Genomic DNA, 56,369 nt, shown 5'->3' with positions numbered 1-56,369 from the left:
TTTTAAAAGACATTGAAATAAAGTTCAAGTTTAAATCATTTAAACTCGTACAAGAGGGTTCAAAGATGACATGAATAAAGGGACTCATTTAACGACCATGAATGTCAAACAGTCAGGAACATAAAAAACAATCAGGTGATCAGTCTGAGATGAAACGATTATCTGTATTCAACAGAGGACAAAAAAACCCCAAAATGACAGAAATCTTGTGACTCTGAGTAAAGCTTCAGTTTTTAACTTCTCTCCTGATGTAGACACACACATGGGAATGTTGCTGACAAACTACGTGACCCTGAGGAACAAATTCCTTTTCGTCTGATTATCCGCAAGTGATTTACAAGGTCCTCCAGACACCGTGGTGATTTAAGTACAGGTCCGAGATGTGACCCCAATTCCCGCGTTCACGTAGAAATGGATTTGAACCGGTATCTTCCCACTAAAGAGGCTCCCATTCATTTTTCACGGGGAAACAAATTAGTTGCTGGTATGTTGTTTTTCCTCACCGCCCCCACCAACGGACTGTGAGACGGAGACACAGCCGGGGTCACGGTGATTTGTAAAGAAGGCCTTCTCGGAAAGGTTAAGATCCTGGACCACGCGGACTGGCTAATTGAAGGGGGAAATGAGTGGAAGTCAGTGACCTGGTCATTTCCGAATATCCACTGCCAAAACTTCTCTGGATCTGACTTGGTGTGCGTTTTTTTTTTGTAAAGCCTCACACTGGATCAGACAAAAATGGCAAATTGTGGAAGTAATCACATTTTGGTGATTAGGTTCAATAATTACTGTATCGGTACGGCTGAACATGATGATGAGAAATAAGGCATGATGGTAGTAATTAGATTTTCAAAATTACCCCGAAAATTCCCAAAGGTTTTGTTGGCTGATCTGTTTTGGATCAAATTAGTAAAAGTACCAGAGGTGACAAGAAACTCAAGTACTTCATGAAGTAGAAGAAGAAGAAGTCACATGGGTGATACTGTTCCTCTGGGAAGTGAAGCCATAGCTGCGGCCAAAGAGAACAAAATGGAGATCTTCGAGATTGTAACTTAAAAGCAGTTCACAGTTAATATTCTGCCAATCAACTAATCAATTGTTTCAGCTCATCCAATGACATTTGAAATCAAATTAGCCGGATGATTGCAGGATTTCTCCAACTTAAAACACGAGAAAAATTAAATGATATGGTTTTCACATGATGACGTTGCTGATGATAGCAATACAATGCGGTGACAATTATGATGGCAATGGCGAAGGTGGTGATGATGGGAAGTCTTGGCTGGAGGCCAACTTAAGTCCTCAAACAGGACTGACACTGTACTACATGCACGGTTCAATTTAATTTCCTACAAATTAATTATAAATGTGGGTAATTAACAGCAGAGTAGAAGCTATTAGTCATGTCTGCCACTGGTGGCATGTAAATGAGACACACGCATGTGGCAGATGTGCTGCATACGTGGAGGTCCGTCATGTGAAAAGCACGAGAGAGGCACATTTCTGACTAGTGATCACATTGATTGCAGATAATAGGTACAAGCCTCTCAGTTCACTGAGGCTTGCAACACGAGAAAACATTTCATTATTTTGTAATCACATTTGAACCTTTATTCATTGGATTTTATCGATTTATGATTATTTGATTATTGCTTTGATTGTGAAAAGTGCCATAAAAATAAGGATGATTATTTTCATAATATGGACACCAGTTTAGTTTTGAAACACTATGTGTGCCTCTGATGATGACGACTTCTTCAAAAATGTCAATTTTTACAAACCAGTCAAAAAAATACTTTATCATGACTCAACAGCCGCATCTGTATTTAGCATAAATGTTGCATTACGAGCGTTTTTATAAACACAATAACCAAAGAGTGTTGACCGAAAGGTGAAAAAAACCTGACAAGAGACCACAGCTACGGCGGTGGCTTTGAAACATTTCATAAATGGCTTCAGAAAAAATTAAACCAGAGTCATTAGGATGCAGATTACATGAACTATGAATTACTGTATTAGTTTTTCAAAGCAATCCAACCGATACCTGTCCACATATTGTCCTGAAAAAGTGCCAAAAAGACCCAGCATGCCCAGAGTTGTGGTAACTTTAGATACTATGCCTTTGTAGACGCTCTTCCATTTGTTTGAAATAATATTCATTTTTCAAACTGTGCACATTAAAATGTCACACATGCAGTCATTGAACAAATCAGGTTAGTGACCCAATCAGTTGGAGAATTTCCAGCACACTCTGTGCAGATTTTCTTGGACAGAAAATAAAAAGCGTATTTCTATCAAATCTGAAAGCAATGAACTGTTGTGATGAATTATTAAAGTATAATCTTTTAAGATAAATTGAATAGTAAGTAGATTAGGAAGTTCAAAAGACGTCAGAGTTTTTCAAACGCAGTGGGTACATGAAGTGCCAGCCTCCCCTGAAACGACTGCTCTGTGTAAAAAGCTTCTGCACAGCGCTTGTATTGCATACAGACACAGAAAAGTGACTGATTTCAGGGAATCATTCAGTCTGGAACAACTAAACGCCCATTATCAGGTTGTGAAACAGATCATGTGGGTCTCTACATGCAAGACGAGCATCAACTCTTAACATCTAAATACCAAACAGACCTCAACTGTAATAATATTTGTATTTGAGGCGTTTCATTTGTCCTCTCCGTGTTTCCCAATCACACCAATCCATGCTGCTTGATCAACAACACACAAACTCATCATGTCTTTACCTGTATGTGCAGAAATCGGAGCAGCTTGCTTTCCAGCCTCAGGTCCACTTTTGTAACTTGGCAATCGTTGTCTGAGCCAAAAAAATAAAATAAAAATGACAGAAAAACAGTCAGTATACTGTTGATTTTTACTTGCAGGTTAAGGGTACACATCAATCACCCACTTAATATTCACTAATAATATGATTTATTCAATGTTTAACATGAATGAGTTATGAGTGTCCTTATGTTGTCAACTTTCTAATATTCTACTTCACATGAAACTGAACGTGGCATGGCATCATTCATGCAGCACACATGAGTTAAAGGCATATAAATCCATTTATTTATACAAATAAATGCACTTAAAATTATATGGAGTTAAAGCGTGAGCATGCCTCTGTCCACTTTTGGTAAGTTTTCATACCCGTGGAGAATGAAGTCACGCTGTGTGCATGACGACATAATTCATTTCCAACGCTGCCGAGTGGAAAACATAATCAGATTCACCAGCTGAGATATGTACTGTGCAGCTGTATCCCTCGTACACAACTCAACACGGTTTGTATTTTTACATAGCTGATAAAAAAAAAAAAAAAAAAAAAAACAAAACCTCACAAATCAAAACAGGAAGCCTGAGAACACAACATGACCCCTATCAGCTTATCCCACATGAACTACGATACCCTGGGTACATCACCACCGTAAACTGATGAGACCGTTGCTATTGCTAGCTGGTATTGCTGTGATTTTCTTTGGAAAGCCACTAGGTCCTTTAGCAGCAGATGTGCATCACACTGAATTCTCCACTTCTGGACTAAAGACCTTTGGTACACGTCCCGGGTTCCTGTCACCGATCCAGGTCAGCAAAATAAAAGCAAAAGGCGCCAAAATAAATCAAAAAAATGATCACAATGTATGACCGAGACGACCAAATCAAAGTCTGACTGAATGTAAAGCTGTGAATGAAAACAGCACTTATTACACATAAGGTTAATTAGTATTGACTTTCCAAAATTGACAGCGGTGAATATAAGATTTTGTTTTGCAGCAAGTGTGTGTTTTCAGAAGAAATCATGTTAGATTAGATTAGATTTGTTAATCCTACGGTGGGGAAATTTAGTGGTATGCTGTGGGATACAGTGTCATCATCAGCAAAGAAACCAAAGAAACACAATTTGCAGCCACCCCGCTGACGTGGCAAAAAACGAAACAAGAAAATCAGAAATGAAAAGGCTTCTTGACACGAGGAAACCGGATTGGACCGATTGCTTGCTGAGCGACTTGTGCAACTGAAGTGCAGAAATGTACTCAACTTTACTTAAACTGTGTGTCTGTACCGTCTGCTGATAAGAGTCTGAATTAAGCTCGGTGTGACTGCAGCGCAGCGTATTGGTCACTTACAGTCTAATTCATGCACATTCCTACAGAAATATCTGGGAACATACGGTATGAAGCTTGTGGAATGTGCCTTCCTGCTTGTTTTTGCATGTGTTTGACTCGGTGTCGGTGTGTGTGTGTGTGTGTGTGTGTGTGTGTGTGTGTGTGTGTGTGTGTGTGTGTGTGTGTGTGTGTGTGTGTGTGTGTGTGTGTGTGTGTGTGCGAATGTTTAGAGTGAAGCCGCGGAGCCATGTGATGCTGGCGCGTCTCTCTGGCATCGTCAGGTTCGCATTTCACACTGCGTTGCGTGAAACCGAACGCTCATCATGTCGCAGTTCTCTGGGAACTGAGATGCATTCAAATGTTGTGAAAGGTTGTGCAACTTTTCACGGCATGTTAATTGCAACAAATCCATCAGCACTACTTCAATGGGCAATTAACCCTTTTTCCTTGTTATGAATAGGAAAAGCTCTTCTCAATTTGGAACGTAATTAGGAAATAGTTACTTCTTTATTCAATTTGTTTTAGCATATTATAAAATCTTTTTTACAGTATTTTATCATCATACATTTGAAAGCAGCTGCAAACAATATTTTGTATTTTACAGTTCTGTATGAAACGTGTCAGCATCTTTCTGTTTTGGTTTTTCGCCATTTCAACTTTCATACATGTTGAAGATGCAGCTTAGTTGAAACATCGTGCTTACAAAGGCTCTTCTTTTTTTTGTTTTATTCTTAATGGCACATAATATTCTCACATCCATAATAAATATGAATTGGAGGCATTTGTAGAGTAGACAACCTGACATGTGCAGTTACAAGCAGAACAGCACGATCTATTGTTTCTGATGTCCACATTGTTCTGACTCATGTCTTTTAGTCTTACAGGAGTTTCACATTCTTGTTGATAAAAACTGCAAAATATAATTTGGATGATCAGAAAAAGAACAAAAAGCCTGAACGTGACAGGACGCCGTCCGGTTGTTTTTTTCCACATGGATGACAAAAAAGAATGCAGCTGTTCAGCTTGTGGTGAATATATTTTTTTTGTCCTCTCTCCAGCAAGAAATTGATTTTGGTTTGGAAATGGTTTTTGAACTTGAGCCAAAACTAAATGCTGTGTCACTTTGGCGGCTCATCGCCAAAAAGAGAAAAAGAAAATATATAAAGAGATTATCTCATCTGTCTGGACTTGGATGCAGATACAGAAAACAGTATTTGTACAATTACAAAATGCAAAGTTGTTATAAGCAGAAAAGGGAGAAAGATAAGAAACTTTATCGCTGAATTAGTTTAACAGACCACTGATTAGATCAACAGTGTGCTAAATTATCATTATCATTCCTTCACATTAGAATAATTGCTCATTTTGTTTTATCATCAGGTTGTATTGCTGCATACGAGGAAAGTAACTGCATACCAACTGAGCTGAGTTTGAAAATGGACCTAAAAATATCTGTCCTGATACCTGATAATGTTATTTGTGCCCCGCTGGCGGAGACACACCCATGAGGAGCAAAGTATGATTTGGAAAAATTGCTGCAGTCCTGTTTTTCCTTCCTGTCTAGTTGTTCCTTTGTGCCCGCACATGTAAAGCTGAGTTCATAAGCATCTTACAGGAATATCTACCTGATACCTGCGCTGCCTATCACACAATAACGCTGCCTTGCATTTCTGCTATAAATCGATCTGAGTGCTTGTTCCAATACGGGTAATGCACCGCGAGCTTCGCTCTCAGGTCCTAACGCCACTTAGCGCTCACGATCAAAAACACAACAGCATCGAGGGGAAGGGGGTGAGTGCAGCGATCATTTCCCCATATTTGAGCGATATCGGCCAGCAGATAGGTAAATAGATTTTCCAATAAAAACCTGATGCTGACGGAGGGGATGTGTGCAACATTTTAAAGGAAGTCAACCTGTGTATATTTATCCAGGACGGTCACATTAGTAATCACCTCCGAAGGGTAAATTTTTTTATCGGATTGCGCCGTGTCTTAATTGCCCAGTTTTGAAAAGCTCTTAACCTGTGTCCTATACCGATGTAATGGCTGAATGACAGAAGAGATTCTTGTTTTCACTTGAACTAACATGTTCAGGGAACAACCTCGTGCTCCTAATTGGTCCCAATCTGTTAAGGGAATAATTAGCAGTGCAACACGACCATAAATAATACTAGTGTTGATGTACCTTGGATTTCTCCCCATTATATGTTCTAAATGAATCTAAGAATTGTTTTTATTATTCAGAAACCTGCAGATGTTTTTTTTTCAAACAAAATGATGTAAGATGTGAAGGTGATTTTTTTTTTCAAGCAGCTGGTTTTGGTTAAATCCCAAACTGGATAACCTCTCAGATGAACACACATGTCCACTTGAAAGTGTTTGAAAGCTGAAAATATCTCAGCGATCGACGCAAATCGTGTCGCCAGTCCCTCAGAAGCCACAATCCAAAGTTTATTTTAGACCTGATACTTTCCACCATAATTCAAAGATTACACAGAGAAAAATTATTACAGAAAAGGCAGAAATACCATGTTAACATAGGTTAGTGGCGGCTCAACAGAATATATGGGAAATGTAGGAAGCTTTGGGTTGCAAGTAACAGTTATTTTATCTATTAATTTATGTATTAATTAAGTTGAAAATGGCCACTAATAAGTTTCCTTTCACTGGATCCAAAATAATATATTGTATTTACATTAATATAATATTTTAGAATAATGTTTTAGAAGCTGGAATAAGAAAATGTTTTGTTTAGTGGACTTCTAATTAATTAATCCATTATTATCCATAATTTTTCTGTGAATCAACGGATTAGTTAATCAATTAATCGGCCAAGCCCTGAATGAATTGAATCTATGCACTGTACAAAAGTAAACAATAAAACCATACAATATTTAACCATAAGATAGCAAGTGTATTTTGTATTTTATTTTACAACTTCAGCAGGTGCTTTGCCTGTGCGTTGATTCGTTCTGTGGTCCTGCATTTGCCTCTTCAACTTTATAACTTTTGACCCAGTGTTACTTCAGTTCTTTGCTGTTTGAATGCAAAGTAAAAGTTTCTTTCTAGTTTTTTTTGCAGACACGGTAAATGTATGTAAGATGACTCAAGTGTGACTACAGTGAATATTACCGGAACAAAATATGACTCTATGCGCTAAATTGGATTTATCTTTGATAAATTATTCTCTTAAATAACAGATTGCTCTGTCTGCTTCATCTGACCTCCAAACCAAAGTTTATCAGCCCGACATGCTGGCAGGCCACTGCGACGGGCTGCGGCTGCACTCTAACGTGTTGTTATTAGTTTCCACAGTTTACTGTCCTCAGTGAGTTTAAAAAAAAAAAAAAAAAAAAGTGTGCACAGCATCAAATTAAGTTATGGCTCCATGTCAATAAACTTTATTACCCCCTTCGGTCACTGCTGCATCCAGTAGCTGACATCATGATCGTCCTTGTCAGATTAGGCCAATCAATGAGACTGACCAGGGGAGAAAGAAGGAGGAAGAGGAGGGGGAGGAGGAGTAGAACGAGAACTCAGGCGTTTGTTGAGGGCGGGGGGGGGGGGGGGCAGCTCCTCCCATAATTAAGTTAGTGTGCAGCGCTGGAGGTCCATGTTTACGGGGCAGGCGAGGGAGTTTCCTTCACTCGGTGGACAGCTCTTAGTGCGGAGACGGCAGCGGAGACGCTCTCTGACTCTCTCCTGTCTCTGGTTGTTTCTGCAACTCATCCCTCGCTGTGCTGCGACTGGCTGACCGACACACGCAGGCTGATCCAGGACCAGGCAGGAGGAAGAAGAAGCAGCAGCAGCAGCAGCAGCAGCAACACCTGCCTAACCCCCCTCTTCCTCCTCCTCCTCCTCCTCCTCTTCCACCACCGTCTGTCCCTCCTTCCCCTCTTCCTGCCCGGCCCGGGACCTCGTCTCTGCTGTCGCCGCCTCCACCACCGCTGCCATCATGTGCGACTGCTTCCACCTGGCCTTCCCCAACTGGCACGCTGCCTCAGGGACGGGTGGGCATCACTTTTCTTTACTCTCCCTGCTCTGTTATTTTTTTCTCCTCTCTATGACTGCGCTGTTTTTCCTCTGAGCGATACACCAACTCGGCAGCAGGGTTCAGTAGTGCAGTGGGAGAGAGTACGGCTGTGTGTTGTGTATGAGACCTGGTATGCGGAGGGGAGGCGGTGAGCGAGCGTGAGGCGGGTGGTGCTGATGCTGAGTTGTGGTGCTGACCTGCAGTGAGCGCTGGGGTGTGTCTGCAGAGGGGTGTTTAAAGACGTCATCATGGAGGACGTCAGGGCAGCTCCGCTCCGCTCCTCTTTCCTTCCAGCTGTGTGTTTGAAGCGCAGGCTGAAAAGCAAACAGACCTGGTTACTGCGGCAATTCAGCAAAGCAGAAATCAGAATTGCAAATATAGCATTATAACTTCGGGGTAAAGATGAAAAATGCAAATGAAGTGTGGGAACATAATTATTCCCAAAATTAGCAATACCTATGCTGGCAAAAAACAAAAAAAAACAAAACACAGATCTAAATGTTAAAGCTTCTGCCCTTAAGTGACAGAAAGAAGAGGTACTACCTGTAACCTTTCGATAGTTTTTCAACCGAAAAACGATCTAAATTTGTGACAGTTTAAGATGCTGAAAAGCTCGTGAACTTATGCAACCCAACTGGTCACACTGGTCACTCCCTTTCATCTCATGGATTCTTTCACAATTTAAAATGCATCAGACATAAATAAGATTATCAGGGGTAAATTAATTCTCTCTTTATGGATATATCAAAATGGATGTTGATGATCTGCTTACATTACCTTAACATATCTACTTGCTATGTAAATAATCTGTGTCTGATGACGTATGCGGGTACATAGTTCATGGTTATATAGTTTGTGTGCTATTGATTAGATTGAAGACATAATTGCAAATTGCTGCAAATCGTGCTATCTTGCTGTGAAAGAAAAGAGATGTTGATACGCTTCATGATGAAAGCACGAACTGCAAAACATGTGAACATTTTTTTTTTTTCAGACAATACTGGTTTTAAATCATTTTGTGGGAAGTAGTTAGTTTAAATCTCACTCATCTTACACATTTATATATATGATTCATTCTGTTGTTTGCTTTGAGTGGATGTTTCCTGGTGCACGAGCAACAAATTGATTATCACTATAAATAAAGATAATGTACCTTGGCATGACAAATGATAGATTCAGGGTCAAGAGAAAGTAGTGAAAATGATTACCGGAATTCAGCTTGTGTCTAATTTAACAGCTTAATTGTGCTGAATATCTTTCAGGAATCTCGACAATAACACTGTTTGTCATTAGTGGACATTAAAGACATATTGATGTATATTGTGCTGGCTGATGAGGAGTTGAGAGCTCAGGTTGATTGTCAGTGTTTCTATGTTGCCACTTTACATTTCCCACAAATCTCCTCATTTACCTCTGCTGCTACTTTTAATTAAATCTGCCTCAAGAAGTGGAGAGTTTGTGGTGCTCTGAGAGGCTTCAGGCGATGCTCAAGGTCAGAAACAGAGAGTGAGAGAGCAGGAGAATGTGAAAGTGTGTGAGAGAGAGAGAGAGAGACACAGAGAGAGAGAGAGAGAGAGAAAGAGAGAGACAGAGAGAGACAGAGAAAGATAGAGCAAGAGAAAGAGTGAGAGAGACAGAGAACGAGAGAGATAGAGGGAGAGACAGTGAGACATAGAGAGACAGAGAGAGAGCAAGCGAGGGAGAGAGACCGAGAGAGATAGATAGAGAGAGAGAGAAAGAGAGAGAGAGAGAGAGAGAGAGAGAGATGGTGGGCAGTGATCCAGACGGGAAGGCTGATCTGACTGTGGAGCCTTAAAGCCAAGGATCCTGATCCATTACGGCTCATCAGCCTCAGTCGAAACAAATCCTGCTCTGAAATCAATTTGACCTCACTTGAATAGTTTGTATGTGCGGCTGCTGTCACTCCTTCATTGAAAGGAGGCGCATTCATGTACGTTGTTTGGAGCATCAGCCGGGGGACATTCCTTCGTTTCTTATTAACTGGCAATAGTTTGACCAATATTTGACAATCGTTTTGGCCAATTTTGGTTCCAGAAATGTGATAATAACAACAAAAATGTAACTGGGGTGGTTCCTGTTTTGTGTATTAATTCTACATTGTCATATTTAATCATTTTGCATATAGATTTTTTATTTGAATAATAACAATTACTTGAAATATATCCTCAAACATAACGTGAACTATGTTTTAAAAAAACAACAACAACAACAACACAGTTTACCCAGAATCTATTTATATGGCTGCTTTCGAGATAAAAGCTATTTTCAGTAAACAACTTTCGTTAATCGGTTTCATAACTTATCTTTAGTAAAAGACGGCACTCGACCTGATAAACTCTTCAATCACGTAACGACTTAAATGATTCTGTTCAAATCTGAGCCACTGGGTCCAAACAAATACTAAGAAGTGTTTGGAAACAGTTCATAGGTGAGGGTTGCCAACTTTATATATAACGTGTGCCTTGTCTGAGTTTAAAAAAAAAATAATTGTATGTTTGTGGGAACACGAGCAGATGAAGATGCAAATTCCAGAGCTGTGATGAAACATCTGCAGCAAGCTTGCAGCAGATGAGTAGATTGAAAGCATGCGCTTTTCTCAGTCCCATGTTAATATAACCCATGCAGAAAATCTAATTCTGCTTCCCCCCCACCCCCGCTCCCCGTCCCTCCTCCCACCTTTCATTCAAATCCTATTATAATTTGGATCCAAGCAAACAGCCTTCCAGTGAAAGGGCCTCGTGTCTATCTGTTGCGCAAAAAATTAGCAGAATCCGAATCCGAGAGCACAAATAATGAACTGTACTACTTTATATTAGTTTAGTGAAGAGGGGGAGCTTCAGGGAGCCTTCCAGGTGCTTTTAAACAGAAAACCCAAACTTGAGCAGAAGGTAATTATGTAAGAGAGGAGCTGAGGACAAGTAACTAACACAATACAGTTAGATTTTCAGTCAAGTGTACAAATTAGTTTTCTAAGTGTTTTAACTGTTCTAAGTTGTGTTTTTAAAATCTTATTATTGGAAGTAGAGGCAACAGAAGTGGGCATATGAGATGTTGAGTGTCACTGCAAGGTGTTAGTACAAATGAGGTTTCGTGGCCACATCAGTGTTGTTTGAAAACAGAAACACGCCACACGGTATAAGCCTCTAAAGAAACATCTTTCCTGTCACATTTCCTGTGGGATGAGCCGCACCCAAATCCAGAGCTGCAGTTGCACCGAAATATGAATCATTGCAGGATCTGCACCACAAACAAATTCTGCATCTACTTCTTGTGCTTATATATCTGCCGAATACTGAAATCAAAGTCACGTTAGGACATACCGCTGCAGGTTTATGAATATTTACAGTATCAAGTCAAACGAGTAAACGGTCCTCCGCCGTGATTTCTATTTTGACATTTTTAGTCACAAGTGAGAGTTGTTATCGAGGCCTCCACAGCACCCACAGGACTAATATTTGAGGAAGAAGTTTTCTACATGTGCGGCGCCGGTAGTTGGGGCAGGAATACTGGACATCCGGCTGCATGAATAACATGAGGAATACATCAAACAGTCATTTCAACCCCCCCGTACGGCTCACTGCACACAATGACGCCACGATCCATTACATGGCACGTGACACTTGTCAGCCTTCAGGGATCCCAGGCGCTCTGGCTAATTTAATCAATCTATCTAATTCCTGTTCAGCTTGACTTCCCGAAGACTTTCACTCCACATCTCAAACAGAATATTGATATATATACCAGCTTTATCAGAACTAATTATTTCAGTCATTTCCAATTAGACGGAGACGTGCAGCCGTAAACAAGCATAGAATATGGGAAAAAGATTTTAGGGGTTAGATAGGTTGAACTACTTCCTGTTTTCACGTTTCTATTATCTAATCTGTTAGTCAAAATATAATTAGCGAGTATCTATAAATAATTTCAATGCTATCCATCCATTTGAGTAATTACATTTCATTGTTGGCCAAAGTAGGAGATAAACTGACCGACACAAAAATGACATAGCTACTCAGATTTGTCTACAGAGGCTTTAGTGATTAAAGGTGAACTATTCTACGCTTTCCTTAGGTAAAATATGTCCAAATGACACTGTTGCGTTTCCTTTCACAGTATTTGTGTGGCACACAGATGTGCTTATCGTCAAAATATGGGACTTTAAAGGGATTTTGAATGTGTTACGTGCTTATGGCTCTTTAATTGGAAGGTCCTCATTAATCTAATAAATCACAATTCACTGATTACTATAAACTGTATTCCACGTGGCAATCAAAAGTAGGCTACTAATTAATTTTTGAAAAGTAAATTAACATAATTAAATTACAGGTATTCACATACCGTTTTGTTTTAAAGCCAAAGCATGTGAATTAAGGGGTTCTGAGAATAAAATAGCTTTAATGGATGTTGTTAAAAAAAAGTAGTTGCGAAAAGTACTAACTCAAATTTATAATATGGATTAACCAAAATGAAGGGGATGTGGCATTAATTAATAAGAGGTATAATGTAAAGTTATTTTAAGATGTATGTTGTAAAGAGTTAATTATCTAAACCAAAGTCACCATGGGGACCTTTGAAAAACATTTAATTCACTTTGGGAATGAAAGGAAAGGTATGACTGCAGCTCATAAGTGTCCCGCCTCCTTTGTTCACCTGAGGCTGAATAAATCACTTTAGCAACTTTGGCAGACACATTCACACCAGGAGTGCTTGAGGGCAGTTTGGACAACTTCTTCCTAACACATCGGTTTACTTCTAGGAGTAAAACAAACAGCAGCAGCAGCAGCAGGTAGGTGGGTTGTTATGATTCCACAGAATTAATATTAATATTAAAATTAATATTCTGACATGTTTTTGGGAGTCAAACTTGGTCTGAAAGAGAGGGATGCTGATGACTGCATGATAAGGGTTCTTACACTTCACAAAGTTGAGGTAATGCAGGTAGCTGTGACGACTTTTCTGTTCATTATGTTTCACAACACGTCTAGACTGTGGTGCGTTTTTTTCTCACTGAGTTCACAGGTTAAATCTTTTCAGATAAATGTTCTGTGATCTTGAAATGTAAATCTATGATGACAACGCATTTTGTCTTTTATATTTGTAATGTTGCAATGTTATTTGATAGTTCTTAAACTGTCTTGAAGGCTGTAACACACCCTGCTACTGTGGGGAGGTTTTTAAACCATCAGGTCTTTTGCCTTAACTCTAATGCACTCACGCAGGCTGTAAGAGCTCTTCACATGACATACATTACTGTAAGGCAGTGGGTGGGTGTAGGTGTGACGGTTAGTTGAGAAACTATATGGTGCATACTGCGGCACTATTAAATAATCCAATTCCTAATTTACCGATGTTTCAAGGTTTTACAGGAAACCGCAGTTTTATTTTTTGCCGCATGAAGCCTGAATGGCCAGAAGAAAGTTTGTTTATAAATGAATTCACAGACAATTTAGCGCTACATGAGGTAGCTACTATATCCCAAAATGCCTATTAAATCCCAAACACATGTTTTTGTCTAATACATCTGGCTATTTACTGGCTCCCCGTTATGGACAAGACGAGAACACACAATAGTGTTTTATTTTTTTGTTGTAAAAATTGCGCAGTGATTAATCTAAATACTTTGGCAGCTGTTCGCGAGAAAGAACTCAACAAACCTCTTCATCCCCAATTTAGGGCTGTGATGTAACGGTGATACAAACATACAATGGGGGTGTTATTTCCCTTCAATTTCTTAATTTGAGTTTCACTAAGATTGCTATCTTAGTTGTACGACTTATCTCAAAGACCAGAAACATTTTATCTGCAAAGAAAATAATTTTATTCTCCATGTAGCGTGCGACATTTATTCAGCACTAATTTCTACTGACATCTTTTGATCAACGGCTTCCTGAGAAGATTAATTTATTAGCCAATGAGGCTCTTCAAGCACACAAAATGTTGAAACGTTTATCATTCAGGATTTTGCAATCCTATTTCTCCTCTTTATAGAATTTATTTTACACTAATTTATCAATTTATAAGTTTGCTTTTTTAATTCAAAACGTGTGAACACAAAAGGAACTACATCCCTTAGTAAGAATCCTGATGAAATGGACGTCTCAGATTGGACTGAAAAAAAAAAAAGGGTAGTTTAAAACAGAATCAAATCAGAGCAGGTAATAATAATAATAATAATAATAATAATCTGATTCATCACATTCATTTGGAGTCAGATTTTCCCTTTTTGGCAACCGTGTTAGTCTAATATAAAGTCTAATCTCCTGATCAATACAGTGGATCACTTAACAGACGAAGGAGACAAGCGGGTCTCTGGGGGAATTATTGCCAGGAAGAACTCTAAATAGTCTCATCGCTTGGCTCCAGTGTCTCTCTGAGCCTCAAAACAACCGCCAGGAGTCTGACAGGGTGGAAGTCTCAGCTTACTGCTGAGAGAATACAAACGCAGATAAACACCATCATCTTTCTGTTTTTGCGCAGGCAGTTTCTGCGGCCTTCATTTCGTTCATACGACAAGAAAAGTCTGAGCTAACTTTACATAGAGTAGTTTCTACACTACAATTTGCTTCAATTATATAGACTAATTACATCATCTTGTCGAATGCATCTTATTTGCTGTGATTGTGGATGTATAAGTGTGATTAATTGGCAGACGCTTTAACAACATTAAATTGTACATGTGCAGCTTTAATCAGCTGTCAAATGAAATTTTCCGCTTAGTTACGTGTCAACAGCCAAACATTTTAGGAGCAGAGCGTGGAGGAGAGAAGCTCTACATTTTACTTCAAAACACAGACATCCTATCGGATGTTACTTTGGTTTTTATGTTATCCTTTGGTTTTTTTTGTGAACAGGGGCTGGACGAAGGCTGCGAGGACCGGAGGCCGCCACACAGGACGATTCAGTGAGTGACTTTACTGCAACAAAAAGTTTTGTTTTAAGTCTTTCAGTTAGACTTCTTCATCAGTCACTAAAAGGTCTAAATTTAACCGACAGAAAAACAGTGTACCAGCATTAGTTATTTCAATCTTAAGTATTCATATTCAGCTTTAATTTCACCTGTCTGCATGTGTTGTTATTGTTAGCGGTAGTTTTTCCACTACTGTTTGAATCTGATTAGATGGTTTATATTAATATTTGTAGAAATGTTATATTCCGTTTGTCTGTTTGTGTTTTATTACCCTTTTTCATGACCTTTGCTGACACACAAGCTTCATTTCCTTTGTGATCAATGAATGTACATTTGAGTTATTATAGATTTTAAATTAAAATTTGAAAGGTTTCACTTCAAAGATTTCTGCAGCAGCTTCTCAAAGTTTTGTAACAATTTTAGGATTTTATGCCCTATAGATATTTATCTTTTATCACTGTTATCATTAAAATGCCAAGATTAAAGATGTTACAGAAAAATGCTGACGTTTAACATAATACAATCATATCCTTGTATAATATGTTGTTTTAGTTTTAACCCCATAGCACTGAAACGTTCATGCTGTAGTGAAATTCAGTGAATCACCGGAGTTATTGGAATTAATCCTCTCAGAAAAATGGCTGTTAAAAGTTTATGGGAATATTAAGGGAATTATTTTTTAGATATTTTTCTGTCGACCAAAGTGTTGGACTGACAGACTCGCCAACATTACCATCCCTGGAAACACACCACTAATGTGACAATTATGAAACACCCGGTGAGAGCTGCTTTTGGCTTAGCAAGGTGTTATCACACTATTTGTGATCCAGTTTTCTTCATACCTTTGTTGTTCATACTGCAGGCGCAGCGACATGAGTTTTCAATTTCTTTTTGTGTGGTTGAAGAGGAGGAGATGCCGTTCAGGCATGAAAAATTATCTGACTGAAAGTGACAGAAATTTTGATTTGATATCCTTGAACTGACTGACCTTGTGTCCTCGCAGACATGTGACGAGCCACCTCAGTTCACGGAGGGAGAGAGACCACGTCCACAAGGATCGTCCCCCGTCGAGGAGTATCCTGAAAGTGAAAAATACACCGACAGTGACAAAGAGGTACCAACATACCGCTAATACGTTACACTAACACAACAAACCAGGCCACAGGGATAAAAAAATAAAAAAATAAAAGAGAGAGATTAGGGAAATAAATCAGAAAACCTGATTACGTGAACTTTCAATATAAACATGAACGAGAAATCAGGATTCTTCAGCAGAAATTACTGGCTTTCTCTTAATCCCTCACCTCAACCTTTTAAACGGGACATTTTATAAATCAGGTTACCGTGGAGAACAAATTATAACCTGGTTACTTCATTGCATGTACACACTGTCATTCAAGTCATTCAATGGTCTGTGTGTGATGCAGCAGCGTATTGTGTTCAGGCTGTAGATAAATGAAGTTAGAAAAAATAAGCTTGTGGGCCCGAGAAAAGTGAGCCGGTGTATTCGGTTCATTTATACCCACACAGAGCTGCGCATGTTCTAACATGAAAGTATGCAGAGTCACTTTAATGACTGAAACAAAATAGCGAAACTGAGGAAGACTATAACTGAACTGTGATCACAGACGTTTATGAATATAAACGATTTGGCGCTATATAAATAAAACTGAATTGAAACGAGAAAATGTACTCTTAAATTCTCAAAGCTGAGTTTTATTAGATGTTTAATTAGTGACTTTATTATGGGCCTCTCCCACTGGAGACAATTACCATCATCTCTTATTGTTGTAAGTTGTAAATGCTGACACTGAACAGCCCTACAGCACACAGTGGGGTTGACAAACACATGTCATAAAGCTGGGTGTGTTTCTGTTTGGGTGCCACTTTGAAAGAAATTAGTTTTTGATAGGAGGTTCTGTTGTCTCTTTTTCTTTCTTCACAACCTCAAAGTAGCTACAGAAATAAAACATTTTATTGCTTGTTGTTGTTGTACAAAGCCTGCTAAATACTTGGGGGAATTGTTTTGACAAATTGCTCCTTAAATTTAGGAATTTGTTCCCTCATTTTACTTGATGCACTCATATTAAGGCCAAGTTTATTAAATTATCCTCCTCCATCCATTTATTTCCCCCTTGACACTCTCTCTATAACCAATCTTGATCCAATACGAATTTATTTAGATTTTGGACCGAGATAGGTTTCTGGCTGTAAATATTGACATCCCTTGACAAATGTGTGTTCCTGGCTTTGAAGACAGAGCAGTGGATTTTAATCATAATCACTTTTTATGAGCAAAAAAGAAACAAAACGCCTTCAAGAAAAATAAATAAATATATAAAAGTACACAAATTAGGATTTTGATTGTACAGTTTATCAGCAATTTCCCGCTGTAAGCTTATCCCGGCTTGTGTTGCTGTCTCCTGTCAACAGTGTGGTCTGGGATGTATAATGTTGCTACTCTGCTACTCCCCTGTATGAACGTACTTAGTCAGATTTCAAATATTTTCTATTTTTCTTTTAGTGTGAAGCAGAGCATGACCCACACCACAAAAGTGGGAGTGGAAAGAAAACGAAAAAGTCTGGGCTTGGGTCCATGTTTGAAAAGCGCTCGACTTCAAAGATGAGTAAACTGAAGGTGAGATATTCCCACCTTCTCCACTCTGTACTGTGTCCGTGAATCCCTTCAGGCGGTGCTGCAGCAGAGAATAGTAGTGCTAAAGGTAAACGGACTTTGTTTTCTATTTCGATGTGTCGGCAGGAAGTTCACAGCCCTGAGTCTGAGGTCATTGTGAAAACGGCCAAAGATGGATGTGCAGAGGGTCTCATTTATGGTGGAGGAGGGAAAGAGGGGATCTTCATTAAAGAAGTGGTGCCAGAGTCACCTGCTTCAAAAAGTTTGAAACTGAAAGAAGGTAAGCTGGCAGTTTGTTTTCTTTCTACTTTATTACTTACAAAATTCAGTTCCATTGACTGAAGGTCATCTCATCTAAATACTTCTAAAATACTTTTCTCTCGTTCACGCAGGTGATCAGATTCTGAGTGCCACAGTGTATTTTGACAATGTCTCATACGAGGATGCCGTTCAGATTCTTGAGCACGCTCAAGCTTACAAATTGAAGCTTTGCTTGAAACGCAAGCCAGACATCGAAGAAACTGAACACAACATCGAATCCGATGTTATTCATGTAACTATTTTCAAGTGGTCAAAGCTTTTCAGACTCTTTGAGATAGGCGGTCTTGGGGGCTAAAACTAACTTTTTAACATTTCTGTTGCTCAACAGGAGGAAGGGATCTACACTCCACAGATGAGGGAGCAAGGAAAAACCAAAAGACGCGGCGATGCCCGTATTTCGTGGCCCAAGTTTCCCTCTTTTGGAAAAGGACGAAAATCCCGTTTTACAAGGTCTCACAGTTCCTCAGAGGCTGATGAGCAGAGAAAGCTTGAGCTTAGCCCGACAACAAGTGACACAGAGTCACCTATAAAATCTCAGGATGCTCTCAAAGGCAAGAAGAAGCATAAACTAAAGCTCTCTGTTCTGAAAAAAAGAGGCCGCGTAAGTTCATCAGAAGAGCAGGACACAGACGCACCGACTGGCCAGATCAGCAGTGACACTCAACAGACACAAGAATTTGATTTGCTTTCACCTGAGTGCCTTGAAAGCCCTTCAGGAGCAAAACCAAAAGTCTATGTGACAGAGGTTCTGAAAGTATCGGGTAACTTAGGACTCGAACAAAACAATCAAACACTGACAGAAGCTCAAACTGTTCAACACGGAGTGGAACTCATCAGCATAGCTAGCACTTTGAAAACAACAGATCTAACCATGGCACTGGCAGATCAGGGAAGTCCCTCTGGTACCAAGTCCCCTGATGGGAAGAAAAAGAAGAAAGAAAAGTCTGAATTAAAAATCAAAATTTTGGGGAAGGATAAATCGCACAAGAAAGATGGAAAAGCGAAATCTTCACCAAAAAGGTTGAAAACACTGGGGGCAAGTGTTGAAATAGCAGATCAAGCTGAAACAGAAAAATCTGACATCATCCCAAGCTTTGAGTCACACACAAAACCTGCACTTGATGCCAATACCCAAATTGTCAGCATTGAAAGTTCAAGACAAACTCCAGCCAAATCAATGACAACACACGTGGAAATGGGTGTACCACAGGTGGAACTTAATATATCTGATGTTTCACTTTTACAAAAATCTCCACAGAAAGGTGAAGACAGAACAAAGAAAGGAAAGAACATTAAACAGAAAGAGAAACAAACGCAAGAGCCAACATTTAAACTGCCTAAAATAGGCTTTGGTGACATTGCTACTGAGGAAACTATACAAAAACTGAATGTTAATGTTGAAGAACGCACAACTAAAATTGAGCAGTTCACCACTGAGGGTGCAGAAGTCAAAGAAGATCTTTATGAGAGGCTGTCAAAAAGCAGCGTTTCCAGAGCACAACTTCCCAAACGTGAAGACATTGAGATTCCAGGTATGGAGGACATGTCTATGAGGACCACAGCCAAAGGAAGAAAAGAGCCTAAAGCTGTTTTTACCAGAGAATATGAAGACATTCAAGCTGAAACTGTACAACTGTCAATCGATGTTGACAGTGTGAAAGAGGCCGTTTCAAAATTGCCTGGATTTAAGCTGCCAAAGGTTGATACATCTGGGGTGCCTATCCCCGAAGAAATTACTGTGATAGACGCAAATGCACAAAGAATATCCGTGAAAACGCCGACTAAAGTTGCAGATACCAGAACAAAACATGAGGCACACTTCATGAGGTTTGACATAACAGCCTCTCCAGAAATCTCTAAAACTACAATTAAACAACCAAAGATCACACCTGCTGATTTAACTTCAGAGGAACTTTTAATTGAGACAAAAGCAGGTATGAAAAAAACTCAAAAGGAACACAAAAGTGAGCCAAAACCGAGCAACAAGGAGATAAAGGCTGGGGTCTTTAAAAGAGAAGATATTACAATACCTGGAAAAGAAAGTCTTCTTCAGGCACAAGAAACTGCTAAAACACAACGCACAGAGAGGATCATATTGCAATATGAGTCTGGAGCTACAAAAGAGTCAGATAAGAAATCCAAGAAAGCAAAGATATCAATGGCTAGCTTTGGGATTGCAAAACCTGACATGAGAATCCCTGACATTGGAATTAACTTGCCACAGCAAAATATCTCGGAGACAACATCCCTCCAAGAAGTAAAGAAAACTGAAATGGAAGGCAAGGGGCAGATTGATTGTGATGTCAAAATACCTCAAATCGATGGCATTGAATACATTGATTCAGTAGATGGTTCACCAGCCAAAACGGATGTTGGCTTTGAGCTTACAGGTTTTGATTTTAATCTTGATGCAAAACCAATGGTTGACATTTCCTTTCCAGAGATCAGACGTGAGGTAATCCCAGACATCAGTGTAAATGTGCCTGATGGAGATAAAGACATAAACATTGACGGGGCTGAGATAGGAACTCTTGATAAAGAGGGAAAGGGTCGCAAGTTTAAAATGCCAAATCTTGGCATATCCATGCCAAAGGTGAAAGGACCAAAAATTGATTTAAGTCTATCAAAGAAAGATGTGCCTGAGGTCAAACTCCCACAAGCCCCGCAGACTGGCATTAAACTTGCCAGCGCAGATGTTTCAATTCAAGAGCAAAAGATGGAGGAAGATAAACCTCAACTAGAAAAGAAACCTCAGGAGACTGAAAGTGAACTTGATGGACAAGGAGGCAAGTTGAAGATGCCAAAGTTTGGAATCAAAATGCCAAAAATAAAAGGCCCTGAATTTGATTTAAACTTGTCAAAGAAAGATGTAGATGTCAAACTACCAGAGGGTAAATTTGAGGTCACGCTCCCAGAAGCTGCTGAGACTGATGTTACACTTGGAAGTGCAGACTTCTTTATTCCAGAGCAAAAGATGGACGCAGAAAAACCTGAACTGGAAATGAAACCTCTGGAGACTCAAGTTGAACTTGATGGACAAGGAAGCAAGTTCAAAATGCCAAAGTTTGGAATCACAATGCCAAAACTAAAGGGCCCTGAAGTTGATTTGAGTTTATCAAAGAAAGATGAAGATGTGACACTATCAGAGGCCAAGGGAAAAGTCAAACTCCCTGATGTTGAACTAAAAGAATCCTCCGCTAAAATGGAAGTTAGATCTCCTGAAATAAAAATTGCAGAAAAAGATGCAGAAGGATCGGCATTAAAATTTAAAATGCCATCTTTTAAACTACCCCAATTTGCAGCTACTGTGCCACAAATCAGTGCTGAAGTATCAAACAAAATCAAAGACATTCAAGTTCCTGAAACACAGCTGAAATCCACTGAAAAAGGTATTGCAGTTGACATAACAACACCCGAAGCTGGTATTGTGGACTCATCTTCTGATGTGAAAACATTAGCAAGTGAATTTGATGGAAAAGGAGGCAAGTTCAAAATGCCAAGATTTGGAATATCAATGCCAAGAGTAAAAGGTCCTGAAATCGATTCAAGCTTATCAAAAAAAGATGTAGACGTCACATTGCCTGAAGCGGGACCAAAAGGAAAACTTGCTGCTGTCGAGGTCAAAGCTCCAGAGACTGCAGTTCACCAAAATGTTGAAGGATCATCATCAAAATTTCAAATGCCAACATTTAAACTACCAAAACTCGCAATTGGTACTCCAAACCTTTCTGTGGGAAAACCTGATATGGACAAAGATGTCCAAATTGAGGGAGCTGGTATTAATATACCAGAAGAGGGGTCAGCAGTTGACATTGCAGCACCCAGCACTGATGTTGTAAGTCCTTCAATGGATATAAAAAACACAGGACCTGAACATGAGGGAAAAGGAGGCAAGTTTAAAATGCCAAATCTAGGTTTCTCTATGCCAAACGTGAAAGGACCTAAAATTGATTTAAGCCTGTCAAAGAAAGACGTAGATGTTACAATACCTGACGCGAAAGTAGAGGTCAAACTTCCAAAGGTTGATCTTGGAAAAACTGATGTTTCAATTCCAGAAGTTGCAATGGATGTTAAAAAACCTAAACTGGAAATGCAGGCCCTGCAGACTGAAGGTCAATTTGATGGACAAGGAGACAAATTCAAAATGCCAAAGCTTGGAATCAAAACTCCAAAAGTAAAGGGGCCAGAAATTGATTTGAGGTTATCAAAGAAAGATGTAGATGTTGCACCACAGACTGAAATCGAGACAAAACTTCTAGATGCTCCTAAGATTGATCTCAGCCTTGGAAAATCAGATGTTGAACTTGAAGAACAAGACAGAAAATTCAAATTGCCAAAATTTGAAATGTCAATGCCACAAGTAAAGGGACCCGAATTTCATCTTGGGCTCCCAAAGAAAGATGTAGATGTCACAACATCAGAAAACAAAGCAGACATCAACTTCCCTGATGTTAAACCACAAGGTCCTTCTGGAAAAATAAAAATTAAAGCTCCTGAGATTGAAGTTGCAGATGGAGAACGAGAAGGATCATCTTCAGCATTGAAAATGCCAAGTTTGAGTTTCTCTATGCCCAAGGTCAAAGGACCTGATATGCATTTAAGCTTACCAAAGAATAAAACAGAAAGCACACTGCCAGAGACTGAAGCTGAGGTAAAATTCCCAGAAGCCTCTAAAATTGATGTCACTCTTGGAAAAGCAGAAGTTTTGATACCAGAGGCAAAAGTGGAAGTTAAAAAACCTAAAGTGCAAATCAAACCTTTGCAGACTGATGTTGAACTCGATGGGCAAGGAGGCAAGTTCAAAATGCCAAAGTTTGGAATCACAATGCCAAAAGTAAAAGGGCCAGAAATTGATTTAAACTTCTCAAAGAAAGATGTAAATGTGAAATTGCCAGAGGCTAAAGCTGATGTTAAACTCCCCGAAGCCCCTAAAATTGATGTCAATCTTGGGAAAATCTATGTTTCAATTCCAGAAACAAAGATAGAGAATGAAAGACCTGAACTGGAAATTCAACTCCCACAATCTGAAGGTGGACAAGATGGACAAGGAAGCAAGTTCAAAATGCCACAGTTTGGAATTTCCATGCCAAAAGTTAAAGGACCTGACATAGATTTCAGTTCTTCAAAGACAGATGTAGATGTCAAACTACCAGAAACCAAAGCAGAAGTCAGTCTCGCTGGTCCAGACATTAAAGATCCTTCTGCTAAAGTGGAAATCAAAGCTGCTGAGATTGAACCTCTATTAGGCAGTATGAAGGGATCACCATCAAAATTTAAATTGCCAACATTCAAATTTCCCAAATTTGGTGTCACCACACCAAATATCAGTTCTGAAGTACCTGATGCAGACAAAGACATAAAAATTGATGGAGCTGATATGCACATATCTGTGACACCCACAGATATGGATATACCAAAAGTTAATGCAGACGTCCACATGCCAGAGGTTGAGCTCAAAGAGCCTTCTGGTAGTACTGTGATAGAGCAACAGCCAGGTGGTGAGGATGATGCAAAACTGAAAAAAATAAGGTTTTCTTTGCCAAAATTTTCTTTTTCAAAACCAAGTGGTAAGGCCCCAAAAGTTGATGCCAGTCTTCAGGACGTGAATGTTGCAATTCCAGAGGGCAAGATGGACGTAAAAGGAGGGAAAGTGGAAATGAAACCACCTGAATGTGAAGAGGATGTTGATGGGCAAGAAAGCAAATTTAAAATGCCAAAGTTTGGAATCACAATGCCAAAGGTAACAGGGCCTGAAATTGATTTAAGTTTATCAAAGAAAGCTGGAGATGTAACATTACCAGAAGCCAAAGCTGAGGTCAAACTCCCAGATGTTAAACTGGAAAAACCCTCTGCTGAAGTGGACATTAAAGCTCCTGAGATCAAAATTGCGACAAAAGACACAGATGGCTCACCATCCAAATTTAACATGCCAACAATCAAATTACCAAAATTTGGACTTGGAACTCCAAGTGGCACTGTAGACGTGCCTGATATGGAAAAAGATGTCAAAATAGATGGAGCTGACATTAAGATTCCTGAGGAGATTCTTACAGTTAACGTTGCAGCACCCAGCATTGACACTGACCGTCCATCAATAGATATGCAAATTACAGGAACTGAACATGAAGGGAAAGGAAGCAAGTTTAAACTGCCAAGTCTTGGAATTTCTGTGCCTCAAGCCAAAGGTCCTAAAATTGATTTCAGCTTATCAAAGAAGGATGGAGATGTGACACTACCGGAGGCCAAAGCTGAAGTCAAACTCCCCGACGTTAAACTGGAAAAACCCTCTGCTGAAGTAGACATTAAAGCTCCTGACATTGATCCTCAAACTGGGAATGTTGACGGATCACCATCAAAGTTCAAAATGCCAACATTCAAATTACCCAAATTTGGAGCTGCTACTCCACAGGACAGTGTGGAAGTACCTGACATGGACAAAGGCATTAAAGTGGATGGAGCAGATATAAAATTAAAAGACGCAAAAGCTGAAGTCAAACTTCCAGATGTTAAAATCAAAGAGCCCGCAGGTTCCATTTCAATACCACAGGCATCAATGACAGAGGGTGATGCCAAATTGAAAAACACAAGCTGGACAATGACGAAATTTTCATTTTCAAAGACAAGCAGTAAGACACCCGAGGCTGAAGTCAACCTTGATGTCCCTAAAGTTGATGTTGCTCCAAGCATTGACACTGAAGGTCCATCAATAGATATGGCAATTACAGGCACTAAACATGAAGGCAAAGGAAGCAAGTTCAAACTGCCAAGTCTTGGAATTTCTGTGCCTCAAGCCAAAGGGCCTGAAATTGATTTCAGCTTATCAAAGAAGGATGTAGATGTGACACTACCAGAGGCCAAAGCTGAAGTCAAACTCCCCGATGTTGAACTGGAAAAATCTTCTGCTGAGATGGAAATAAAAGCCCCGAAGATGAAAGTTGTAAAAAAGGACACAGATGGATCACCATCCAAATTTAAGATGCCAACATTCAAATTACCAAAATTTGGACTTGGTAGTCCAAGTGCTACTGTAGACGTGCCTGATATGGAAAAAGATGTCAAAATAGATGGAGCTGACATTAAGATTCCTGAGGAGATTCTTACAGTTAACATTGCAGCACCCAGCATTGACACTGAACGTCCATCAATAGATATGAAAATTACAGGAACTGAACATGAAGGCAAAGGAAGCAAGTTTAAACTGCCAAGTCTTGGAATTTCTGTGCCTCAAGCCAAAGGGCCTGAAATTGATTTCAGCTTATCAAAGAAGGATGTAGACGTGACACTACCGGAGGCCAAAGCTGAAGTCAAACTCCCCGATGTTGAACTGGAAAAATCTTCTGCTGAGATGGAAATAAAAGCCCCGAAGATGAAAGTTGTAAAAAAGGACACAGATGGATCACCATCCAAATTTAAGATGCCAACATTCAAATTACCAAAATTTGGACTTGGTACTCCAAGTGCTACTATAGACGTGCCTGATATGGAAAAAGATGTCAAAATAGATGGAGCTGACATTAAGATTCCTGAGGAGATTCTTACAGTTAACATTGCAGCACCCAGCATCGACACTGACCGTCCATCAATAGATATGAAAATTACAGGAATTGAACATGAAGGGAAAGAAAGCAAGTTTAAACTGCCAAGTCTTGGAATTTCTGTGCCTCAAGCCAAAGGTCCTCACATTGATTTCAGCTTATCAAAGAAGGATGTAGATGTGACACTACCAGAGGCCAAAGCTGAAGTCAAACTCCCCGACGTTAAACTGGAAAAACCCTCTGCTGAAGTGGACATTAAAGCTCCTGACATTGATCTTCAAACTGGGAATGTTGAAGGATCACCATCAAAGTTCAAAATGCCAACGTTCAAATTACCCAAATTTGGAGCTGCTACTCCACAGGTCAGTGTGGAAGTACCTGACATGGACAAAGGCATTAAAGTGGATGGAGCAGATATAAAATTAAAAGACGCAAAAGCTGAAGTCAAACTTCCAGATGTTAAAATCAAAGAGCCCGCGGGTTCCATTTCAATACCACAGGCATCAATGACAGAGGGTGATGCCAAATTGAAAAACACAAGCTGGACAATGCCGAAATTTTCACTTTCAAAGACAAGCAGTAAGGCACCTGAGGCTGAAATCAACCTTGATGTCCCTAAAGTTGATCTTACACTACCAGAAGTCAAAACAGATGTACATCTTCCAGATATTGACATCAAGGAATCCTCAGGTATTTCAATAGAAGGAGGAACTGCTGCAGATTTTGATGCTAAACTGAAAAAGCCAAGGTTTTCATTACCAAAATTCTCATTTTCAAAGCAAAGTACAAAAGAGCCTGAAGTTGATGCTAGTCTCCCAAATCTTGATGTCTCCCTTCCAGAAGGAAATGTGGAGGTCAAACAACCTGAAATTGAGTTCAGGCCACCGCAAGGAGAAATAGAATTAGATGGTCAGGAGAGTAAATTTAAAATTCCAAAGTTTGGCATCACAATGCCAAAAGCAAAAGACTTGAATGTATCAAAGAAAGATGTAGATATAACACTCCCAGAGGTCAAAGCTGAAGTTAAACTTCCGGATGTTAAAACAAAACAACCCTCTGCCAAAGTGGAAATTAAGGCCTCTGAGATTGAAGCTCAAGCAGGAAATGTTGAAGTCTCACCATCAAAACTTAAAATGACAACCATCACATTCCCCAAATTTGGAGCTGCAACTCCAAAGGTCAGAGTGGAAGTACCTGATGTGGAGAAAGACATTAAACTTGATGCAGAATATGTAGCTGTGAAAGCTAAAGGAAGTGAATTGAAGGGATCTGAAATCAAGTTTAAAATGCCAAGTTTTGGCATGTCAAAGAAAGACATAGATGTCACATTACCAGAAGCTAAAGCTGAAGTCGAATTACCCAATGTTGAAGTCAAAGGCGCTGAGGGTGCCGTTTTAGAATCAGATGCATCTACAATTGAGGTTGATGCCAAGTTGAAACGTTCAAACTGGACATTTCCAAAATTTTCATTCTCAAGGACAGGTGGTAAAGCCCCTGATGTTGATGTCAACCTTGAGACACCCAAAGTTGATGTTACATCACTGGAGGCCAAAGCAGAAGTTGGTCTACCAAATGTTGAAGTAAAGGGACCCTCGGGGGCTATTTCAGTGGAGGAGCCACCTGTTGCAGAACTTGATCCAAACTTGAAAAAGACAACATTTTCAATGCCCAGGTTTTCTTTTTCAAAGTCAAGTGTTAAAGAGCCTGAAATGGGTCGTGGGCCTCCACATGCTGACGTTTCTGTTCCTGAGGGAGAAGTAAAAGGTAAACATCCTGAGAAGGAAATGAAAGCTCCTGAGCTTGAAGCTGGACACGATGGACATGGCAGCCCATTTAAATTGCCTAAATTTGGCATTGTACAACAAAAAGGAAAAGGACCTGAAGTTGATTTAAATGCATCACAGAAAGATGTAGATGTCAAACTGCCTGGAGTAAAAGCTGAGGTCAAACTCTTTAAAGATGAAGTCAAAGAATCTTCAGCTACTGTGGAAATGAAAACTTCTGAGACTGAAGCTAAGTCAAAAGATTTTGGAGACTCACCTTCAAAATTTAAAATGCCAACACTGAAAATGCAGAAATTTGGCAGTGGTAGTTATGATGTTACCATAGAAGCACCAAATGCCAAAAAAGTAGTTGAAACTGAGGGAACTAAACTTAAGGAGGATGTCGCTGTCACCATTAAAGTTCCAAGTGTTGATATCAAAACAGATGTTTCCAAACCAACAATATCTGAAACACCAAAGGCCGAGACGGCTGGTGTGGGACATTTATCTCCGAGTAAATTCAAATTACCATCCTTTAAAATGCCGAAATTAAGTTTCTCAAATCCTAAACCTGTAGACGAATATGTACCTGTTGACACTGAATATGAAGAAGATCAACTGGAAATGGGGGTTGAGCTGAAAGGAGACAGTAAATCACCAAAATTGACTTTGACTTCATTTGGTGAGATCCTCAAAGGCACTGATGTTGAATTTGATGGTCCAAAAACAGACAAAGATGAAGAAACTGTTGAAGCCTCAGAGGAAGTTCATGAAGCAGATGAACCCACTGGAAAGGAAAAAGAAACAAACACCAAGCAAGTACCTATTAAAAGTCCCGAAAGGACAGGTTGGTTCAAATTTCCCAGGTTCAGCCTGTCCTCCCCATCCGAACCACCCAAGATTCCTGAAAAAGGCGAGCAGAAGGATGAAAAGAGCCCAGCTAGTGAAACTGGGGATGAGGACATAAGCCCCACCTCCTCTGTCCAGTCATCAGACGCTTTTGCTGATATTAGCTCTACGGTCACCAGTGAGCCTGTTGGCCTGTCCTTATCCTCCCCAACCAAGGTAACTGTCAAATACTCTGATCCGAATGCGGCTACTGGGCTTGAAGAGATGCACAGCAGCATCATTACTTCCACCACAAGGACTGAGCTAATTTCAGTTGAACCCAACTTGCCTGAGAAAATCACCATCCTGTCATCTGGAGTTTCATCTTCATCGGAGGACACGCTCAGACTGGAATCTGGAAAAATACACGTCATTACATCAAATATACAAGCAACCCCAGAATCACAGCATGCCAGGCTTCTAACTGACTTCCAAATAAAATCAGCCGAAGGCCTTCCTCTAAAATCAGAGGCTAACGAAGCTGCGTTGTGGACTGTCGAAGACTCACAAAGCGGCATGAGAGCGATGTTTGAGAGGCACTTGGTCAGGGAAGCATCGACGGAAAGACGCGAGAGCAAAGAAACAGTTGTTATAACTAAACAAATTACACATGTATTTGACTCTTCTGAGCCCATCTCAGGTGAGACAGCGTCATCCATACAACGACTCAGAGACTCTGTGCACTCTGACAAAATGAGGTTCTTTGACGGAGCTAAGAAGTGAAATGCATTGATTTAATTTGTGTATAAAGATAGTAGCTGGTGGGCTCTGAATTTCACTGGTCAAAGTACTTTGACAGGAAAGTAAGAAAGGTTATTTTTTAGGTTTAACTTACTATTAAGTAAGGAAATAACATGTCAGAGTGCAGGTGTTGACATGATGATGTCGATGTCTGGCTGCATGTTGTTGACCTGGAAAGAAATGGATTCATGTAATTTACACTGACGATGTCATCAAGTTTTAAGAGACCAAAAGTGATATCCTTGCTTGTGGTACAGAGCTTTTTTTTTTTTTTTGCTTACAAAAACATATAAATCTCTTTGTCATTTTGTAGTTTTTAAATGTACAATATTGGCCCGAGTTACCTGTGTTCTTTCGAAGATGATAATCACCCGTGCTTTCGATTGAAAAATCTGAGAGTTTCAAAAATCAATCAGAGTTACTGACATTCCAAAATATGTTTACAGTCATTTCACTGCAACGCTGACAGTAAAGAACACCTAAATCACAGTAATGCAGTATATGAGATAATACTCAATATGTACATGTATCACCAAGATATTGTTGTCGCTGTAGCTGAAAATGTAAAGAGATAATAGCAAATGCAAAGCTGAAATATAATGCTCACAATCAAACACAGCAAGTGTACTGCTGCAACTATATTTTTAATAATACTTTGCTACTTTATTTGCTACGATATAAATCTATGAAGAAAATGTTTTTCTTTTCAATATTTCTGTACAAAGTGGGGAATATTGAACTGGCTGTGTACATAGCTTTTAATGACCTTTGAAGTTTGACTTGATTACTGCTCCTGTTTGTATTCTGATAGGCTTTATCTCAACGTGTTTGCAAACTTATACACAATAAATAAATACTATTATACGCAAAACTGTGTCTGGAGCTGATGATGACAGGTCTGCACTTCAGGTCAGTGGTCTTAAAATGTAAGCAGAGGGGTTATTAAACGTAACATTATCATTGTTGTCAACACAACATAGGGAGCATTAATACAGAGCCTATGAATTTGCACACTAGAGGGAGACACAGCTCAGAAGAATATTCTTACCAACACCGTGTTCCTGGAATAAAATGAACACTTAGAAAAAGTTAAATATTTGTATAAAGGACAGTAATGCCTCTTTGCGCTCATATTCCCTCGCTACAGGCTTTGACGTCGTTTTGCTGCAATTTGGAAGACTTGATCAACTTTACTAAAACGCTGAAACACAAAATCTAAGGGGGGAACACCTAGTCGAGTCTTTAAGTTCAGGTTTTACAGTATAAAATATGGTAATTTACCTTGGAAAATCCTACTAACTCCTGCTAAATGATGCCAGCGTTAGTCATTTTAAAACATCAACGAACTGCTGCTAAAGTGTTACCTTCATGTGTGCCTCGTAATTTCTAACTTTATCTGCGATATCAAATTTAAATGTGTGCATGTTTTCTCGTGACCTGTGTTTCACCAAGGAACGACATAGAGAAAGGAACATGATCACTGCTCGCCAGGTATAAAATTCAGTGATTAATCGTTTGCTGAGCGTAATGTGTCCACACAACACCAAAATTACATCACAGTTTAGTTTTCAAGGTCACTTGTGAGAACTGGACAGAGATTTTCTTCTCCAGCAAAGTCACGATTTGTGATCCAAAGGTAAACTAAGAGTTGTTAAACCATAATTCAAAACAAATTATATAACCTGGTGGCACTCCTGAGGCATCAAATAGGACAATGTTTGTGAAGTTCAAAATGTTTTAATTTGTGTTTTAAGTTGTTAATATATAAAACTATTTTACTTGACAGTAAAAACAAAAATTTGGCAAATTGTAAGATAAAGGATGAGCCAAAAGTATGTGGATCCCTGGATAAACAGTTGCACTCATATGTGTTTGCTGAAATTCTGTCTTAAACCAGGAGCATTAATGTCCTGCTGTAGGAGCTTCCTGGTCTTCCTTCACTTGTATGAACTGCTGGGGTCTTAAAATACTCCACAACAGAGAGCGACGCTGGCCCAATCCACAAAAATGACAAAATATACACTAAACTACAACACTACGATAGTCTTTGAACGCAGCACAAGTCCTGCTCCACTGCGCAGGCTCCGAACACTTAAACGCAAGCAGTAAGTTCACCGGAGAGCCTTGAGCGCCCCTCCGCCTGTCGCCCACAACAGCCCGCATCTTCATCATCATCATCATCATCATCATCATCATCATCATCACCATCACCATCAGCATCATCATCACCAGCAGCAGCAGCAGCAGCATCAGCAGCAACAGCATCAGTGTGATGAGGAAGCCGAGGACGGCGACTTTCCTGCTCTGAGACATTGGATCAGCCCGCAGACAGGTACGGAGCTTTAAGCCCAAATCATTTTTAACCACTTTCATTCTTCATTTCTTTTTCAACACTACCAGAGGAAGCTGCTTTTATAATTTTTTTTTTCATGAAAGAACTAAGTGACTGATCATGTTGAAAATTTAAACTGTACTTAGATTTAGGAGAATCTCAGCAAAACCTGCTTTACACTGAGTTTTTCTGCACTGAATCTTCTCAGAGTGTTGAATTGTGGGCAGAAAAGCGCAAATTAGTCTGAATATAGTGTGTCTAAGTGTAGTTAAATCTATTAATAGTATATGCAACCTACCTGTTGTGTGCCATGCCCCCTGAGCACCGAACCTGCACAGTGTAGACATATGTTAGTTTTACATATATTTGCATTTTATTAAAAGACAAGTTTCAGCTATCTGAGTCAAAAAATAGAACAGGAAATGTAAATTGGGGCAACAAACACAGGAGAAATCAAATTCAACTTCAGCAGAAACAGAGAGGAGCTGTTTTACAAGGCTGTATGGGAAGCAAAAAAAAAAAGAAGAAGAGCATCACTATTTTTGGCCAGGGATTGGATTTTTCTTCATGTCCTTGGGCTGTAAAAACTTACTGGATTTATCCAAGGAACCTGCATTTGAGGAGGAGGTTCTGCTTCTGGCTCTTATTTAGTAGCAGAAATGTAAAAAAAAAAAAAAAAAGTGTATGAAGTGAAACTGGGGCGATAAGAGAGGAGCGAGCGTAGCTGTCACTCCAGTAACATCCTTTCAATAGTCTCTATCGGCAACAAAATGAAAGAGTGTAATTGAAGTGACTGGTGAGGAGGCCAGTTTGGACAGTCTCCACTGTGATGAATCTCCTGATGGACAGAAAGGGAGAGGAGGAATTTTAATCCACGAGGTCACACAGGATGTACATCTTTCATCCGAAAAGCAAACAGTAAGGAGGAAGAAAGGAGACGGCGGCTGCCAGCTGAATCATTTTCCGGAGATTTGGGCGTGCTCCATGAGGAGATCAGGTTTTTTTTCGTGGGCGCAAACATCTGGCTCCAAACTAAAGTCTGGAATCGACAAGATCAGCAGAGTGAAGCTGCATTGTGTTGCTGTTCCTGTGGGTTTTGGCTCGCACAAGTGATTTTGAGGCTGCAACTAACAATGATTTGCATATTAATTAATCTGCCAGTTATTTATTACTGTAACATGAGAAAACTGGGAAAAAAACAGTCCAAAACAAAACAAATACTCAGTTTAAAATGACAGAAGACAAAGAATTAATCAATTATTTAAGTAGTTGTACTAATTTTCACTAAATTTTCATGAATCTATTACTTGGATTTACGCCTAATAATTAAAGTGCTTTAGTAGTGGAGATCTGATCGTAATAAATACAATTATTAGTGCTGAAACAAATTTTTGATAGGTCACTCACTCAATCTTTGATTGACTGAAGTAAATTTATTTGTCTTTTTTACTTTTGATAATTTTACACAAATTTATAGGCCTACGACCGCATTGGGCTACTTTTATCTCACTACATCTCAGCGGATTATGTTGTTCTTTTCACTCCAATACATTTATTTAAAAAAAACTATTATAGTAACTTTGCAGACTCAGAAAAAGATTATTTGATTTTTAAGATAGTTGTCTTTGTGATACACCCATCAGTCCACTAGAGGGTAGCGTGTCAGTGTCACGTTTTGCTTCGCCTAGTCGTAAAAAAGTAAGCTGCCTTAGGTTTATGCACCAAAATCCACATGGTTAAGGTTTGGAAAAGATCAGTAACGTTACATAACGTACATTACGCTAGTTGAATATGCGACCTAATTTAGGTAACGCACTTAAGCTACTTTAAAGAAATCCTCTAGAATTTTGCGTATTCACAGATTCAAAGGTCCTGTGTTTGTCCCATCCAATCATCCCTGACATCTTCCCCTCTCTTAACAGCCTGCTCATACACGTGTGTACTTTTCATGCCAATGCAAAGCAAAACGTAACACTGACACGGTATCCTCTTGTGGACTGAAGGCTGTCCTACACACTTTGATACGGACTGGTTGATGAATTAGGAAACAAATCGCTGCAGCTCTGCCTCTATTAGAGGCCACATTACATATTGTAAGATGTCAAAATACGAGTCACCTGTGGAAACACCTGCTGCTTAGTCTTCATAAGACAATTGTTTTCTGACATTTTCTGTGCATAAATACATTCAATATTAGAGACAGCTCTTAGTTAAGCCCTTATGAATGTTTGATACTTGAATACTGAGTATATTGTTGTCTTATAGAAGGAACATGAAATTCTAACTTTTTAATAACATTGGACAACCCAAAATAAAACTCCAGCCAAAGACTCTCATCCTTGTGTGGCCTAGGATTTTATTGCACTAACTTTAAATTCCATCGCCACTTGAAACTCTCGCTGCTTTGTCTTGACCTCGCTAAAAATGTAAAAGGAGAAGTGTAATTTCATGTGTCTGCTGGAGCAGAAGTGAAGCGGCTTCCTGTAAACAGAGACATTAACACATGGATAACTCCGTTCAGACTTAATGGCTTGAGTAAGAAATTATTATTCAGCTACGAGAAAGAAAAAAAGAGAACGTATGACTGGAGCGTCACGCCTGGCATCAACATTTAAATTCTTGTGTCTGTTACGCTTCGCATCACTGCAGAGTTAATGCACTTCTCAGGACCAGACTGAAATCATGTGCAGAGCTCCACAGGCCTCTCCAGTCGCTACCTACAGAGCAGCACAGCCTGTTTTTTTTTGACATGCGACCGACCGGAGTGACCGCACAGATTCCCTCCAGACAAACAATGCGAGCCTCTGATGAGCAATAAAAGGCTGTATTGTCTCTTCGCCGAGATGACGATGATGAAGGGCAGAAGCAATTCCAGGTTTCACAGAGAAGTCTCACAACAACACTGCCCCCGTCCTGACGGCCGTAATTGCTGCGTAACGGCACACATGCATAACCCCCCCAAATAAGCCTTCGGCCTCGTGCGCTCAGGCAAAGTGCACTATTCAGACAATCAGAGGCATAAAATCGCAATCGCTCGTCCCCATGGCAACAGCAACTGCCAGTCTGATTGTATGGAAAGTGGTGTTCCTGATAACTTGCCACATGTGAAGTCTGCCTTTCACCACAGAGCAGAGGACCGGTACTGTCGACTGGTTATTAAATGGATGATAAGTGATGCCAGTCTAACAAGGTGTTTCACTATAAGACAATAATGGATGAGGAAGAGATGAAAGATGCCACACGGTGTCTTTGACAGCAGTTAAAGCAGCTATAATCAATATTTCTTGTCAAGCTTCAAAGTTAATGTGACAATAATGTTAACAGTTGCTCTGATATTGATAAATCATCACTTGAACCTGCAGCTAATTTGGTCTTTACAGAGCTTTAAGCTCATTGTTCAGCTGTCTGTATACAACTTGTCTATTTTGGTTCCCTCTCACTGCTGTCAAAGCGAGGATTTTGGCTGCAGCAGGCAGCGAGAGACTAGCTGCGAAAACAATGGAGCAATTAGCAGCTAAAGAGGCAGATATTTCCCTCATAAGTTGGTCGAAAGCAAAAACACAAAGCCCAAAGAATTCATCAAGTGGCATCTAATGGGACTCCAAACAAAGAATATTGTTGCCCTGGTGTGTAAATAACCAACAGTTTGTTAACAGCATCACCATTTCCACTTAAAAGGTCTTGAATCTGCAGCTTCAACTTCAACTTCAACTAAAAAAAAAAATCTGTTATTGCAGGTTTCTTGGTTTGCTTAACTTCAAATGCACACCGTAGTAATGGCAATGTTCATGTAGTTAAGGGTGGACATCGTACCTGAATACATTTTTTGCGTCAAACAAAATGTGTTTGTAGTATTGAAAACTCTTTGCTTATTTTTTGATCAGATCTTCACCTGAACCTGAAAAAAAAATCTTCTCATTGAATTTGATGTTTTTTTTTTTTTTTTAAGTCTGTTTTAACAGTGGAAGGCACCTATATCTATACTGAAAGCTGAGCAAGCTGTATTTATTCCTTTTGTCCATACCTTTAGTATAGCACCAGGACAAAGTCCAAAATCCTGAATCTTTGTCAAATGCAAGCTAATATTAACTCGCTTGGCTCCGACCACCTGCTGCACACAACTTCAAGTTTTCACTGCGATTATAGTCTGGAAACCCTGTCAGCATTAAGCCCTTTAGAGAGCAGATAAGGGAAGAAAATAAAATGTTCCTGTTTGTTTGCTGTTGTATTGGTACCTTAAAATTGTTAACACCATTTGACTCATAACACTATTTGCTTTTGTGTAATTTGTGCCAATGCTATTTAAAATACTGCTGCAGTATTCTCCCTTGGAAAGTGAGTCAAAGTCAGACAAATCATGCAGATTTCCTCCAAAGTTTTTAGTTCACAATTCCACTAAAGTGTTTCCTTCTTCAAATCAAAGCGCTGAAACAAGAGCAGCTGTAGTTTCGGTAATAAAACAGCTGAAGTTTGGAAAGTATATTTGACAGTCGTGGTTGGTTGAATACATGTTAAAGCACTGACACATCAAGCTGGCAGTCAAATATTTCTGCTCCATCGTTGAGCATGTGATTAACATCCACCTACAATTTTTGTGGTGTGTTTGGGATCATGGGAATTAATTGGCCATTACTGTTGGACAACTGTTCCCGTAAATAATGATGCCAAAACGATACCTGGGTAATGTACATTAGGCTGCACTAACCCATAGGACTGTAAGTGCAATTAGTTTATGTAAGAGACTCTGGAACATCCAGAGTTTCACAACAGCCGGCTCAAGATAGAAAAAAAAAAAAAAAGCCAAAGGAAACAAAAGTGCAGACAGTTAATTGATTGGTGATCAACAGCGTGTGTGTGTTTTTTCCTCCAGGATGACTGAGGTGATGAACTCTCTGGAGCCGGGGACGGAGGACTTCTCCGGGGGAGGAGGAGGAGCAGGAGAAGGAGGAGATCAGGGTGCCGTATCCTTCCTGCTGCGTGTGTGTGCGTGTGAGAAAGTGCGTGTTAAGCTTATTTCAAACCGGTCTTCTTTTTATTCGAGCAGAAAGCACACAATGGTGAGTCACGGGGCTGATGAGCAAGAGTAAAATGTGGGTTGACGAGACTGAGGCCATTAGTTGGACTGAGCCTGCTGTGAGTAGATGGTAGTCTGTCTTATCCAGCCGAGCCAAAAGGACAAGCGAGTTATTGTCTACAACCACACAATTTGTCTTCTCAACACAATGTATCATCATTAAGTGAGCTGTAAAGAGTGATCACTTATTCTTTATGGCAGCAGTGAGCTGTTTGATACGTGATCTCGTTTCCGCTCTGTGCCGTTAGTGTGTTGTGATTGTGTTGGTGAGTCGACCGCCTTAATTCAGACTCAGATATGTGAATAATTGTTGGAGGAATTGCTATTCAATTTTAAAGAGACATCTTTAGTCCCCGGGTGATGAGTCCCACTGGGTGTGACTTCACTCCTGGCACCATCTTCATCATTTTAATTTGGCTTATGACCAAAATTCCTGCATAACTAATGGTATGCAGCCTCAGTTGCACTTAGTGTTTCATTTGAATTAGCAAATGTTAGCACACTATTATGCTAAACTAAAACATTATACTTGCTAAACACCAGAATGCTCACATTATCATTACACAAGGGGCAATCAGTAAGTTCACAGACTGTTCAGACCTTTTCTGGTTATTTTCCTGACATAAGAACTAATTTGGTGATTTGCAGATCTCGATATCTCAATCTCGAGATGAAACTTTGGGCTACAGCTGGGCTAAAATTGGTTGAGACATTTAAGTTTTTAAGATGTTTAGGTTACTTAAAACCAATTGTCAGGCCTGCTTCCAATTATAGTAAACAACATTTAACATTAAATTTAATCTACGTACGTTAATTATGTTGATGACCAAATTTCCTACAAAAATAATAGCATTCCCATCAGCCTGAGTTGCTCAGTGTTTACATCAGCGAGCTGGCATTATCTTTGTGATCATCTTAATGTGGGTATTTAGCTCAACCTTTCAGAACCACTTGGGTACTTTTAGACTCTTTAACCTTCCTCTAGAAATGTAAGATAAAGTTGGTGTCCAAGCTTCTGATTTATGCAGCAGCTGGGCTTGTTGAGGAAAAAAGGTTTCAATACAGTTTACAGTCACTTACAATGGTGTTGAGGCCGTGGTTAGATGAAACGCAATTGTCTAAAAAAGAAAATCTTCTTTTTGACCAAGTTTTTTTTTTTTCTAGTTTGTGTTCAGTTACATCTTAGCATGATTTATTGTGCTACGGTGCATGACACAAATGCACAATTTCAGTTTAAGATCAAAGTAACAAAGTCCATGTGCACACAGTCATCTTAATCCTATTTGTACCGCATTGCTGTTCTCTCACGTGGGTTATGTTTAATGACATCTTCCCTTCTCCCAGATGTGATAACCCTCCGGTTGACCTTACATAAGCTTTTAAACAGATCTTCCCAGAGACCCATGAAAGGTATCCGAAGTTGTCCAAGAGGCTTCCCTCCATCGTGGTGGAGCCAACGGACAGCAGTGAGGTGGAGAGCGGCGAGCTCCGCTGGCCGCCGGACGAGGCGAGCTCTCCGGACGGTCAAACCGAGAGAAAGCGCGCAGACGAACCAATTGCAGGTGACGAGGAAACACGAGCTGTGTTTGGGTTCATTAGATTCACACCGGCGAAAAGGACGAGACGAAGTTATTCAAATTAGGCAAAACAGTTCATGTGCACTCTCAGATGAACAGATTTGATTTCGGGGGTCAAAGGTCACTGCGACCTCACGTTTATCCTGGTTTCGTGAAAACGATCTCAGGAACGCCCTAAAAAATATGGATGTAAACAGCAACTTCACAATTCTAGTTTTCATTTGTACATAAATCAAAGTGTACAAACAACAATGAATGTTTTTTGGGGGGAATATGTGCTGATAAGACGTCTAGCCTATGTGCTACAAGCATTAGCATCATATTTAAAGTAGCAGGAGTATCAGTCATCTCATCTATCTCAAAGCAAGAACAAAATATGTGGTTCAAACTTGGCTTTCCAGAAACATAATGCAGCATCTGTATGTTTCTCCAGATGAGGAGCAGCCGAGCGTTGATGTGGATAAAGAGGCTTCTGGGGTGGAAATGCAGGACTCCAACTGAACAAGCGCCCCCCCCCCCCCCCTCCTGTGTGAAATGCACTGTTACTGTGAGTGTGTCCAGACTTGGATGAATGAAAAACGAGTCGAATAGAAGAGCACATTGCGTGGATAGAGAGATCAGGTAGACACAAAAGGAGGAAAGGGTAGAAGAAGAAAAAAAAAAAAAAGATTCCCAAACCCCAGCTCGCAGGCTCGGAGCCAGATACGTGTCGGCACCTTCAGAATAAATTCACAGGTGTTTTTCTTTCATGTACACATCTGACGATGGAGCTTCTTCTGACACGTGAAAGCTAATAAAAGATGATTGAAGGAGACCAAGACGCCATCCTAAACTTTTTCCCCCCACTTTATACTTTTGACTAAAATGTCTTTTTTTGTGAAAAGTTTACTTGAAAACGAACAAAAGATAGAATAACTTTCGGCAGGAGACATGTTTTGAATGTCAGAGTTCCCCTTTTAATACGACTGTTGTGACATTTCCACCTTTGTAAATACAGATTTTTAATGACCTACTTATCTCTCTCCCTCTGGCTCCAAGTCCCCTTCACCATCCAGATGCCTGCAACATCATCTGCACATCTGATCTGGACAGATGTTTCTAAATGCTGTATTAAGTGTTTAGCTCGTGTGCCATACTACTACTACGAATGGTAGCTACTGTATTTTGTGCACAGTTTTTACATTAACTTTAGATTTAAATTACATCACAGTTTGTTAAGTGCTGACTGCTGTAGTTTGGTGATCTTGGTCTCACTTCGTAATGATAGCTATGAGTGTTTGATTAAGAAGAAATCCATCACTCTATTCGATGTTATGACATTCTTTAATATATTATAACATGTAAGCATCGTCTTCATACAGTAGGTGTTTAAAGGGAATGTAACTGTGTTTTGTTTTACTTAAGATATTGGAGCAATATGATCACATGGATTTAAAGGCAGTCCATTTTGTTACAGACTACAGAAATAAAAAAGAACCAGTATATTTTAGATGTGTGTCACTTGTCACAGACATATTTTTTAAAATACTGGAAGCCTAAATTATTGCACAAGTAATAAAACTTTTGAAAATTCTTAAAATGTTCTTTATTTATTGACCTTTACCAAATTATTTTTGGCATGGCGGATGTGTCTAAACACTGCAGTAAAAAAAGCTTTTAACAAGTCAGAAATCTAATGACTTTTTTGGTGAAAAGTGCAAGCCAGCACCTTTTTATGCAGACTACAATACCCATGAGGCTTAGTTGATGTTGTCATGGAGAAGAATCTAATTAGAGCGGCAGTGGAATCTATGTCCATTGGGTACAACTATTTTAAGGTACTGTAAAGGTAAAAGCATTGATTAAATTAGAGCTGAAATTGATTAACCACAAAACTGATCAACCGAATCTTTACCTTTTATGCAAAAAAAAAAAAAAAAAAAAAAAAAAATCCAAAAGTCCAAAATTACTTGCTTCCAGCTTTTAACGTAAATATTTTCGTTTTTTTCTTGATTTCCCATGATTTTAAACCAAATATTTTGGGGGTTAGGACCTAATAGACAGACAGAAAAGGACATTTTAAGATGACACTTTGGGCTCTAAAAACTGAGGAGCATTTTCATGAGCAAATACATTAATTCAACCAATTTGGTTGGAGCCCTACTTAAAATATGTTGCATCAGTATGTAAAATTATTTCCTAAAGACTTACTTGATAAAGTAACTGCAACCACAAAAAAAAGCATAATAATCACAGTTTCATGGAAAATATTTAAGACACAGTACAGCCCTGCAGTATTTTTCCTCCCGTACCTTTCCAGTGAAAGAAGCTCAGGTGTGTTTCTTCCTCTGAGCTGGAGGCTGCGCCATGAATCTAAACTCTGCTCTCATTTTGGTCTGATTTATGTTTCTCGCCTCATAGTTATTCAAGAAAAGCAAACCCAACAGCTGCAGTACCCACTTCTGCATTTCAAGTCATTGCGGAATAATCGGGAGTCTTTTCATGTTCTACTTATTTTTTTAAGTCCCCTCAGTCGAAATCCTTTTCGTTACAAATCCTCCGTTGACAAAGAGCGACTGATGTTCATCACCTCTTGACATTAAATCATTTCATTTTATTTCCCAAGATTAGAATAAAATCCCAAATGCTCTCAGCACTTAGAGGCTGATGTGAAGTTTTTATTTATTTTACAGTAAAATTGAAAATCTAACCAATCAGGAGTTTATTCTGACTACCTAAACGCAGGTGCAAACTACCATCTCTAAATCACAGTGGGATCAGAAGATCATTAAATATTAGCGACAATATATTGTCTCAAACAGTTTTTTTTTTAAATAAAGCAGTAAAATATTTATTTTATGTCAAAATGACTAGATCACAAAGTCTTAAAGCTACTTATTTTGCAAATATATGTAAAGTTTACAGTGACATGATTTAAAAAGCTGCTCTCAATAGATGGATTATGTATGGGAGGCGATGAGGCTCAAGTTGGGAAATAAATCTTGCCTTGGTTTTAATTTTTTTTTGAAATTATGAAACATGGATTAAATACATTATGATTGTAGAATAGTTTGCTAATCTAAAAAAAAAAAACAATCAGATTCATCCAAGTTGAAAACCCTTTTTAGTTTTGTTAGCTTGAGATGTATTTTAAAGGATGGACTGTCTAAAAACTCTTCAGTTAACCCATGAGTTGATGACATTTAACTGTTTGCCTTTTTTGAAAATCCAGTGAGATAATTTAAATATTTTTGACCACACAGCGCACATAAAAAGAGGGTTGCTGGACTAAAACTTGTGTATTTGTGGGGAAATATTTGAAGTATTATAGTTTAAAGGCTCTCTGTCTCTTCTTTTCTGTCTTGTATACACACTCGTGATGAACAGGCAACTCGAGTGGCACTCCCACGTCCACTTTGATAGCTTGTTGAAGCTGATACACTGTTAAAGGTCAGACCGGTGTCTTGATCCAGACAGCGAGATGGATGGCGGTATCTCCATCTTATTTCTTTCACGCCCCGTTCGCTCTCTGAATCTGACCTTTCTGGCGACAACCTTGTGAAGAGCACTTCGTCGGAGCAGCCTGGGTCACTCCTGGGAAAATGAACGGCTAGGGGGAGATAGGCCGAGAGAGGGAGGGGAAGGGGGATGGGGGGGGATTGCAGCGTCAATTATCTCTCAAATGTCAGGAGCTGCTTTTCAGAGGAAGGAAAAACTTGCACTTGGCTCTCCTCTTGGGGATGGCTTGAAGATTGTGTCTCGCTCAAAGGTGGAAGCTTTTAACATTTGCTGCTGCAGCGCTGCCGTCAATAAAACACGGTGACAGATTTGTACAAACAAGATTTACTGGTGCGGCTTTAACACACCAAGCGGTCCTAATGTTTCTGACTTTGGTATAAATGTTACGTTGAGGTACAATACTTTAGATTAGGTTTGCATTTAAAATAGCTACAGTTCTCCTCAATGGACTTGCACATAGTTTTTCCAAGGGACTCCACTCCGCAGGTAGGTTGTTGAGCATCTTGGAGAGCCATCTTCAATCTGCTGTGGATTCAGGCTGTCCAATTGTCTTCTTGTCATCCCAGACTGACGAGATCAGAGCTGTCAGGGTCAGACCATATGTTGCAGGACTCCTTGTTCCTTTTGTAGCTGAAGAGGTTTTTTAGTAGTCTGGCTGGATGTTTGAGCTTGTTGTCCTGCTGCAGAAGGAATCTGATGATACTGTGATGGATGAGAATCTAAAAGTCTGAATTGCCTGAAACTCTTTCACAGCATGGTATATTTACTAATGCATAAATATTGAGATACCTTCACACTATTTCCATTTTGGGGACAATTTACTTTTACTTTGAAACAGCATGGATCTAGAGGTAGAAACGTTGGTCAGATGATCCACTACTTTAGTTGAGACTGAAAGATGTCAACAAGTATTCGATGGATTGCTGTGAAAATTTGACACGTTCATTGATGCCTCTCACATCTGCTGAGTACACTTATTTTTATTCAAAATTTGAGGTAGTGGTACATGCATTTTATTTTTATTTTTGTATCCTTTTTCCTTCTTTTTTCCTAAGGAGGAGCTTGTGAAGACCCAAAGTTATGTTTTTGAGTTAAGCAACCCGCAGCAGTTGTAAACAACAACAGTCTAGGTGGACACATGCAGTTCAGATGAAGAAGCAGATTGGGAGGATGTTTCGATTCAACAGAGGGCTTGAGACCAGAAGACTGTTGTTTCCAACCAGGAGTCGGGACACTTATTTAAAAAAACCAAAAAAAACAAAAACGCATCTCTTGTTGCCATGACAACAAAGATTGCATAACTTTGAGTAACTTAAATGCACAATATGGTTCAAGTCAAACCACTCAAACCATTATCTTTTTCTAAACCCAACAAAGTGGTTGTTGTACCTGAAGCTAATCAGGGGGTTGCGTTTGAGGGTCGGAACAAATGATTATTCCTTCCTTTCCTTTTCCTCTCATTGTTTGTTTCTTCTTTCTGACCAATTTTTCTTCTACTTCTATTCATTTTATTTCCAACCTTTCGGTTTGTGTCCTTATTTTTCCTCCTTTCTCATGGATTACGTCTTCTTTTTTTTTTCTGTTGTTCCTTCCTCCTAATTTTCCTTTCACAATATCTTTGCTGTCCTTCTTTGCTGTCCTTCCTTTATATCTGCGAGTGGGGGAAACCCAAAAGTTGGTGAATGTTATCTCTCCTTCTGAATTTGTACTTTTACTTAAAACACATTCAGTATTTTGCCTGGACAATAACTCAATCACAGTAAATAACCCGTAATGCTCTGCTCCGTCTCCTCTGGCTGCTCTCCTGTTTCATCATGTAGAATTCATTCATGTTCAATTCAGTACAAAGAGCACACAGCCCATGCCAGCGGCCACTTGTAAATCTGTGTATTTAAAAATACCTTTTAACACAGCCATTGGAACCACTGAGTGCTGTGAGGGAGTTGCATTTTGATGATGTCAAAGTGTGCCGTGCCGGGACTTTCATCTCCCTCTCCTGCTGGCTTCAAACGGGTCTTTTAAATGTGTCCGTGATAGGCCGAGACACACACACACACACACACACACACACACACACACACACACACACACACACACACACACACACACACACACACACACACACACACACACACACACACACGCCCTCCCCGCGCAGCCCAGCGCCGTACTCACGCAGCAAGTTTTACTTTTATTTACAGCTGTCATGTCAGATGTTTCATTGTAAATACTAGCTGCAGTCTAGTCTGCTCAATTTATCTACAGTGCACATTTAGAAACCAGGAATGTTATTGTTAGGATAAATTCTGAGATTGAGAATTTGATTGATGATTATTAAAATAAAGAAGAAAACAGAGGAATAATCAAATAAAACGGGCATAATTGAGAGGAAATAAATAGACAGTATGTACAGAAAACAAAAAAAACTTCATGATGATGATTAAAATATTAAAGAAAAGAGTGCAGGCTACGTAAACTTGCCAACATATAGTATAGTTTTATGTATTTGAATCAGGTAAAGACAAGTTTCCCTTCTAGTACTGATTGGCCCAGTTGGGATGATTTGTGGGTCTCTACACACTTCCTATTGCTAAATAAATACGTTTTTAATTTTAACAAGTTGTAAACATTTTCTTGTTGATTTTGTGTACAACTGTGACATACCAAGACAAAGTGATGCAAAATAAGCCAAAATAGAAGTACCCAAAACTGCAGTTCCTTGAATGACCACTGGAGGCTGGCTTCAAAATTGATTTAATCCCTATCTGCCTTCACAATAAAATGCCCAACTTAACAGCAGAAATAAACATGTTTCAGTGGTGCTCTCACACATTCACCACTTGAACGCCGAGAATATCGTCCGCAGAACTTCCCATGTCGAAACCACAAAAGTTTAATCCTTTCAAAAAACGAAGTGTTAAATCGTCAAATTGTGGTTGTTCAGGGGATTATATAATGGACCATTTCAAAATTTACACTTCAGCTCATGTATGATTTAAACAAATATCCTAATTAGTAAGCTTTAGAGGTGCTAAAGGTGGATTTATTTTTATTAAGCTAAACTAACTGACATAAAAAGCAAATATGTCAGAAATGTCTGTTCAAAAATAGGGTTGAAGAGCTTCAGCTGTTTTGTGTTTAGAGCGGAATATTATTTTTCTTCTATGGTAGAAGAATGGCCATGTAATTTTGACACTTGCATTGAAAAATGTATCATTTTTGTACCACAGAGGTTCATTTTCATCAACATAGCAGCAGCAATTTGTCTATTATTCATCTGTAGGTCCGTGAAAGCACTACTTTTATAAACATAGCTCTCTTTGCTGCCAGACTTCAAGTGTTGCCTTGAATCAAGTCATATGTGTCAATGCAGGCCAAAAGGTTTGGTCTCATTATATAAAACCGATGTTGATAACCCGTCACAAGAAAGGCTGAACTGATGAAACGCAGCATGAATTTGATGAAACACTTGAATGTGCGCTGACTAAATTAAAGAGCAGCGCGATGCAATGTGTTTGATTGTATGAAGAGCTCTTACTGTATGGACGGCAGCCAGTGAGGAGCTTCGTGTCCTGCGAGGCCTCTCGGCCTTCTAGTTGGACGCCCACTCAGTGCACAAACACTTCCATGTTAGACTCATCATGGCTGTCGAGCTCGGCACTGTGGCTGCAGATATGTTGCAGAAAAACAGGTGTAAACACTCAACTTCACATCTGAAGGCCGTTTCTGTAAATCAAGCAAAGCACAAAGACATTTCCGTGGTAAAACACAATTGATTATGAAAGATGCAGAAGCAAAAAGGCCTCATTTAATGTGCTACACTCCAAATGCTGTACTCCAAATGAACTTAAATTGCATATTATATTCTGCTCCTGCAAGAAGATTTATGCTGAAAAAACATATTTTCTTTAAAAAACAAAAAAAGAAAAAACAATTTTTTTTAAATTTGTGACCACAAAACTCAAATCAAAATACTTAATTTTAAGTTTTTAACATTCAATACCTGGTTACTTAACAACACAAAAATAGGATAAGCCTACTGTGTCTTAAAAGTGCAAAAGTGCTTAATCCCCCCAATAAATCCCTCATATGATATTTTAATGTAAAAAATAATACGAATCAAATTAATGGTAAACTGCAGGAGTTATATAGTTTCTCAAGTGTCCACAAGATAGTTTGTTATATCCCAGTATGTGGTTGAAGGCAGCAATGCAGACTTCATACAAATGTTTTTGTGTTATTAGAAGACAATTTAGCCAAACAACGGTCTCTGGCATTCTTGCCGACTTTGTCTCAGTATTTCTATTCTCACAGTTTGTTTCTGCTTCTTCAGTTTCACAAATTAGTTAGTCAGATCCTTAACTTGAAATCTGCCATTGACTGTAGCTATACTTCCAAAATTACGTATCGGTGACGTCACAGCCTAAAAACACACATGACTTTTTAGAAAGCAGGATCAAATATGTTTTTATGCCTGCGGTCAGCCAAGATTTGAAACTCCTCTAGTGTGCACCAGGCATGAAGGATCGTAACTTTTAAAGTGCTTCAACCATTATGTAAACAGTAAACAGAATAAGACCTCAACGCCCCTGCTGGCACCACTGTCAATCAAACTCAACACTGGCTCTCCATCTCAGACGCTTGGAGAATAAAAGAGCGTTTATACAAATATCCATAGACCTTTTTTATTTATTTTTTAACAGTTATAAAAAAATATAAAACACTATCTGATCCAATATCTGATGTGATTTTTGGATCAGTTTTTAAAAAAACATTTAGGGATATTATAGAGTTAACAAGAAGAATATTTAAGGCACTTAGTGATTTAGAGCAGAAGAATCCATTATATTCCACAGTGGGACACAACACAGTGGGTTATTTTACGGGTAACATTTCCCAAAAAGAGGGACGCTGTGTCCATAAAAACAAAATTTATCTTCAGTTTAAACCCTGCAGACAAGAAAACAAAACCACATATCACTGATGAACAACAGCGGTTTAACTCTTCCGATCCAAGTCTGCATTTTACTGTTTTAATGCTAATCAGAAGATAAAGAAAAAAATGGTTTCAGAAATTTTTCTTAAACAAGGTCAGGAAGGTTTGAGAAAGTTGAACTTGTAAATACTGGATGTTTGTGTGAAAAACATTAGAATATTGATCTACCAGTAATAATTCAGATGCTCACTGTCTGCTTAGCTTTTTTCTCCAGCTGTCCTTTTAAAAATATAATCGGAGACGGGGGAAAAATAAAAAAACACCCTCATGATCCCAGCCAAATACATGTTGCAGATATGCATATTATTCATCATTACACAACCAGTTTGCCATTCAGCTGCGGTACACAGTTGTTCAGTGAAGAGTGCCTCTTCATTTGTTTGGGAATAATGTTCCACTCAAACATGCAGCACAGCACCGGGTTACTCTAGTAACCTTTTCTATGAATAGTAAATGTCACCGTAATCAATTTTAGATGGGGCGGCTCTGCAGGTGGAGCCTGCAGGCCGGGAGGGAGGGAAGGAGGTTGATGCGAGCTGCTGCCGGAGTGAGTGTCCCTCCGCCTACTGTACCAGATGGTTTTTATAAAGGCTTCGTGAGGTAAACAGCCCTGCGCCATTCAGAGTTAAAGAGTCCAAATATCTGCTCTTTGCATATGTCATACAGTGCAATATGTATTTATATGTTTATATGTTACATGAAATTGAGTCCCATAATGGTGTTTAAAAGCTGAATTAATGCTTGAATTCGTGTGTTCGTGGTCTAAAAAAAGCAGCATCACAGTTTAAATGCCTATTAGATGGATCAAACCGAGATAAATTAATAATAAATGCCTTCGTATTAATAATTTCCCTGTGCAACCACCATTCCCAAAATATATTAATCTAATACCATTAAAAGACATTATAAAGTTTGACATGCTGATTTTGCCCAGATTTACTGACAGTAGAAATTAGGTTACATTATCATGGTTGGTTTACCAGCACATGGGCCCCAGAGGCCCTTAATGTCTGTGTGGCACGTAAATACGCGTTTACATTTCCCAACATTTCTTCACACCACATATAAAAAAATAAAATAAAAAAAAAGGTTTAGTTCCAGTGATTTAAACATCTTCATAAGACCAACACTTCCTCAGATTCAGCTCACGAAATATTTCCTCCTGCCGTTGCAGTCTCATTCCTCCTTCCTGCTGCACACCATCTAATAAAGCAGCAGTACCTACATCTAGCAGTTTCACCTGAACAGCAAACACAAGCGCAGAGATCAGCGAGAGTGCCATAAAAGAAATGACTGTATAATCTGCTCTTTGGGGCAATCGTATGCAGCAGGCCCACAAAAACAAAACAAAAACTCCCATGGACCGAGCTGCTCTCACTGTTCTGCACGAGGATGACCCAGATCTTAAACTGTGTTCCAGTCTGTCAGAGCTGGTCAAGTACGTATGAGCTGTAAAACCAGATCAAGAGGCCTCTTGAAAATAGATATTAAACCATGTTAAGCATATTTTAAAATGCAGAATTTCTGCAAAGGTTTAGTGTGCAAAAATATCAACAATTCAGGGTTGTCCTGATATTTCCACAAACTTAACTTGGTATTTATTATTGAAACCAAAATAATGAAGGCCCTCAAACACAAACCCTGATTTGTTACGAAACCGTTTGTGCACAAAATTATACCACACCATTTTTTTTTCCCAACATTTTTTTAAAGCACTGACAAACAGCGGCGTCCTGCTCGTTGAAGTTTTATATTTTGCTGCTTATCGTGGAGGACTTGTGTAGAAGTTACCATTTCAGAAAATGTGCCTATTTAGTTTCTTAGTGACAGTTCAATCAGAAAATCAATGTCAGTCCCGAATCTGTTCCATAAGTACAAAGTTTTTATTTTTTAAATTTTTTTATATCTATATACAGACTCACCCACGCACTCCCATTGCAAAGTGCTTTCAAACTTTCAGATAAAGTTCAAATAAGTAATGAAGGAGGAGAATGACAAAGAAAGAAAAAGGATTATTGTTAAGAAAACTCTTAAGTGTCTGGACATGCTGTCAGTTTCGCAAATTCACATCGTTGACCAAGAAGCAAACTCTCTTGACAGCACTGACCTTCGAGGAGACAAGTCCAAAAATAGTGTGAAATGGAGGAGGCGTTGCTTTTTAGCTGTGCTGCATCATTCACTTTTTTATTCTCCTCTGTTGGAGTTCAAAACTGTTTTTTAAAAGAACAACAACAGATAGTTGGGAGACAAGAGGCAAAGGTGCAAAAATATTTTTGAATAAACTGTGAGAACTAAATGGCCAAAACTGGATTGTTACATTTCACCAAGCAGAAAAACTTTAAAGTCTTTATTTACATCCCACTCCTCTTGATTTGACCTGTAAAATCAGACATGCAGGTGAAGGGAAAGAAACATTTACAAAGTTATCCTCCCGAAGCGTGTCATTTTTTTTAATTTTTTTTTACTGGAAAGTAAATACCACCTTGTTGAAGCAGAACTGTTCCTCATCTTGCATATTGACCCATTTAAAGCCCGGGAGATGCTGCAGGACACAGAGAACCTCGGGGGCCCTCTCAGATTCTTTGGCCCATCCATATGACATGGACCTGATGACACTGCATGCATTATTCAAAGTCTATCCAGCTCCCAGTGTCACAGTGTTTAAATCTGCAGCCTTTCATACCCCGCCCCCCTTCAAAAGAGAGACGAGCAGTAATAACTTTGACGATCCCCTGATGTTTCATCTGGCACCTTAATCAGATTATAAATTTAAAAGGTGTCATTATTCAAATGCCTGCAAAGCTAATGACATCTTCATCAGCCTCTACTGTAATTTGTGTTCGGTCTAATTAGCAGGGTTAGCATGCTTATGAGAGTAAATATCATATCAGCTTGTTAGCATGTTACCCTGCCAACTTTTAACCTCTTTTAGCTCATAGTTTCAGTTCATTCCTATATTTTTACATCCAAATGTTGCTGTAAAATGAAGGTCATTTTAAATATTCTTCAGCTAAGACAAAGAATTGAGAGTAATGCCAAAATTAAGTGATATTTAATCTGTATTTGTTGTTTAGGAAACAGCAGAAGGAGCCAGCTCTTAAAACTGATTGTTATACCAAGCAACATGGCAGCACCGTTTGGAAGAACAGGCGATCCTGAGGGAGTTTGATGATGTAGAGTAGAGCCACGTGATCTGCTGCTTCAAATACGTCACCATTTATCTCCTGTGCTCCCTTAAGGATGCCCCCCCCCCCCACTCCCTGCTCTGGATTTCTAAGGAATGGACGGTAGGTGGGAAATCACGAGTCTGGAAAGAAGTCATTCATCTTCATTTCTGCAGAACTGACACCCAAGTCATTGAGTGCTGAGGCTGACTGTTGTTATAATGATGCTGTATCAGACATAATATCCATCTTATCTCCTTTTAACCGAATGAATAGGCAGCATAAAACAAACAGCAAAATAGATCCAGGAGAGCAGAGTACATAATCAGCACCTGTTATTTACCGGCGGTGCTTTTCAATTCAGTGGAGTTCTTTTAAAAAGCACATAATGTCTCTAAAATTATAGACTGCGGACTGAAAGCAAATACATGATGCTCGAGATGGCTGGATATGACATATCAATCTAGACCATCAGGGACTTTTAGTTTTCCTAAAAATGATCATTTATGTGTCATGATTACTGCGGCTTTTTCCGCCATTTGCATCGCGTTTTAACAAGAACTGGGACCCAAATGCACAACACAAAGACACAAGGATTAAGCAAAACAAAGGAGTCTTACTTTCAAAATGATCAGTGAAAAAGTCCACACGTCCTCGTGAACACACAAGGAAGAAATGCAGAGTCCAGGAAAAACAAAACTGGTTCTAAACAGAAGATTTACATGAGGAAATTTACTTTGAGAGATGACAAACTGAAGGGCAAAACATGACCTAAGTGAGTGATTGCTGATTGACTTCACCAGTGGGCTGATTGGGAAACTGGGAGCAGGTGAGGTGGGTGTGGTCGGCAAAGAGAGACGCAGGAAGAGGAACTGGCATGGCGATAAACAGAGCGGGGACCTCTCATGGATGGAGGTCGTGACACAAGAAATATTCAACTGATGACGTTTCAATGAGCATCTGTTGACATAAGCATCATGGATTTAGCTCCGAAGCCAAACACCACAGCCAATAAATGGCTCTTCTTCATCATAAGAGGAATTAGTATTAACGTACTAGGTGGCATAAAATGAGCAAAAAAAGACAATTAAATTGTTTATCGGAATTATTTTCATGTACTATTAATAGTCAACTTAAATTCCCTTATTGTTACAGCTCTAGTTAAAAAAAGTCAAACTCCAATGTTAAGGTGTTTTTGCAGCTTCATGGCGTATCCATTCAGTTATTTCAACAAAAGAAGGCACTCGTCTTGTAGTAAACTATTTAATCGCCCTGTAATGTCGTCTTATTTAAATAAGGATCATTAGCTTGCTTTTTTTTTTTTTTTAAATCCTTGTAAACACAGAGCAGCAGAGGAAAAGATGGATGATGTAACTGTAATGACCCCCCCCCCCCCCATGGCGGCTTACATTTCCTCCCTCCCGGTGGCGTCCATATGCCGGCAGCCACCAGCCAGGTGTGTTATCGAGCTCACAGCGTCACCTGAAGCAGCTCCCGCAGCAGGTGGAGCAATGCCTCACACCCCTGCAGTCATTCATGGAGCTCCGGGTCACGAGACGAGACTGAGATAAATAAAAACTCTCTTATTTTTAACTTCTCTTCTCCTTCAGGAGGTTTTCTGACCAGATAACCTTTTTTTTTATTTTGAATTGTCTATTGCACCTTGAAGCTGCCCGGCACAACTGCACCGAGGATGTGTGTAGATTTAAGCGCTCTGCTAGAGGGCATCTCGACCCTGGCTAAAAAAAAGTAAATGCACTATTCTCTATTACAGGTCCCCCCAACCCCCACCCTCCATCTTCTCCTTTTCCTTTTAGCCCGTGGCAGATTTTCCCGTTTTGAACTTGAGCTTGTCTCCAGTTTGATTTTATTGGATATTTCAGGTCTTGTGCAGCTAATTCACCCAAAATATCTATGGCAGGAGCTTTTCCCAGGCTCCCGCCAGCCCGCCTGCCCTCTCACATGTAAGCCAGGTTTTTAAAAATCAATGCACGTAAAACACTAAAAGGGGATGATTACCTCCCACAAGGTGTGGTGAAAACTGCGTGGCATCACGCCTGTGTTTGACCTGGATTTGACGCCGGTGCCACCAAATATGAGGCTTTTCTCTGCAGACTCAGAGAAAAAAACAATCTCATCCAGACATAAAAGGTAAGGTGATTAAAATCTTTCACCGTCTGTCTCATATTTTTTCACTTCTGCAATCAAGACAGCGTGTTGTGACTTAATAAAGAAGATCTGAAGCTCCTTTAGGCCATCAGCTGCTCATTCTGCATGCTACATGTAATCACGTTGTCATTTTCTATCTCAACAACACAAGACTAAAGGACATCATCAGACATCCCTGTCATCTGTAACTACTTGTTCCAACCATATAGAAATGTAGAATACTTTGTGTTTTCATGGCTGCTGCATTTTCTTGTAAAGAAAAACTCCAGATTTCCTTTTCAAAAAAATTAAGATCCCACTAGAATTAAAAATAAAGACCTGTGGGTTTGATGCGCAGCGTGAAATTGCAGTGATTGGCTTATTTGTGGGCTGCTGCTAATAATTATATTTTTAAGCAAGTGCACCTGAATATGTAACTCGCAGAATAACTGTGAGACTGAACATGTGTTTGATGTCTGCAAAACGCAGGGGCGAGGTGTTTTAACCTTTGAACAGAGTCGGCCTTTGAAGGAGGAGCTGTCAGGTCAAACCTCACGGAAAGACAAGAACTGGTACTGATGTGTGATGAAGGTTGACTCAAATACTGGACACAGACGTGGACCTCAGAGATAAAGGTATTTACTCAGGCTTCTTATTAGCGAGGAGGAGGGCTGAGCCGGCGGAGTTGAGCGGCCGCGGAGAAAAGGCTGACTGCTGGCGTGGGCTTGAAGGAGGAGCCGGTGAGTTGAGGCTGACGAGGCGGACAGAGTGAGAGGCTGAGCTGCAGACTGATGACAGGTGAAGGCTGAGGGAAGAGGTCGGTGTAGCCAGCAGGCAGGCTGGAGCGGTGAGCGACTGGAGCGGGCCAGGCGGCAGGCGACGACAGGGAGAAAAACAGGAGAGAAGCTGGGGTCAGAGTACACAATTTTATGTCTTTTACGATGGTAACTTTGTCAGATTAGACAATCAGAGTGACATCAATTTGTGCCGCGTCTTTGTCGGGAGACTGGCAACACTACAAGTACGACCAGGAGCAATCATTGTTCACGAGTGGTTCAAGAAGTGTTCAGTCATTGCCACAGATGCTTAACAGTCCTTTCGCCATGTTTTTTAATGCATGCCAGAGAGGACTCTGTCGAGCTATTGGTCGACGTGAAGGAACACGTAGGAAATGTCAAAATGAGACAGGTAAAACTGAAAAAAAGATTCTGATATGCAAGACTTTTTGTTCGAGTGTCGTGCCGAGTCCAAGACACCACGTCGCTGTTCTTCAGTTATGTCACACTACAAAGCCCGTTTGTGGTACGCTACGTTCATATTCTGGCCCCACACGAAAGATTTGTCGGCAATGACTAAGTATGGTTGTTTTAGCCTGACGTAAAGGCAAGGAACACGAGGAACAAAGAACAAGATGGTGAAAAAGCTGATCATATAGATATACGAACTAGACGGATACGACCTGAAGCCTGGTCCTTAAAGAAATGGTTTTCCCAGTTTGGTGTGGAAGAACTGGCCCAGTCAGGGTCCTCACCTGAACCCTCGTCCGAGTCCTTTGGGGGAAACTGAACCACCAACCGCAAGTCAGATCTCATCACTCAGCATCAGTGCTGGACTTCACTGATGCTCTGAATGTGATCAAATCCCTGCAGCGAGGCTCCACATACTTTTGGTCATGTGGTGTATATAGCTGGATAAATATTGTTGCTTCTTCATAATAAAATACCAAAGATATCAATGTACTAATCTAAAAATGGAAGCTAGGAGTGTGTGTGTGTGTGTAGGTGTGGATATTGCTTTCTCGCCATAACAAAAAAGTGTGTGTGTGTGTGTGTGTGTGTGTGTGTGTGTGTGTGTGTGTGTGTGTGTGTGTGTGTGTGTGTGTGTGTGTGTGTGTGTGTGTGTGTGTGTGTGTGTGTGTGTGTGTGTGTATGTTTGTGTGTGTGTCTGTCTGTCTGTCTGTCTCAGAGAGAGTGACTCTGACAGCCCGTCTCACAGCTGGGATACCCGGTCCTCAGGAGTGCAGCGATCAAGCCATGGGGACGCTGGTTATTTTGGGAACCACTGAGGAGGAAGTACTTATTTTCACAGCCATCCAACCCCCCACCCACCACACCAAATTCTCCTCTCCCACCTCCCCTCCTGCCCCCTTTGCTGTCTGACAGCTCCCTCTGTTAATTTGCACAACCTCAATTAGCCCTCGAGCGGGGAGAATAAAGGAGGTGGTCAGACAAAAATCCTTAAAAGGGTCTATTCGGCACAGACAGGGAGTGTGTGTGTGTGTGTGTGTGTGTGTGTGTGTGTGTGTGTGTGTGTGTGTGTGTGTGTGTGTGTGTGTGTTTTCGTGTGTGTGTGTGTGTGTGTGTGTGTGTGTGTGTGTGTGTGTGTGTGTGTGTGTGTGTGTGTGTGTGTGTGTGTAAAAATACATCTAAGACTGAACATGTGTTTGATGTTTTGGACCATGCAGCAGCGAGGCGGTTAAGACCTCTGCACAGGGAACACGTCTTTGAAAGGAGAGCTGTGATGTCAAACGCCACTTTTTGCTGAATAAATGAAACACTGGATAGGATATATATTTATATTTATATTTATATATATATATATATATATATATATGACGCGCTGCCGGGATGTATTTATTGCCTGCAGACAGAGAAATAGTCTTTTCCTGTGGAGGAGATTTTACAGGTGAGTGGTGGAAAAGCTGAGTCCCTTGTTGATTTCACTTATTAAGGAGTCAGGTCACAATTGGATTTTCATTATCACAGGTGTGACATATACAATGTGCAAATTGGTGCCAGACTCAACATTACAAACTCTATTTTTGTACTGAGGGGATACTCTGATAATTTATGTGGTTGACTGCAATTCTAAACACTAAAAGGAGTTTAAATATTACACTTTTTGTGTTATTTTTAGTCCTAAATGTAGACATTTTTGGAGTCTCTCCTTTAAATGTAAGAGATTTCTTGAAGGACAGGACTGGCAGTATTTTATGTTTTTGTTTTTCTTAACAAATTCCATGAAAACCCAATACTGCTTGATTGTAAAGTGTACCTTGTACATGAGCCTGTTTCCATGTATTGGACTTTGCTTTTTCCTTATTGCCTGGACTTGAATCCACTGAACTCCAAAAACAAGTTTGTCTTTTGCTTTGTGGTGCATCATCCTGCTGGAAGAAGCCATTAGAAGATGATAAACTGTGGCCATTAAGGGATGCACAGGGTCAGCAACAGTGCTCAGACATTCAAACCATGATTGTTGGTATTAAGGATCCCAAATTGTGGAAGAAACGTTCCCCCTCAGTGTTCGTTTGGCTCCATGGATTCATGCTGTTCATTCTGACTGACGGCAGAAATGGAGATTCATCAGACCAGGCTGTGTTGTTTCCATCTTCAGCTGTCCAGTTTTGGTGAGACTGTGCACAATGCAGCCTCACATTTCTGTTCTTGGCTGACAAGAGTCAAACCTCTCCAGGATGCTGTAAAAAAAAAAAAAAAAGAGTGGTTATCTGAGCTACTGTATAGCTTTAGTCTCCGCTTGAATAAGTCTGGCTGTTCTCCTCTAACCTCTCTCATCCACAGAACTGGATGTGTTTTGTTTGTCGCTCCACTCTTGAAAGGGAAGACAGTTGTGGTAAAAATCAATGAGATCCAACAATCATGGCACAATTAAAGTCTGATGTTTGATGTGAACATTAACTGAAGCTCCTGACCTGAATCTGCCGGACTTCGTGCACTGGTGTTCCTAATAAAGTGCTCAGACATGCATGCACTTAACATCTGATTAACGCACACACAAACCAGACATCATTAAACACGAGTGACTGACAACTTGCCAGAGTATTACATAAGTCTTCTTTTTTTTTTTTTTTGCTTTGTGCCTCTATATGAAGCTGTTTTTACTGACAACACTTTGTGTTGCAACATGGGAGCAATATATATATATAAATATAAATATAAATATAAATATAAATTAACCTTAACTGGAGCTTTTTTCTGTCATGTTTTGCGCCCATGTTGCAACACAAAGTGTTGTCAGTAAAAACAGCTTCATATAGAGGCACTAAGCAAAAAAAAAAAAAAAGCTCCAGTTAAGCTTCATATATATTTATATTTATATTTATTCTCTGAAAAAGGCAGAGTGGAGGATGGTGTGTATGTGTGTGTGTGTGTGTGTGTGTGTGTGTGTGTGTGTGTGTGTGTGTGTGTGTGTGTGTGTGTGTGTGTGTGTGTGTGTGTGTGTGTGTGTGTGTGTGTGTGCGTGCGTTGGGGGAGGACACACTGTGGCGGAGATGAAGATAGAGGTTGATGTTTTTGTGATGGGGGCATTAGGAGCCATCTGTGACCTTGCTCTGTGAAGAAAGCCCACAGCTCTGGATTTCAGTGAGATTGTAAGCGTGCGTGCATGTGTGTGTGTGTGTGTAGAATTTGTTTGTATTTGTGTGTTTGGTGGGTGTTTGCCTTCAACACATTCACAGCAAAGCTCATCTGACAGCATGGGAACAGTATGGGGACAGTTTATCACCACAAACTACCCCTCCATTTTCCTTTCCTGTCTTTTCCTTTTCCTGTCCCATATTTTACACTTTTCTATATTTTATTTGCAGTCTATGAATATATTTTGGTTGTTTTGAGTA

General features: G+C 39.7%; 2 protein-coding genes across 3 annotated transcripts; both read left to right on the top strand.

Moving 5' to 3' along the window:
- Positions 1–7,756: 7,756 nt before the first annotated feature.
- On the top strand, positions 7,757–31,252 carry LOC138634482 (uncharacterized). The gene is made up of 7 exons (XM_069721453.1): positions 7,757–8,110; positions 15,006–15,055; positions 16,065–16,175; positions 17,586–17,699; positions 17,827–17,846; positions 28,182–28,342; positions 31,101–31,252. The coding sequence occupies exons 1-7, from the start codon at positions 8,056–8,058 to the stop codon at positions 31,250–31,252; spliced, it is 663 nt and encodes a 220-aa protein (XP_069577554.1). The 5' UTR covers positions 7,757–8,055.
- Positions 31,039–39,506, top strand: LOC138634467 (LBH domain-containing protein 2-like). Of its 2 annotated transcripts, XM_069721417.1 has the most exons (5): positions 31,039–31,276; positions 36,147–36,237; positions 37,738–37,912; positions 38,361–38,474; positions 38,966–39,506. In XM_069721417.1, exons 2-4 carry the CDS (start codon positions 36,148–36,150, stop codon positions 38,426–38,428), a joined length of 333 nt encoding a protein of 110 aa, XP_069577518.1. In that variant the 5' UTR covers positions 31,039–31,276; position 36,147; the 3' UTR covers positions 38,429–38,474; positions 38,966–39,506. The 2 variants fall into 2 exon arrangements, with proteins under 2 accessions (XP_069577518.1, XP_069577517.1); XM_069721416.1 differs by having other exon boundaries at positions 31,040–31,276; positions 38,361–39,506.
- Positions 39,507–56,369: the final 16,863 nt, after the last annotated feature.

The sequence above is a fragment of the Brachyistius frenatus genome, unplaced genomic scaffold (assembly GCF_029030835.1).
Source record: "Brachyistius frenatus isolate BFR_SWC_R1_liver_20210118 unplaced genomic scaffold, ASM2903083v1 Contig_263, whole genome shotgun sequence".
NCBI classification, from domain to species: domain Eukaryota; kingdom Metazoa; phylum Chordata; class Actinopteri; family Embiotocidae; genus Brachyistius; species Brachyistius frenatus.
The sequence above is the reverse complement of the archived record's forward strand: the minus strand, read 5'-3'. Positions and strand labels throughout refer to the sequence as shown.

What these genes read in the sequence shown, in the direction of transcription:
- LOC138634467 (XM_069721417.1), top strand. Translation starts at nt 36,148, where the DNA reads ATGACTGAGGTGATGAACTCTCTGGAGCCGGGGACGGAGGACTTCTCC. An exon ending in AAGGAGGAGATCAGGGTGCC is followed by an intron (nt 36,238 to 37,737) that starts GTATCCTTCCTG and finishes GCTTTTAAACAG; the next exon opens with ATCTTCCCAGAGACCCATGA. An exon ending in CGCAGACGAACCAATTGCAG is followed by an intron (nt 37,913 to 38,360) that starts GTGACGAGGAAA and finishes ATGTTTCTCCAG; the next exon opens with ATGAGGAGCAGCCGAGCGTT.
- LOC138634482 (XM_069721453.1), top strand. Translation starts at nt 8,056, where the DNA reads ATGTGCGACTGCTTCCACCTGGCCTTCCCCAACTGGCACGCTGCCTCA. An exon ending in GCACGCTGCCTCAGGGACGG is followed by an intron (nt 8,111 to 15,005) that starts GTGGGCATCACT and finishes TTTTGTGAACAG; the next exon opens with GGGCTGGACGAAGGCTGCGA. An exon ending in ACACCGACAGTGACAAAGAG is followed by an intron (nt 16,176 to 17,585) that starts GTACCAACATAC and finishes TTTTTCTTTTAG; the next exon opens with TGTGAAGCAGAGCATGACCC.